This window comes from Mustela nivalis (genome assembly GCF_964662115.1).
Source record: "Mustela nivalis genome assembly, chromosome: 4".
In the NCBI taxonomy this organism is placed as follows: domain Eukaryota; kingdom Metazoa; phylum Chordata; class Mammalia; order Carnivora; family Mustelidae; genus Mustela; species Mustela nivalis.
In genome coordinates this window covers 19,989,545-20,061,633 of record NC_139023.1, presented here as the reverse complement: position 1 = coordinate 20,061,633, position 72,089 = coordinate 19,989,545, and positions in this window count along the sequence as shown.

Sequence of the window (72,089 nt, the reverse complement as noted above, 5' to 3'; positions counted from 1 at the left end):
TGGAAGTTTATAGTTTTCCAGGAATGCATCCATTTCATCTAGGTTGCTTAGCTTATTGGCATATAACTGTTGATAATAATTTCCGATGATTGTTTCTACTTCCTTGGTGTTCATTGTGATCTCTCCCTTTTCATGCATAATTTTATTAATTTGGGCTTTCTCTCTTTTCTTTTGGATTAGTGTGGCCAATGGTTTATCAATATTATTTATTCTTTCAAAAAACCAGCTTCTAGTTTCATTGGTACGTTCTACTGTATCTCTGGTTTCTACCTCATTGTTCTCAGCTCTAATCTTGATTATTTCCCTTCTTATGCGTGGAGTTGGTTTGATTTGTTGTTGATGCTCTAGTTCTTTAAGGTGTAGAGACAGCTGGTGTGTTCTGGATTTTTCAATTTTTTTGAGGGAGGCTTGGATGGCTATGTATTTCCCCCTTAGGACTGCCTTTGCTGTATCCCATAGGTTTTGGACTGAAGTGTCTTCATTCTCATTGGTTTCCATGAATTGTTTCAGTTCTTCTTTGATCTCCTGGTTGATCCAAGCATTCTTAAGGAAGGTGGTCTTTAGCTTCCAGGTGTTTGAGTTCCTTCTGAACTTATCCTTGTGATTGAGCTCCAGTTTCAAAGCATTGTGAGCTGAGAATATGCAGGGAATAAACTCAGTCTTTTGGTATTGGTTGAGTCCTGATTTGTGACCCAGTATGTGGTCTATTCTGGAGAAGGTTCCATGTGCACTTGAGAAGAATGAGTATTCTGTTGTTTTAGGGTGGAATGTTCTCTATATATCTATGAGGTCCATCTGGTCCAATGTGTCATTCAGTGCTCTTGTTTCTTTATTGATTTTCTGCTTTGATGATCTATTTCTGAGAGAGATGTGTTAAGATCTCCTACTATTAATGTATTCATATCAATATGACTCTATCTTGATTAACAGTTTTCTTATGTAATTGGCTGCTCCCATATTGGGGGCATAGATATTTATAATTGTTAGATCATCTTGGTGGATAGTCCCTTTAAGAATTATGTAGTGTCCTTCTGTATCTCTGACTATAGTCTTTAGTTTAAAATATAATTCATCTGACATGAGAATCGCTACCCCGGCCTTCTTTTGAGGCCTATTGGCATGAAAGATGCTTCTCCATCCCTTCACTTTCAGTCTGGGTGTATCTTTAGGTTCAAAATGGGTCTCTTCTAGACAACATATGGATGGGTCCTGTCGTTTTATCCAATCTGCAACCCTGTGCCATTTTATGGGCACATTTAGGCCATTCACACTGAGAGTGATTATTGAGAGATATGTTTTTATTGACATGGTGTTACCTTTGAAGTCTTTCTTTCTGTAGATTGTCTCTATATTTCTGTTCAATACTATTCTTAAGACTTTTCCTCTTTTATAGAACCCCCCTTAATATTTCCTGCAGTGTCAGCTTGGTGGTTGCATAGTCTTTTAAGCCTTGCCGGTCTTGGAAACTCTTTATCTCTCCATCCATTTTGAATGTCAGTCTTGCTGGATAAAGTATTCTTGGCTGCATGTTCTTCTCATTTAGTGCCCTGATTAGATCTTCCTAGCCCTTTCTGGCTTGCTAGGTCTCTGTGGACAGGTCTGACGTTATTCTGATGGGATTTCCTCTGTAAGTAAGGAATGTCTTTGTCCTAGCGGCTTTCAAGAGATTATACCTACAATTATGATTCCTCAATTTGACTATCAGGTGCCTTGATTTTTTTTTGGAATCTATAATCTTGGGTGGAGACTGTTCAGCCTCTAGTACATAAACGTTTGTTCCATTCACGAGATTGGGAAAATTTTCATGAAGAACTTGTTCCACTATATCTTCTAGACTTCTTTCTTTCTCCTCCCCTTCAGGGATTCCAATAACTCTGACGTTGGAATGTTTCATGGCATCATTTATTTCCCTGATTCTGTTTTCATGGTTTCTAAGCTGTTTGTTCCAGGCTTCCTCCTGATCCTTTCTCTCTGTTTGTCCTCCAGATCACTAGTTCTATCTTCTGTCTTAGTTACTCTAGCTTTGAGAGAATTTAGATTAGATTGGAACTCATTGAGAGCATTGTGAACCTCATCCCTGGTAGCTTTTAGCTCTGCCCTAACATTGTGAACATCATCTCTGGTCACTTTCAGTTTGGCCTTAATCAATTCTGTTTGGTCTTCGTGGCTTTCTCCCACCTAGCTATTTCCTGGATAATTGTTAGCCTGAATTCTTTTTCTGACATACTGTCTATGTTGATAGCTGTTAGCTCTGTTGCAGAAGGTCCATCCTCTGTATTTTTCTTCTGTTGGGCATTCCTCCTCCTAGTCATTTTGGTGAGAGATGACTGAACAGATATAGCTGGATGTATCGACCGTGGTGCAATCAAGGTGCACCCTGGAACACTTCTGACCAATCAGGATTCCCACCCAAACGAGAGAAAAAAGAAAAGAAAAAGCAAAAAAAGAGAGAGAGAGAGAGAGAGAGAGAAACAGGAAAGAAAGGGAAGATAAAAGAGAGGTTCAGCCCAAATGGGCCCCAAGGTAAGATTTATGAAGTATACAAAAAAAGACAGACAAACAAAAAGACTGATAAAAGTATATGACAAGAGAAAAAAAAATTTATATATATATATATATATATATATGTAAAAAAAAGAAATTTAAAAAATAGAAATGCAAAAGAAAAACACAGGTGTATGTATCAAAAAGTTCAGGTTAAAAGGTTATTATGGAATTTGATGTACTGGACAGCTCACTGTGATGGTAAATAGGTTAAAAAATTATCTATATAAAAAAATGAGCTTGAATAGTGGGAACAAATTAAAAATAAAAGTTGTCTTATGAAGTAGTGGTGGTTCTTCTCTTGTAGACTTTTTTTTTTTTTTTTCTTTCCTGGTTGGTTTTCTGGGGGAGGAGCCTGCCAGGTGGGTTTTCAGTCAATGATGTTCCCTGAGTTAAGTCCTCCCATTCGCCTCAAGGGGGTGGGCTCTGAGGAAACCATTTTTTTCAGGCTTTTCTTCTCTGGAGGTTTTATGTTTGTTCACTTTTTTTTTTCTATTTCCCTCTTGCCTTGACCGCTTTTGATGGTTTTTGTAGATTTAGAGGAAAGCAAGCTGCATCCTGACCTCCCTCTCAGAGAGAAGCCTCAGTCTGTTGTTCTGTGGGTGCTGCAGAGCCCATATAAATTCCCCCTTGGCTGCTGGCAGAGCAGGTTCCGAGTCGTGGTCCCAGGGGACACAGGATCTTCTGCTTGTACCCCAAACCAAGGCAGCAGTGGCTATCTGGGCAGCTCCAGACCACCAGAGAGGTTCCAGGCAGCCATTGCACACTGAGATTTTCCCGCTAGTCCTGGGGCTGGGAATGCCTGGTCTTTCTGGGTCTAAGAGTGCTCGGCTTGCGTGCGCCTCTCTCAGGGGAGACTATAGGTCACGCGTGCGTCTCAGGCTCTAAGAGTGGGGTGCAGATCCGAAAGCACCAGCCTGGGCCTTTGCGCACCTCTCTCAGGGGAGGATGAGGGGCACGTGCATCTCACGCTCTGTAGCAGGGCTTGCGCATTCTGCCGTCTGGTGTGGCTCACAGCCCATCACAGGAGCCGGACCCCAGGCGTTCTTGGGCATGCTGGCGGCTCAGGGACCAAGACCTGGTTTCTCTGCCACACTTCCCACAATCCCCCCCCTCCCGCGATCCTTTGCTCTTTTAGAGTGCTTTCAACCAGCCTCCAAGTTAATGCTGGTCCCTAGATGCAGGGCACTCTCTCTCGTATTAGGGGTATTACTTTCCAACCGGTCGCCTCTGGTGGCTCCCTCCCCCTTTTGTTTATCTTCCCATATCAGTCCGACGTTCCCACTCCGCTTTACCTGCCCACTGGTGTCTTCTGCCCTTGTAGGGATCCAGACATGTATAATTCTGATCTCAGGCTGATTTCATGGGTGATCGGAGTTCTTTGGTAGGTAATCAGCTCACTTTAGGGTACAGGTCGAAACGGTGTCTCCTCCTACTTCCCCGCCATCTTGTCCCCTCTCTCTCCTTGGCTTGTTAATGGTTGTCTATTCCCTCTGTTTTTACAAGGTCTTCCCTCTATGTGCATCTCTCCGCTCTAATCACTTAAGGACATCAGTCATATTGCACTAGAGCACATTCTAATGACTTCATTTTAATTTAGTTATATTTTAAAGGCTCCCTCAAATACAGTCACGTTCTGAGGTACTGGGAGTTAGGACTTCAAAATATAAATTCTTGGAGAACGACAATTCAATTATACTTAGTACTAATTCTCTATTTAGCTCTTTGGTTTCTTTTACCACCATTTATAGTTTTAAGATGGCGATATTTTAGATATTTTTATATCTTACCTCTTTCTGCTGAAATTATCTATTTAATCATAACTCTTTGTTTACCATTTTTAGCATTTAACATATTAACCAGTAAGCATAGTTATCCCTTTCTGATAGTTCCAACATCTAGGTCATTCTGTGTTTGGTTTTGTTAATTTCTTTGGTTTTTACAATGTGTTTTGTCCTCTTGATTTTCTTCTACATCTTACATTATGCTTGTTTGTTTTTCAAAGATGGCTTTTGTATGACAGGAGAAAATGAGGCAAACCGTTTTTATGCATAGAAACGGGCATGACTTCCTTTCTGCTAGGTCTTTAGTGTGGAATGTTTAGACCATGTACAAAAAATAGTTGATCTGGGATTTGTTATGGGTATGGATATTCTCAGTACATCAGTAAACTCCTCTATTGTTATCTTGTGTTTGTAACAGGGACTGGTTTTTCTGAGGATTTTTCTTAATTTCTGTCTGTCCTCAGCATTAGGATTTGCTTTTTGCTTCAGAAAGGGTCCCTTTCCATGTCCTCTTCCAACAGTTGATTACTGTGACTTGTTGGTCAACATTTGTTAGCCTGGTGGGGAGGTTAGTGAGATGTTCTCCAGCTCTGACTCTACGTCTTAGGTAGGCACTATTCCTGGGTTTGGGGACTGGGAGAAGATTTCTCAGTGATCTTACCCTGAAGTCAGCAGGGCGTCTAGGCATAGCATTGATTTTTCTGCTCTGCCAGGGGTACATGGTCTTTTCTATTTCTGTCCCCCAGCTGGAGGGAATTTCCACCATTGTCCTAGAACTGTGATAGTGTGTGTATGTGTGTGTGTGTATGTGTATATATATATATTTTTAATACTTTCTTTAGTTTCAAGGCATTTGCTCCATTGTAGAGATAGGACAAAATAGTCCCAAGTGGGATTTGTGCTATTCCGAAGGAAGCTAATTTTCTCTTCTGTCTGCATCACCAGGAACACATTCCTTGTTCTGTTCAGCCTTCAATTTGTGAACACTTTAGATGGAGGTATATGAAGAAAAGCCCGAGAGTGGCTGGAAATTCCCAGTGTGTCTGCAACGAGTGGGGTTTCATATTTACTCCATATCCTACACACATCCTTCATTTGGCTGATCTCTTTTCACTACTGCTTATGGCATTTATCAGTTTAAACAAATGCTCACTTCCTTGTAGGTGCCTGCCTTTGTTTAGATTTGCGTTAGCAGGTTGTCTTACAATTATGGATGGTTTAAAGTGAATCTGTGTATTTGCAAATTGTCCAGGGATTTGTTCTTACTGGTGTAGTTTTGTGAGTGATGTTCTTTCTAAGTTTGTACATTGTTAATGAATCTAGAGTCTCAAGATCACAGATTTTTGAGCCAAATACCTCCAGGTGATATCTTTATGTTATCAGCTATTTTTTCAGGGGGGCAAACTATTTAATTTCCCATGCCTCAATTTCTTTAAAAGCAGTGTAAATATACAACAAGAACTATGTTTAAAAGTTACGTTTTAATGATACTCGATATGGATGTGGAACTATAGGCACTGGATCTGAATTTTAGTTTGATCTACCCTTTCCCCCCCATACTAAGTTCTTTCAGAGCTCCTTCCCTTATCTTCAGAATGAGAATGTTTGACTAAATTATATCCATCCTGCTTCTCTACCATTATCTGAAATTATTATAAATTGTAGTTCCATTTTAGAACACACAATTTTTTATGAAGTCTTACTTATCTATCTCCTGCAGATGCTTTGTTTGTGTGTGAATAAGTACAATTATGTGAACTATTGTCATTGGAAAGTTAATATTTGGAGCATTGAATAACATAGTTATACAGTTTGTGACCTATGTTTCTTATTTAATGATATGCTATTATTTCTTATTCCGAAGAATACTATGTTGCTGCTTATAATTAAAATCAGAGTGCAAAGTTTAAACCATCTTTTGAAAAATAACAAGTATGTTTATTTGGGGCTTCCAGTAAACTTATTAAATGTCAAATATATTTCTTAAAATAAGTTGTAGGTTCATCTCAGCAATAGTGTTAGTCCCCTAATTTATGTGATTTGCTATTCGTTCTTTCTACAGGGTATGCTTGCCTGGGTTGTACATCCCATAAGCATGGTTTCCCACTCGCTAAGAAGAGAAAGATCCTGGAACTTCATGTTACTTTACAAAAGAATAATAGAGATTAGCTTCTAAGAAAGTATTTAGATTTAGTTGGATAATTTTTGAGATATAGTCTTTCTCACTAGGTAATTATGTGAAAAGAAAATTAAGAGGCCATTGTTGAGTTTCAGAAACAGGAGAGGAAAAAAAAAAAAAACTTAAGATGAAAAAAATACATATTATTTGCTCAGGGTATTTGCCAAAATTTCATTCACACTTGAAAACCAAATCTGTCTTTGCCTGATGGGTCACTCAGATAGCTCGTTATAAAGGCTTATCCTGTTTTTATAATAACCAATAAATTATTTAGCAAGACACCAAAAATACTTAAAAATAGAATAGCCTGTACGAGGGCATAGCCTGTACGAGGGCATTCAAGTGACAGTAAAATTCTGTCTTCTGGGACCATTTTACAGTAATTTAAAAACTGAAGATGTTTATAAAATTAAAGTTCTGCTGACTCCAGCAGGTTTGAGAAGTGAAGGCTTCATATATTTGTTAAAAGTAATGCATCACTTGATATTATAGGAAAAATTATGGACAGTCCCCAGTTCCTCTATCCTATGAAGCAGGAAAAGCAAAATGTGGCATGACAAAGGAAGAAGATAAGAGCTGTTGATCAACCCAGCCTTAGAAAATGGGAAAATTCACTTTCTTCCAGATTAAACAACCAGTGGTATGGCCCAGTGATTATATTTCAGCAAGAATATATTTTAACCTGGGAAAAGATATAAGGTTATGGACTAAGTGATCTCTGCAACATCAATATTTAGCAGTGCACAGGGTATGCTCTACCAAACAAATGCAAAACGACAAACTTCTAAATTTTAAATCAAGATACTTCATTTGTTCATCAGCAGTTGGAATTCCTTATGAAGTAATGAATTACCTAGATCATACTTAATAATATGACAATTGGGGTTGATTTTTCCAGTCACTCCTTAATAACAAAATCTTAATTGTTTATTTCTCATTCCTTTCATGGATCCTTTAAATTATCAATTCTTCTGCCATGGACTTAAGATATTCAAAAGGATATAGGAAAATAATAAAATAATCATATAAAAATGTTAACTTGAAATAGAAATAATCTTTTGATTTTTTACATTAGCTATCTAATTACAATTGGGATAGAGTATTAAATGGGAAGAGAAAAGCTTTCTTGCTACTTACTGCTATGAAGAAAGTTCTGTCGTATGTGCTGATCTCTCTTTGCATTAACTGACTGTGGCAATGATAAATTTTCCAGAAAATCATTCCAGATTATAACAGAGTTTGGAGCAACAGTTCTAGATCATTGTGGTGGGTTATGCTGAGTAACTGATAAAATGTGATTCTTTTCAAAAGGCTTTAGGCAAATGTCTAAAGATCTTTCTAGATGGTGCCGAAGCTAAGCACTATGAATTAATAAATTAATTCAGAAGATTATGGTTACATTTTCTATGGAAATGTTAATGATTTACTTTAAATCTTGCTTTCATCAGGCACAAGTTATCACTTTGGTAAGAGATAAGGCACTGGGAACACCTGGATGACTCAGTGGTTGACTTTCTGCCTTCGGTTCAGGTCATGATCCCAGGGTCCTAGGATCAAGCCCTTCATCGGGCTCTCTGTTTGATGGGGAGCCTTCTTCCTCCTCTCTCTATGTCTGCCTCTCTGCCTGCTTGTGATCTTTCTTTCTCTCTCTATCAAATAAATAGACAAAATCTTTAAAAATAATCTTTTAAAAAAAGAGATAATGCACTGGAATTTTACAGACATATGTCAAATTTATGGATTATGTCATTCTAAAATTGTAGGCACTTAAAAGCTTTTATATGTTAATATTTAAAAATACACACACACACACACCAGTCACTACTTAAATCTACAAATGGCTTTTTTTTCACTACTTATGGAATACAGTTATTTAAACTGTGAATAATGATTCATAATTGTAAGGTTTGCCTGTGTGTGAACATTAAGAGACAAAAGACAAGTATTAAATTATCAATATATAGCCAACAGCTAAATTTAAGAAAGAATACTTACGAGAAAGACCCTAGCCTAATCTGACTCCTAAAATTGAACTATGAATGCTTGCATTACAACAGTCAACTTATAATAACTCTAAGGGAAGACACTGTGTGTTATTTAACCCTTTAAATAAAATGCATTAATGAGGACCATTCCCTTCAGGTTCTAGCTTTATCTAATGTGAGAGAGAAGAAAGGAATGGCATCCAATCCAGTTAGTTTATCCATTGGAAAATTAGATTCACACCTCCTCTTTATACTCCCCGTAGGATCTGTTATAAACTCGGTTTGGATGCCCAAAAGCTTAAATGAATTTGAGTTAGCATTGTGATGTCTTCATTTGTCAAATTAATGGACCACCAATTTAGCAATCAGGAGGTGGCCCGAGGGAAATAGAGCCCGGAAGAAACATGTTTTCCTTAGTGGTAAGGAATGGAAATTTTGAAACAAGAAGACAGTTATGGCTTTCAAAGAACACCAGAGTAATGGTGCCTGAGAAGTCAGGAGTAAGGTGACTTTTCTACATGGAAGGAAAACACCATCAGGGAAATAGAATCCATGATTTTATCTTGGACCATGTCTAATACCTAATTTGATAGTAACTGTTTATTCTGCTTCTCTTCAGAGGTCTTCACTGACCTCTAGCACTTGCCTAATCCACACTAATCTAAATCTCTTTACGTCCAATTACATGGTTACATAACAAAATGAGATAAAAAATTACATCCAGTGTCACTCTCGGGAAACTTAAAAGTGTATGTGTGATGGAAACATTTTCCTGCTCTAAGTTATGCCTTTCATGCTCCATGGTGCTGGGTTTTTGTGATTTTGTTTTTAAATATTTATTTGTTTGTTTATTCATTCATTTCTTTATTTAAGAGAGGGAGGGAAAGAGAGAGCACATATATGTGAGTTGGCAGGGGTGGGGGGCAAAGGGATCTGGGCTCAATCTCACAACCTTGTGATCATGAACCTGAGATCATGATTGGAGCCAAAATCAAGATCAAACGTTTAACTGACTAAGCCACCCAGGTACACCTGGTTTTTTGGGTTTAAGTATTATAATGAATCCAGGTACATATTCATATTGTATTTTAATCAAGTTCTAGGTTATATACATCTTTCTTTTTTTATGTTACATCATGATTGGAGCCAAAATCAAGATCAAACGTTTAACTGACTAAGCCACCCAGGCACACCTGGATTTTGGGTTTAAGTATTATAATGAATCCAGGTACATATTCATATTGTATTTTAATCAAGTTCTAGGTTATATATATCTTTCTTTTTTTATGTTACATACTCTTTAATACCAATTCTATAGTATTTTTCCAAAAAATGTATTTTGCCATATGTTATCAGCATTTTATGTTTTATTTACTGTAATATTTATTAGAATTACATTTTCTGATTTTTATGTATTTTTATGTATGGAAAAAAATGTCCATTTCTATCATATATTTTAACAAAATACTGAATATTCCTTTTGCTGACTCTGATATATCTTGTAAAGTTAGATCAAAGTCTGTGTATTAGACAGCCTTCTCAATTTTAATTTTTTTTTCATTAATTTTTTCACGTGTACATGTTTCAGCCCAAATGTTGGTGCTCTTTCCTGAAATGTTTGTGTATTACTTGGTACAATTTATATTGTTTTGCCATTATCATTAGGGGCTTATAGGCAGTTTTAGATCTACTGTATTTCATTTATCTACCTGTCAGATACCAAAATCTTATGATTAGCATCTCTTGCTCTGTTTTTTTCACTTTGTTGATTTAAGTCTTTTTCTATTTCAAATAATCCCTTTACTATAATTTTAATGGGGTTTTGGGAGAGAGAAACATTCTCAGTGCCAACAATACATAGAGAGGTTTAAATCAGTATTAATATGCTCACAAATTTCAGTTTTTCAAGAAACAAAAACCAGTTTGTAACCTTCTATTTGTTGTAGATGGTTATGTGGTATTACTGTCATCAAGAATGAAAAGAAAAAAAAAAAAGGATAAATATATTCACTTCCTCACTTCCCTAGAAAACACTTAAGTTGTGTTTCTCTCAAGCTAGTGATGGGGGTGGGGGGGAGAAGTAGTATTTAAAAATGAGAAATGTGAAACTTTTCTATAAGGCAATTCTTAAGTGCAAATTTTCTGAAGACACTCTCTAGATCTGTTCAGAGAAAAATTGTCTGTATCTTCAATGCTGTATGCTAGCTACTAGCCACATGTGGCTATGGGACATTTGAAATGTGCCTAGTGTAAAAAAATAAAGAGATAAAAATAAAGAAAAGAAAAGAAGTGTGTCTGGTGTGACTCAATGAATTTCAGAAGAATTTAGTTTATTAGTTTAAGTGTACAAAGCTACCATTTTGGGCATTGGAGCTCTATTTAAAGTTGGGGTTCCTGGGTGACTCAGTCGAATAAGGGTCCAACTCTGGACTTCAGCTCCGGTTATGATCTCAGGGTCGTGAAATCAAGCCCCATGCCTCTGGCTTCTCTCTGAACAGGGAGTCTACTTGAGATTCTCTCTCTTCCTCTCTCTGTCCTCCCCCATTCCCAACTCTAAATAAATAAAATCATTAAAAAAAGAGAGAGAAATGTCACATTTATTTCTTATAATACATTTTTAAAAATATTCTTATAAATTTATGACTTAGTCTAAGTATCTCGTTCTCCTTAAAGCAGGCTAAGATATATTCTTTTTTTACCTGATAAAAATTTGAAATTACATCACAAATCATAAGAGAAACATATAATAGTAGCCAATTTCATGAAGCCTATTTTCTTCCTGCCTTTTTTCTTGTAATTTTAACATTTTTAAAACTAATTTGAGCATTTTTTTTAAAGAAATGAAAGACAATTTTCAGTGGCAACATAACTGGCACAAATACCTCCGCATTGAAAACAAAGTACAAACACAAATGATAAAATTGCTTTTAAATATGTCTCACAATCAAAAATGTTTATCCATAAATCTTTACTTTTAGATTTGTTGTGGATTCTGTGATAAAAATGTAAAAACTGTCCTTTTCTTTCCTGGAAGTCATTGGCAAATCATGGGCTGCTGGTAACTTTTGTTGCTATCATTACAGTCAAAACAACAGTCATCTTGAATTATGTTAATATGATGGCTGTCTATTTTTAAACATTTTAAGATTGTCCATTTAATATTCACCTTCAATAATTCAGCTTTTCTTTCATCAAATTTCATTTCTTTAAGGATTAACTCCCATCTCAATGTAGAATCAAACAACCAACCAACCACTAAAAATCCTGTGTTAAAATAAGATGTATTACCAGATAATTTATTTAATTTATCACCAATTAAATATTGTTTCAGTATCAAAAATATCTTGAATAGCCATGAACTGATCTAAACTTTATCATATAAGTCCCTCAAGAGATAGTAAATTAAACCACATTTAAAAAAATTTTTACATGATGGCCAACTCAGTGATCAAACAATTGCACTTACATGTAGAGGTTGCAACTGGTCTTCATTAACTGCCTTTTTTTCATTTCAGCCATCGCTAAAAATATAAGTATTTGCATTATGTAATGACAATTATAAGCAAACATCAAGCTTCAGTAAATGCCTCAGTCTTCCAAATTTTAATTTAGTTAAAATTATGCATGTATAGTTTTAATTGCTATAACATTCCTAATATTGAAATTGAATTCCAATGAACTTTTTATTTCAATTGTTCCCCAAATTAAGAGTGAATATGAACATGTAGGTAATTATGCAAACAGATTCTTGAATCTAAAAAGTTTATATCATTTTTGCCCTAAAACTTAGCCATAAGTGTAAGGCATTATAAAGTTATAAAGGTAGAAGTCAGCAGTCTGTGAGGCAGAGGAGGAGAACCCTCAACAGAAACCAATCACGTTGGTATCCTGACCTTGGACTTCCAAGATTCCAGAACTTGTAGAAATAAGTTTCTAATGTTAAAATCCACCTATTCTATGGTATTTTGTTACAGAAGCCTGAAAAGATAAAGACAATGAACCAATCTATCAATTAATAACATTGTTTATTTTTTAATGTAAGATTTGGGAACTTAAAGTCAACTGAGAGAGATGTGGAAAAAATGATTGCAAAATTCTTCTCTTGTACAAATAGTACCTGAAGAAATGAAAGTTAGTCTGTGGATCTTTTACTCTGCAACTGTCAGAATAAGTGTTCTCTGTATATATTTCTTAAATGAGATAAATATTATAACTTGATGATTAGAGAAAAGGGGATATTTATAAATGATATTAATTAATCCAGAATAATTCAAGTTGTTTTTTAAGCACTTTTTAAAATCTACTATAGATAATATCCAGTTTCATGTTTCCAAATTGTTTATTTTCCTAAAAAGTAATTTTGCGTTCACTAAAAATTCAAAGTGTCTGGGGATAACCTGCTTTTATAAAGGCATAGTCATTTTATATGTTGGCCTTTTATTCCATCAAGTTAAAGAGTAGGACAGCTGAAATTATTTCTCTTTATGTCAGACACATCAATGATATTAGAATTTTTAAATACTAACCACTAACATCTACCTAAATTTCTTATTTCAATGTGAATAGTGACAAGTTAACACCAAAGTTACCCAGCATTGTATTTTTACTAGTGATTCCATTATTCTTTGAGCTAGATACTGTATTTAATAAGCAAAACATACATGTTTTAATTGATCTGTGTTCTACCATGACCCTTTACTCAGACAAATCTTCCCCAACCTGTTACCTTCCCTTGCTCAAACTACTTCAATGCTTTCAGTGTCTACCTCATCTCTACAGTATGAGGAAATATTTTATTTATGTATTTATATGTGTTATCCTTTGAGTGTCTGGAATAACCCTCCAGCAACAATCAGTAATTGTTTTAAAAGTAACAGTACACAACACATACTCTCTCACACATGCATGTTTATAAATTATATCAAACAAAACTGATCAGTATAAGTTAGATGGTTTCTATTCATAATATCAGCATTAGCCATCGTCAGTCTAATAGCAACACAATGGAAGGAATTTTACTTAAACTTTCAGTTCAATTTCTTTTTTACATATTGAATGGGAAGATTTTTGTGACTAGATGAATAGAAGTGTTCTTTATACTGTGTCTAAATCTGCCATAGTCTATCTGAAGAAATCTTCAGAGAGTTTATGTTTGGAGCTGAGAGTATTGTGAAAATTACTTTTATTTTTAGGATAAAGTGTACACACACATTATTATTTGATCAAAGGAACAGTCTATTATAGGTGAAATACTTCTCAGTAGCAAGTATTAAAATTGAAAATGTGAACTCTGGTAACAACAAACTGTCCCAAGTAAAAAATAAGTATGCTTAGTAGAAAAGTAAAAGTCTAAAAAATATATTAAATACTTCCTCTCATGTCCCCAAAAAAGAAGTATGAATGAAATAAATGGGATATTTAACTCTTTTAATAGGTGCTAAAATTATTGGCAAACCTTAGATTAGTAGTTCAAATGTACATGTTTTTTTACATTCCTTTTTTGTTTGTTTGTTTGTTTGTTTTGGTTTGGTTTGGTTTTTGGTTTTCTGCTAATTTTTTTTAAGACTTTATTTATTTATTTGTCTGGGAGAGAGAGAGAGCACATACAAGCAGGGGAAACTGCAAGCAGAGAGAGAAGCAGGTTCCCTGCTGAGTAAGAAGCTCTATGTGGAACTTGATCCCAGGACCCTGGTGGGACCATGACCTGAGCCAAAGGCAGCTGCTTAACTAACTGAGCCACACAGGAGTCCCTCTGCTAAAATTTCAATCTAAGGCAAATAATTTGATTAATATATACTTTCTGATAAGAATAATGAAATCATATTTCCTTAAATGAAAACAGTTCCCCTTTATTTATGAAAGTGCTTTAAAATTATATTATTTAGTAGTTAAGTATATTTCTTTTATAAATTTGGTTATAATGGTTAGGGAAAATATTTATATATCTTTTGCAATTTATGATCAGCTAATCTTGGCTCCTTTACCAAAATATTGGCAAAACTTTCACTTTGATCAGATCTTTATTACTGATTGGTCTTCTTTCCCCTTAGTATTTTTCTTTCTCTTTGATGAGGTTTTTAAAGATTTCTATTTATTTATTTATTTATTTTATTTATCTGACAGATAGAGATCACAAGTAGGCAGAGAGGCAGGCAGAGAGAGAGGGGGAAGCAGGCTCCCTGCTGAGCTGAGAGCCTGATGTGGGGCTTGATCGCAGGACCCTGAGGTCATGACCTGAGACGAAGGCAGAGGTTTTAACCCACTGAGCCACCCAGGAGCCCTTGATGAGGTTTTAAAACTGTATAGTTGGAGGTATTTCATCATGGTGATTGCCGACTTCATTGTGACATTTTCAGAAATTATGTATTCAATAAAATCGGCGAGCAAGTTAGTAGAAGAAGATAATTTAACTGCATATGATAAATTCACAAGACATCAACCAGTTGTTCAGTTGGCTGCTTTGATTTTCCGTAAGATACTAATACTCACACGGTTTTGGTGGAAAATCTTTTATCCTTCATGTTGAAGATTATGATGAAGTTCAGCTAAAACTTGACAAATGAAATAGACTATTGTTTTGTTTTTGTTTATGGTGAGAAAAATACAGTTTAACTGAAGCTTAAACATCGGAGCATTACAATTTTATTTTGTTTCCAATTTATTTCCCAAAGGCTGCTTTAGGAAATGTATGGTTAGTTTTGCTGAAGAGAGACTGTAACATAGATTATCTTAACTTAATAAAAAACTGCATCTGACAAAACACATTATAGTTGATGTAGCTAACCCAATGATAATGTCCATGTATATATGTTAGATACACTGCCTCTAAAACAACCAACTTCCTTTAATCTATTCAGATAGCTGAGTATAAGATCTTAGATTAAAAGAAAAAAAAAATGCAAACTCTGGCAGTAGTGAGTAATCCTACCAGTAGAAAGAAGTGTTTTCTGTAAAACCAAAACCTGAGATAGTATAACTATGTTTTATCTCGATCTTGTAAATATCCCTCATCTATCTCAAAAAAGAGAAAATTAGGCATTTTTAGTATCTGACTATTAAAAGACCTTATGCACAGTTAATATCTTTCAGAATGTGTTACCTCTTCATTTCAGTGAACTGTGTATTTTGACCTCTTTACTTTTCATCGAATTTGTTTATTTCAACACAACAAATTTAAAACATATTTAAATTTTCACCTCAAGTTAGAATATTGAGAAATCTGTCTTTAAAATTTATGTTCCTGAGAATATTAAAAACAACAAATATCTGTGAAAAATGAATGTGAAGGAATATGATTTCATTTTCTTCCCAAGGAATATTAAGCAAAACAAATGGAATTAAACAACTCATTCAGTGTTTAACAAAAATATACATTTAATAAATGTATAATATTTCCAAAGCAGAATTTGAAATCTGAACATAATAGAAAAAATCTTTCACAAAATGTATACATCCTTTCAACCAGTTATTTCATGCTGAAATTATTTTTCTTTAATTTCAATGTCTTTGGTACGGTTATCACATTTAATTATTCTGAGAAGAAAAATAATTCCTTCCTTTTAAAATGACATATTAGAGAATTTATAAAAATATGTACACTGAATAGATAACTAGTTTTGTGCCTTCCAGAAAATGAACTTTCTAGGAAACGTATGCTCTTTTGGAAAGAGGTACTAACACTATAGAATTACTCATTTTAATTATATGCAATCTACTCTTCCAAAATGTACTTTTTGTATGTATATTGTATTATTTTGTTGTTTTCTTTATGCAATCCATCCGGGTAAGTGGTAGACAGATTTTAAATCAGCCAATTGATCTTTTGTGTTTGGAATCAATAGAGAAAGTTCTTTGGGGAAAGTTTTTTGTATTGGGAAGGGTTTTTCCTTGATTTTTATACTAACTTTTAATTTTCTGTTCAAAACACAATCATGTTTTTAACCATGGTTCTTCCAGTCTCCTACTAGAAAAGTCTTATATATATATATATATATAATATATATATATATATATAATACATAAAAACTATCAAACATAATTTTAAACCCGTTTTCACATGCAAAAAAAGTGTTTCTGTGTTGTTTTGTGTCTATACTATTGTTTAGTTTGACTACACTACATACTTATGCTTTGAGTGACTAATCATTTTTTTCCTAGAAGTATTTAAATGATATGACAAAAATGCAAAATAATTGCCACGTCAGAAGTTTTTTAAACAGGTGCATATTGTAAGAGATAAAAGCCCTGAATGAATGTCAGGAAAAATAAGGATAATAATTTGTTGTTAAAAAATAAAGTAAAGGTCCAAACTTGAACACCGTGTAATTCTATGTGTTCTTCCTATTTTTGGACTATCAATAGTCTGAAAATATAGAGTGAAACAAAAGTTGACTGTTTGTTACAGTTATTACATAGTCATATTGTGCATCTGTATGAAGACAGACAGAGATAGAATAATGTGATATAATATAGATGTCTTTACCTGAGGTTCAGTCTGCAGAGTAGAGGTAAAAAGAAAAAGCCTGAGGTGAAAAGAGAAAAAAAAAAAAAAAAACACAGGACAAACACTGGGACAGCAGGAAACATTTTTTTCTTTTTTTTCAGGCAAGCAAAATGTGTATCTAACTGTGATGGTATTAGTAATTATGGGTTCTCTGATCTAAGGGAACAGAACAGAATATAGAAATGGGGATTTTGGATAGTAGTGAGGCTGAACTACTTGCTAATATGTGATCTTTACTAGGAAATAACTTTCAATACAAAGGAAGCTGTCTGATATTAAATCCTTCTAGCAGGAACTTGCTGGCAGGCACAAGGCAAAAATTATTAGATCCTTTAGCAGACATTTTGGAGCTGGAGGTGAGGAAAGTTGGAAGCAAGATTCAGTTCATGAATGCTGGTTCAAGTCATGTCTTCATTCTGTGCTTGTGAGCATGGCTGTGCATGTGTGCACAGGTTTTTGAAGATGATATTATTTACATACATTAGTACAAATCATTTCTCACAACTCTTCCAACAGGGAAAGTTTCTATCAAGTATATAGGAAGTATTAAACACTTAGAAGTGAAAATTCCTAAGTAGCAGCTAGAAGAATTGGACTAACTTAATTTACCAGAAAAGGTAATGTTATCTATAATTTCTGCTATTAGAGCAATACCTGCCTTTTTTTTTTTTTTTTCAGGATATGCCCTCATTCTCAAGAGATTCCTTATACTTTTCTTATTAAAGACTTTAAGATATCAACCATGATTAAACAAACAAAACACTCCAGCAATTTTCCCGGGGCTCATCAAAATATGGCAAGTCTAGGGGCACCTGGGTGGCTCAGTGGGTTGGGCTGCTGCCTTCGGCTCGGGTCATGATATCGGGGTCTTAGGATCGAGCCCGCATCTGGCTCTCTGCTCAGCGGGGAGCCTGCTTCCCCCTCTCTCTCTACCTGCCTCTCTGCCTACTTGTGATCTCTGTCTGTGAAATAAATAAATAAAATCTTAAAAAAAAAAAATATGGCAAGTCTAAATTACTGGTATCCCTGATTTAAAAGTATTGTTTGGTCAAGTTTTGCAAAGTGAAGAAGAACTTTTTAAAGATATATATATATATATATATATATATAGTAAAACCAATATTGGAACATTCTCATAATTAAATAATTTAAACTCATAATTGGCATCTATGACAAAAAGTTACTTAGAATATGGATAAAATAAGCATAGTCAATCTATTAGTGGAGTGTCTATCTTGTGGTAAACATATATATTACATAACTATTTCTCAACTGCATGCTAGGAGGTAGGTATAATTTTTATTATAATTTTACACAAGATAAAAATCTGATCCAATTAAATAAAACTATCAAGGGAGAAACCAGAAAAATAAGATATATTAACTCCAGATTTTGATGTAAATGTGTTGTATATAAAAACATTTGTATAATAAGGAAGTTCCATTTAACAAATATTTGTCAACTATTTTATGTGCTTGGAGGTTTTTAGATGAAACAGATTTGATATCTTCTTTGATAGAGCCTCTATTGTAATAGGTTGCTTTGATGTCATTGGAAACAATTCAATGTATAAAAACTGTAGTAGATCTTTTATCTAATGGATAATTTTATCTCATGGATAATGGAAAGTATTTGGGGCGATGGAATTCTAAGTTTGGCTTTAGAACAACAAGTAGAAATAACCAACAGTCTAGCAGCATGAAATTTGGAACCAGCCTGCCTGGGTTTATATTCCAGTTCCCCGTGGCACTGGCTGAGTAACTTAATTAGAACAAACTGGCTTCAGTTCCCTTATATATAAACCGGGGATAATAATAGTACATCTGTCATCGATCTCTTGTTTGACTTAAATTCATTTGCATGTGTATATTGCTCGGAACAGGCCTGGTGTAGACAAAGAACTGTCATACTGGCTATTCTTCTTGTTCTTAACTCCTTATCAATTTCAGTCATGTTATGTACCAAACACATGACACCCATAGCTTAAAACATTTGAGTCAAGAAGGCCATAAAGATCATGGGATGCTTATGCAACCATAGGAAATACAGTATATAGGGCATGGAGGGCAGAGAGGATGCAGGAGAGGGAGCCCAGGCCCAGGGCACAGAGGCACAGAATGCTAGGTCGAAGGACTTCCAACTTCTAACAGGGAACCACTAACAGAGCTCAAGGTCTGACATTGGCCCATTTTACCATCCTGAGCAAAGACAACTGGTTTGACTGTAGCCGAACCAGAGGTAGGGATATTTAGGGGGCTACGCTAACAGTCCAGGTTAGAAATGATGAGATTCAAATTGGTGCAATAGTATTAGACACCAACAAAAAGGAATGAGATAATTTTAGAAATATAAACAGGATTGTTTGAGTGATTTGGTGGGTATAAAGGAGAGAACTGAGAATTCTTTTAAGCTTTGGGCAATACTGACTGAAGTTAATCATGTAAAAAAAAAAAAAAAAAAAGGAATAAAAAGGGCACAACAGGAACCAAATTCATTTTAACACAGGATGGGCTTGAGATGGTATGAATGAGGAGGATACCTAGAGCAAAACTGGAAAACATGCAGTAGTTGGAGGCTCTTTGTTTTTAACCATTCATAGAGCTCTAGACTTTTATTTCATGGCCTCTTAAACTGATAAATGTTATGTTTAATATTATTGATGTCAAACTCTAATTATGGAAACTCTTGATTTTTTATAGAAAATAAGTAAATAAAAAATAGTCAGGGGCACCTGGATGGCTCAGTGGGTTAAAGCCTCTGCCTTCGGCTCAGGGCATGATCTCAGGGTCCTGGGATGGAGCCCCACATCGGGCTCTCTGCTCAGCAGGGAACCTGCTTCCTTCTCTCTTTCTCTGCCTGCTGCTCTGTGATCTCCATCTGTCAAATAAATAAATAAAATCTTAAAAAAAAAAAGTCAAAGGTTGCTGCAGAATAAATCTTTTTTGTTAAATGGTTCAGCACATTTTTAAGAAAATGTGCGTTTCCTCAGTTTGGGGGTGGATGAACATAGAAATACAGAAATTATTTTAGCTTGTTCCTTTGAAGAATTCTTTCTACAACCAAAAACTCCTCTAACTTCCACTGCAATTTAGTAAAATAAACATTCAACTCCTCTGGTCTTAAGCATTTTTAAATCTTCTTTTATTCTTTCCACTACTAATCAAAATGGGAATCATAGGTCTATGTTTTATTTACTAATTACCTGCTGCAATTTACATTATGTGACTGTTTTATGATTCAAATTGAATTCCAAGATTACATATAAAATGAATAGGGCTGCCTTTTCTCTAACAGTTCTTTGTGTTTTTATTTCCTTTATGTTATTTTTTTCTCCTTTGCAATCAAATCTCACAGAATTTGGCAAGAACTGAAAGCTCTGTACTGTGTTATTTTGACCTTTTATTTATTAAAATGCTCTGGGTACAGATTAATTTGCTTTGCAAATATTTATTGTTGTTTTACCTGACTTGAAATGGGAGCTGCAGGCACTTTGATAAATGAATCAAGAGGCTGTCTGGCTTCTCCCTACCTTCTGGAATTACTTTTATCCCTTACTGAAATGGTATCTTGCAATTTTCTGCTAGTGTGTCCCTAGGGAACCCGCAACTGATATTCTTATGAATTCTTTGCTACAGTAACAGCTCCATTCTCCATTCTCCATTCTCCCTTGCTCTCTGTTAGTGGAAGTACACTGTTGAAAAAAAAAAAAAAATGTAACCTTCTGAAGCACCAGCTCTTTGCATCTCGTGCCCTTCAGTTACACACTGCAGATCAAAATGAGAGAGGTTGGTTGTGAAGAGTCAGGGGAATGGTTCTTTTCCATAATCAGCGGGATATTGTCACAGAATAGTTCTTTGCACATTTTACAGGCCTATCCACTCCTATTGGGGCACATCATTTATCACAGCACTTTCTTAGCCGTGTAGGACTCTGACAATTACATGGGCCTGTTTTTCTATAAAGATGCTGGTCTTAGATATAAAGCCCTCTCTTCTGTCATATAAAATGGTCAAGAGTTAGTTCAGCTTCAAATCACATTTGAAAACAAAAATAAAAACATATGCCATGGATTACATGTGTCACTGTTAGGTGAAGCAGGAATAATTAAAGCCTTCCATGGGATAACACAGGACCAAATGAAAAATCAAAATTTTAGTTGGATGGGTACCAAGTCATGATTTTTTCTAGCACATCCGCCAAATCAACCAGTTGGCTTCAATATCAAGGGAAGCTTTGTTCAACTACCTATTTCTTTTCATTAGAAATTCTGCCACAGTATTTTATTATTTTATTCAACAGATATTTACTGAGGATCCACAAATCATTGGGTACTGTTCTAAGTTTGGCATTTCAGCAATGAACATAAACATAGAATTTCCCTACTCTCATGGGAATGACATTGAATGGGACAAAACACAATGATGAACAATGAATTAAATGCATGAATAGTAAGAAGGAAAAAATAATACATCTATCTAAGTGAGCAGAGAATGCCAGGAGTATATTACTTTAAATACACTAGTCAAGGAATGTCTCTCTGATTTGGAGATATTTTGGGCAGAGACAAATTAAAGCGAGAAGGCAAGTTGTATAGATACCTGGAAGAATATTCCAAGCAGAGGCAACAACAATTGCCAAGCCCACTGTCGTGTTCCAGAGTTAGCAGGAAGAACAAGTGGAGATAGTTAACTAAGCTAGAAAGAGAGATGGAGTCAGAGAAGGAGAAGGACAAAAGTGCATGCAGTGCTTGAAGGCTAAGAGGAAGATTTTGTTTATTATTAAAGAAAGTGGAATCCACTGTCTTCTAGCAAATTGGCAGACATGAGAAGCCCGGTTTGTAAAAGATCACTCTGGCTACTGTCGTTACAAGTAGCAAGACCACAATTTTAGCTTCAGGTCTGGTTTGTACCTGGGATATTGCCAGATCCCACAAAGTACTACCAAATTACCAGGTCCAGTGGGTCCTAAGGCTGATGGACTTTTTTTCCCATTTATTTTGTCACTATTATCTTAATTTTCAGAATTACGGTTTTTAGTTTAAGATCTCAAGCTGGTCTATATGACAACCATTAGTTAGATCTTCATGGACTAAAAGTTCTGCATAGTTGCCTAGAAGATCACTTCTCAAATGAGAACACACCTACTTTTCTGGATCTTGGTTATGCGAGACCATCACATGGTCTTATTATAGCCCCTTGACAATCACAGGTATTACACTTCCTTTTAGTTTTCTGATTGTATTAAAAACTGTTATTTTTTGGTCTCTTATATTTAAGCAACTGGTGCAATTCAATCAATGAACACCAGAGAGAGAGAGTGGGAAATATGTGAGAAGCCCCTGTAAAAATTCCCATAATGATAAGTCATCTTTGTTTATATTTTATGTTTCTATAAAATAATAGGGAGAAAAATTATCCTCAGAGTCCAGAGTGACTTTAAAAGTTACTGTACCTGTGATTACATGTGTCCCAGGATAGACCGTAGAAAAGGATCAAAGTCCTTTCTCTCAAATACCAACTGCATTTCCCTCAGCTGAAGTGAACAATGAACATTTATGGAATGGCTTGGTTCCGAGTTGCTGGCAAAACTGCTAGGTGTCATCTAATTATCAAGTTAAACAGGCCAGCTCCTGAGCGTCAAAGACTTTGAATTACCAAGAAAAACCACTTTCAATACAATGTGAGAATTGTCATGGGAGAAACTGCTAGTTTCCACTGAGTATCTGTCTCCCTGTTTTTCTGTAGAAAATAAAAACTGTAGCTTGGCACAGGGCAGCTGACTAAGACTACATTCTTCAAGCCTTCCTCGCGACTAAGCGCAGCCACAGACAGTGCTGGCCAGTGGAATATGAGAGGTATCAGTGAGTAGAAATTTCAGGTTTTATTCCTAGGAGAACAGCCCCACCACCTTTTCCTTTCTTCCTCCATCATCCTTAGGAGAGTACGAGTATGACAACAAATCACCTCACATAAATGAAGGCTGTGCTGTAGAGATGGCAGAGCCACAGTCCGAGAGCCTCTGTCTACGACACCATGATGCTAGCCCATCATTCTTGCATAGCATAGGTTATTCTCATGTCATTGCATTAGAGAAAAATCAGCTTGAATCTTAGGGTCTCTGTTATATCAGCAAATATGTAGTATCTTAAAAAGAAAAACGAGTGGGATTTCTAATAACTGCATCCATCCTTTCAATAAAAACAACTACCCCATAGACAAGCTGACTTTATGTCTGGGAAGCTCAGGACATTATTGCAACTTTAAAATCCAGGTTAGGCAAACTTTGTATTTTATATTATGTATATTTTAAATATTATATTTTGTATTTAATTAATTATATTTTATATTATTATATTTTATATTATTTATATTTTATAACTTTCTTTGTACTGTCAGATCACCTCTCCAAGAAGAAAAGACTTTTTAGTCTTCTAAGGTATTAGGCATTCTGCACTTGACAAAAATTTACATGACTATACTGATACCATGATCTATCAACTCTATGTGTAAATGGATCCGAGACAATCATATATATTTTCCATCGCAGATCTGTAGTTAGAACTTAAAATTGTGTCAGACTTGACTTTGGTTTGACTCAAAACTGCTTTTAAAAAATTTGATCAAAAGTCTTTGATCAAGGAAGAGCTCTTTGTTGCTTTTTTTTTTCCTTCTTCTCTCCCCTTTTAATCTTTTAAGCATGGTTCTAAGTTTTAGCAAGGTTGAAGAACTTTAAAAAATTCATTTAATTTTTTTTTAACTTTCTAAAAGTAATGGCTATTATTCCAGATTACTGGGCATGATTCTATCTCCTGCGGTTGCTGTCAGTGAAAATCCTGTGTAATGTGCCTCATTGATCTCAATCTCATCTTCAGTTATTTGGCCCTGTCAGCAATTTATAACCTCTGCTTTTCTTTTTTTCCTAATCAACACCTACACATATACAAACACACACTTACTTTAAATCCCTCTGCTTTGTATAGTGCGTATATGTGGTTATGCCATTATAGCTCTGAGAATCTGGACACTGGGCCCTGTTTTTTGGTCCCCCCCCCCCCTGCTCAGTTTAGTACTTGATAGAGTAAATTACAATAAACATTTGTTAAATTTAATTATAATTAGACTGGGAAGACTTCAGGAAAAACATAACAAAACACCAAACTGTTTTGACTAAACTTTGGAGCAATGTTGAAGCAGGTGAAATTTATTTTATGTATCAAAATGTATTTTTTCAGAGATAAAATATCTAAAGGTCAAGTTATTCATATGTGAAGATGCCATTATCTAGAACCATTTTTTTGCATTCATTAACTTAAAAAGTATGGGTTACTCAGGCGCAGACAAGCACTAACTGTGCTAAATGGTGTGCCCTAAGAAAAGTGAAAGGTATTTTACATAAGTCTACTGTAATTATATCAAGGTTTACCCCTGACTTATAAGTATTCACCATAAAAAAAAAATGCTTCTAGTTATGTACTCTGATGTAGTTAAAGGAGAATTGTCATAGTTTCATTTATTGAAAACAATTCATTATTTTTTGCACATAATTATATGAACATAATATAATGTCATCATCATAGAATTTGTGATTTAGGAGGAAACAATGAGATTCATTCTTTTAATCATATAAATGACTAAGTTAAGGCCTAGAAAGGATTACTGATTGTCCAAAACTAATAGACGCATAGATGAGAGTCAAAAGTTTTGAAGGAATAGCTATCACGTATTGAGCATGTGCCATACTCCAGGTTCCATATTAGATATGTTCTAGAGAGACAATTTACTGTTATAGTATTAAGCTATTAAGTTACAGGCATACCTTGGAGATATTGAGGATTTGGTTCCAGACAACCACAATAGAGGGAATATCACAATACAGTGAGTCAAAAAATTATTTAGTTTCCCAGAGTATATAGAAGTTATATTTAAACTAGTTTATTAAATGTACAATAGTATTATGTCTAAAAAATCATTAACATATCTTAATTTTATGATACTTTATTGCTAAAAAATGCTGACCATCATCTGATCTATCAGTGAGTGGCAATCTTTTCAAGGGTGCAGGATCGGGCTTCCATGTGGATGGCTGCTGACAGACTGCTGAGGGTCACGGTGCCTAAGGCAATTTCTTAAAATAAGACAGCAACGAATTTTTCCACACTGATCAATTCTTCCTTTCATGAATGATTTCTCTGAAGCATCTGATGCTGTTTGATAGCATTTTACCCAAAGTAGAACTTTTTTTCAAAATTGAAGTCAGTCCTTTCGAACCCTGCCACTGCTTTTTCGACTAAGTTTATAAAAAGTGCTGTAACTTTTGTTGTCATTTTGACATTCTTCACAGTATCTTCTGGATACAATTACACACACACACACACACACACACACACACACACCCTGGATAACTGCCGAAGCTTCTACATCAGCACTTGCTGCCTCCTTTGTACTTTCATGTGATGGAGCCAACGTCCTTCCTTAAACCTCATGAACCTCTGCTAGCTTCCAACTTTCCTTCTGCAGCTTCCATGCCTCCCTCAGCCTTCAGAGAAGAAGTCAGGGCCTTGTTTTGGCTAAATTGGGCTTTGGCTTAAGGGAATGTTGTAAGTGGTTTGATCGTCTCTCCAGATCACTCAAAACTTTCTCCATATCAGCAAGAAGACTGTTTTGTTTTCTCACCATTTGTGTTTTGACTGGAGTAGCACTTTTTCTTATTTCCTTCAAGTACTTTTCTTTCCCATTCACAGCTGGGTTAACTGTTTGACAAAAGAGGCCTAGCTTTTGACCTATCTCAGCTTTTGGCATGCCTTCCTTACTAAGTTGAATCATTTCTAGCTTTTGATTTAAAGTAGAGCTATGTGACTCTTCACTTGAACACTTAGAAGACCTGGTAGAATTAATTGGCTTAATTTCATTATCGTGTTTCAGGGAATAGGGAAGCCAAAGGAGACAGAGAGAAATGGGGGAAGGCCTGTCCACAGAGCAGTCAGAACACACACATTTACTGATTAAGTTCAGTCTTACATGGGTGTGATTGATGGTGCCCCAAGATAATTATAATAGTAACATCAAAGATCATTGTAGCAAATAACAATAAAAAAAAGTTTGGAATAGTAACAGAATCACCAAAAGGTGACACAGAGTCACAAAGTGATTAAATGCTGTTGGAAAAATGGCACTAATAAACTTTATTAAGAACCAGTTGCTACAAACCTTCAATTTATTGAAACAAACAAACATTGCAATATCTGCAATTTCAATAAAGCAAAATGCAATAAAACAAAGTATACCTCTATTAAGCAAGGGCTCTAGAGCAGAACTGCATAAGCCTTAATTCTGCCTCTTTCTAGCTAATAAATGTGTGACATTGGCAAGTTATTTACTCCCTTATGTATCTCACTGTCTTCTTCATAAAATAGTATATATGTTAGTATGTTACTCACTGAGTCATTATGCGGATTAAAGAAGTGAACATATACAGTAGTTAGCATTTCACATAGTGTCTGTCACACAATCAGCTTTAGATAATTATTAGCTATTTATATTAAATGGATCAATTTAGTGTCCCAAAAACAACTGAACATAGTATCTCCTTATTTTATACAAGACTACTTATACAAGGCTCTGAAATGGTAACTTACTTAAAAAACACAAAATGCACACATTTCAACTAGAACTCAAATGCTGTTTTGACTCAAAGTTTTTCTCCCCTGTATTAAAGCTGATTTCCTGTAGTCTTCAGACTATTTTCACTGAAAGTATCTTTTGCCCTGCATCATGCAGTTAATAGCTTTTATTTTTACGGCAAATAGCTTAAAAGCAATAGTCAAACATCAAATGAAATATTATGCTAATTATCTGGATTTTGCAAACTGCTGAAAGAATCTTATCCCCCTCAAAATTTTATTTTCTTTGATTGGAGCAAAATATCAGAAAGAAAATTTTGTTGTTTTTGTTTGTAATTACTCTGGAGTTTTCTTCTGATACATGTTGTGATTGCTAATAGAATAAATTTGCTCTTAGAATTAGTGTTAACTGGAATTTATTTTTAATTAAAATCAGTTGGCCTACATTTTCTGATTTCTCAACATTTGGTTCAGTGACTTTTCTTACATCGAACAAACTTTAGAGAAAATTTGAGAATGGTTAGAGAAAAATTTATTGCCTAAAATATGTTACAGCAGGGGCACCTGGGTAGCTCAGTGGGTTAAAGCCTCTGCCTTCAGCTCAGGTCATGATCCCTGGGTCCTGGGATTGAGCCCCGCATCAGGCTCTTTGCTCAGCAGAAAGCCTGCTTCCTCCACTCTCTCTCTCTGCCTGCTTCTTTGCCTACTTGTGATCTCTGTCTGTCAAATAAATAAATAAAATCTTTAAAAAAATAATAAAATATGTTACAGCAAATGAAATGTCTTTTATTTTTGATTACTATTATAAAAGTGTGCATGGAAACAAAATAAAAATCAATATGCAATATATATTAACAAAGAAATCAAGTATTTGAAAACGAATCCCCTTGGTGGGACTGAATGTGTCAAATATTGCTAACTTTTAGTGATTGTTAAACAAAGGAGCTCATGAATTATTTAATACAATGATCAAGTGATGTACACTTGGCATAATCTTATTAAGTTGAAGACATTTCATGAAGTTCTCTATCATTGTATTTAAATACAATTACATCCAAACACACACATTATTTAAAAGCACAGCTTCATAAATGAAGGATTACAGTTTAATGGCAAAATGAAGAATACAATTCCCAGACTACTCGTTTTTGGAGTTGACAGGAAGTATTGAACACTCTGTGATTCCTCTCATAAAATGAGGAGGCTAAAAAGGTTATTTTTGAAGTCTTTTCTTTTACAACTATGGAGAAAAATTTGGTCATGCTAGAGTAATAACATTTTACAAAATTAAAAAAAGTATTTTACTTTTCTCAAGTCCATCTTTATTTTAATTTTCACTTAAAAAGATCACAACAGTTCTATTTTGCTTTCTTTTCTTTTTTTTTTTTTTTTAAAGATTCCATTTACTTATTTGACAGACAGAGGTCACAAGTAGGCAGAGAGGCAGGCTGAGACAGAGAGGGGAAACAGGCTCCCCGCTGAGCAGAGAGCCCGATGCGGGTCTCGATCCCAGGACCCCGGGATCACGACCTGAGCTGAAGGCAGAGGCTTTAACCCACTGAGCCACCCAGGCGTCCCCAAAACAGTTCTATTTTTCAAAGCAGTTTTTATATTTAAATTTATACGGTAGGCTTAAAACATGTGTTTCTCTCTTTTTCAATTCATTATATCATTAACAATAAGAGCAGATAGCAGATAAAATGATAATAATCATTTTAAAATCTTTAAGTGGTATTTTAAGCAGCATTTGAGAGATGATGAACTAGAAGTGATAACATTTAAAATCAAGCATGTTCACCATGGCAGTGACATACATACTTGAAAATTTCAGGGATGCCTGGTGTCTCATCTGGATAACCATTGGTCTTCAGCTCACATCATGATCCCAGGGTAAGTCCCACATAGGGAACCTGCTTCTCTCTCTGCCTGCCATTCCTCCTGCTTGTACTCTTTCTGATAAATAAATAAATAAAATCTTAAAAAAAAAGTTCATATAGACTGATGTGTTCTAACTATATCACTTGAGTATACAGTTTTATAATGGATCAGTACAATAAGATTATGGTTTTTTTTTCAAGATTTTATTTATTTATCTGACAGAAAGAGAGATCACAAGGAGGCAGAGAGGCAGGCAGAGAGAGAGGGGGAAGCAGGTTCCCTGTTGAGCAGAGAGCCTGATGTGGGGCTCGATCCCAGGACCCTGAGATCATGACCTGAGCCGAAGGCAGAGGCTTAACCCACTGAGCCACCCAGGCACGCCTTATGTGTTTTTTGAACACTAATACTCAAAGTATTTTTAAAATAAAGTACTAAAAAATTAGAAAGTTAAAAATAGCGAGAGGAAATTTCTAGGACGATGTGTTATTATAAAAGGACATTCTGGACAAAATAGATTGGGAGCTAATCTATTATGTTATCAGCTGTCAATTACTGGGGGCTTCAAGGTCATTTCTAAGATCACCTCAGCATTTTATCCAGTTTTATTGCTTCTGTTTTCCTCAATAAAACTTCTTCAGTTTCCCAATGAGCTCAGCTTCCTTGCTCTCTCCCAGAGTTGTCAGGCTGGGTTAGGCAGAAAAATGGCCCCAGATTCTGAAGATTAGATTCTAAATTCCTGGAACCTGTAAATGTTACCTTGTATGGAAAATGATCTCTGCAGCTATGACCAAATTTAGGATCTTGAGATGGAGAGGTTATCCCAGATCAAGTGGAAGGGCCCTAAATGCATCACAAGGGTCCCTTTAAGAGAAGATCAAGGGTAAGGGGACAGAAGACAAAGGAGAAATCAGTGTGGCCACAGAGGCAGAGATGACAGTGATTCAGCCACAAACCAAGGATGCTCTAACACTGGACAGTATAAGAGGCAAGAAATGGATTGTCCCTTAGAACCTACAGAAGGAACGCAGCCCTACTGACACTTTTTGCCCTAGTGATACTAATTTTGGACTTCTGGCCACAAGAATGGGAGTAAATTTCTTTGTTTTAAGCCATCTGGTTTGCAGCAATTTGTTACAGTGGCCACAGGAATAAAATCTACAAGCTCACTACCATTCCTTTTCCTTCTTGCTTCAAAGTCCATCCTGTTTCTTCTTAACCGGGTCACACTGTATTTGTTCCACAAGTACCTTCCATCCTGGTTTCAACATTTGCCATAAACTTTGTCCTGTCACACCAGTCCTCATGATCTCCTCATCTCTGAAAGCTTTTTAATACTTTCAGCACACAAATTAGTGCTTAGTTCACAATCTTATGCTTGATCGTTCAATTGACTTTTTTTCATCAATTTTCTTCTCAAAGTTTATTGCACTTCCCTTCAGTTTGTATCTATTATTTCTATATCGCTCATGGTCCTGCAACGTTGATCCCATATAAAGTATTCAATGTCTTAATCTCAATCAAAAAGCTTTTTAACTTTACATGATTCTTTTTTTTTTTTTTATTCTCATCTTTCCATGAGTATTTTTTTCTCCTCATTATTGTGACTCTCTCTCATTGTTTTATACTCTGATCTTCCACTTAAATGGCCATCTTGGTTTTCTTTTTGATGAAAAATGATTTTGTGGGTTTTGAATGTCATTTTAGAATCCAAATTTTTGATACTGCCAAACTCTTCAGTGATGAAGAGGTTATGCATATTCAAGAGAGTACACATTTGGTTGGGTACCCACTCTGTTTTTATTGCCAATATATAGCTGGCATTTAGGAGACTGTCTGAAGCTATGGCCACATACCAGCATTATTTGTAAGTAAAACAACAGGCTTTATTTCAAACTGGCTCTTTTGTGTACAAAGACATGGCTAGAGACAAAAGGATGAGTTTGAGCATGACCCCATACGCATGTTCTTACTGGTTAAACCATGACACATGTTTCTTACTGGTTAAATCAGTCATCTTAACTACTTGGAAGCCGTCATTTCTAAGATAAATAAACTGAAGGAAATTAAATGTGTTTGTGAAGTATGTGACTCCAGACAAAGGAAATTAATGCCATTCTAAGGCTGAGACTATTAATTAACCATAGCTTTGAGATAGAAAACCAGGGTCCTTTGAATAAATTTCACGGTTCCAATACACCAGTTGATCAGAGAGAAGAAAAGACATTGATTTGAAAGACTGATGTTATTTTGACAACAGTCAGAAATCTGGTCTCTAAATATTATACAGCTAACTTATGTGGCAGATTTTCTCTCTATCTGATGGTAAGTTTGATATTAGATTGTTATAACTATAGACAGAACACACAAACACATGTACATACAAATACATACATCTTCCCCATACATGGCATACACATATGACATATGGTTTGTAAATAAATGATCAAATAACCAACCATATAAAACTTACTAATTGCTCGATAGGTAGAGAAAGAGGGTTTACCTCTCTCTTTCTTAAAAAGAGAGAGGTCATTCAGTGTTGACTGAGAAGAATTTAGGAGCATGAGAAAATTAGGAGGGAGAGAAGACCTAAAACAAATCTTATAAAAGTGTCAGGGAAAGCAATGGGACAAAAGTTTTTGTTGCAAAGAGGGGCCCTTTGTGGGGGATCCCAATAAAAATCTTGAGAGAAGTCACACTTCTTGAGAATTTGCTTTTAACCTAGAGAAAACAAATGTACAGCAGTATCACTATAAGTCAAAAAAGTCAAAGATTCAGAAAGAAATGTTTCAAATACCCCAAACACGAATGATACACATGCTGCAACATTAATGTTTCTCTTCACAAAAGTTCTTTTATACTTCCCTACCAAAACCCTACCACTCTATTTTTGTTAGGTTTTTAGAATTCTCATCTGTTCTTTTCCATTTCTGAATCATTTGCAATTTTCTGCTACAATAGCTTTATCCACAATGTTAAAAAGTAAAATACATTTACTGAAAATTTTATATATAAGTGTACACTAGAACTATTGATTTAAAATTCATTACGCAGCAACCAGAAAAGATAATTTAGCACAGTATGGTGTTCTGACTTCAGAAATAATTTTCCTCTGATTAGCTTCTCTATCTTTCTCTGTTTGCTTTCATCGTTGCTGCAAATGCATATAAACTTCTTGTTTATTTGGTTCAGAAGTTTGGTAGTTCTGGTTGTCAGTAGCTGACCCATCTCTTTGACTTCTGTAAATGAGTGCCTTAGTCACAAGCATGTTCGGATCATCAGCTGTGCTGCACTGAGCAAACTGGTGAGTCTCCCAGACCTGGGTTCTCGCTTTCAGGAATACGCTGCTTTTTCAAGCAATATGTATATATTATCTCTCCTATTTCTGACCCCTAACTTCTGCACATCAAGGCCTAGAATTCATTTTATCAGAGAAGTCAACAAGAAAGTGGAAAATGTAGTTTCAATAGCAGGGAGAACACAATTTTCATTTTTAAATGAAATGCATGAGGCTGGCCTCGCTGGTCGTAGAAATTTAAAATACCTCCCTTGACTCACGTAGATATCTCCAAGAAAGTTATCTCCAATAAAATTTGACATGTGTGGATTTCCTGAATTGAGTGAATTTTGTCTGGGTCCTAGTGGAGGTGCAGGAAGGTATGATAAGGACTCTTATCTTTTCAACACTAAGTCACCATTTCATTTCTACAGATCATAAACTAAAGCAACATAAAAAAATGATTTCAAACTGTCACTGTTTATTTGTTAAGGTAAAGCCAGACCACTACTGAAAATCTGCCCTTCCTGGGGCAATTATCACTTTTTTAGCTTTAGGTATGAACAGAAAACGGAAGTCCGGGGCTCGTAAGACTAAGAGGTTCCAAATCCTTTACCTTATCATTTACTGGGTCATCAGGGATACTCCCAAGTGTGTTTCAGCTTCTCCTGTGAAGCTGTGTCTGTTACTCCAGCGTCCAAGATGTTTAACGCAAGATGTTTAACGCCTAGTTGAGATGTCCCCTATTACCCACCATAAATAAAATAGTAAAATGAGTTAGAGCTCTGTTTTTACTCCCCCTACAACCCCTCTACCTCCTGGACACACCAAGTGGGGAAGGGAATGAGGAGAAAAAGGGTAGGTAGGCAGTTCCCAGGGATGGTGCCGTCCTCATCTACTGACAGACGGTACATTGAGAAGGGATTCTTCATTGCATGGTGTTTCATCCTGAAGTCCCTTATCAGATACCCCTTTCTGAGTTTCAGTTCTTGGCTGCTTATCTCTCGGACGTGCTTCTCAATCTTGTCAGCCACTCCCCAGGTCACCTGGGCAAACCACAGACCAATCTAAGGTTCCACTGAGGTTCTCCTCTCCTTTTATTCACATACTTATTTATCTGTGGCCAGATATTTCCATTTTACTAATTCTCACCTGTTATCTAAGTTTGTCTGTGATGATGCAAATAATTTTTTTCCTCATGATTTCTACATTATCCAGGTTTCATGAGAATATATTATTCCTATTAAAAGAAGTCTTACTTTGCTGTTGTTGTTGCTTTATTACTGTCAATAATGATTCCTCAGAGGGAGGAGAAATAGAATAGAAGCAAAACAGAAATAATGCTTCTTTTAATGTGACCTTGGGGAAAATAAAATTAGTCAATGTCCCTTGAATCTTTAGGGTTTTAGTCTCTCCAGTAGGAATAAAGTCCCTGAGATGTGTGAGAGAAAAGGTAACATAAGTAAAATTATACACAATGTGTGGATAGTGGGGCAAATTGGCAAAATAGCCATAGTGAATGTTGAGTTTTCTTGTTTAATTAAACTTAGCCAAGTAATTATTGTTTTGTGAAAATAAGTTGAAACTTTTCCTATTAAAATACTTAAAATTTTAAGTATCTCCAAAAATAAATAAATAAATAATTTCTTAAAAATTAAAAAAAATTAAATTTTTAAGTATCTCCAAAGTTGGAAAGAATTGAAGGCTGAGACAGATAAATTTATGATTATGTGCCCAGTATGGTCAAATTCACCCAATAGAAGAAATAAATACAAAGTAAATAATAAGTCCTCCCTGGGATAATGCATCATAAAGCTGTTATTAAGTGTTCTAATTTTATAGAATTATGCAATTCTAATAATTTATATCTACTCATAGTACAGTTAAATATGTATTTTAATTCTAATTTTTAAGTTGATAATTCAATCTCACTAATTCACTATTTATGCTTATGAAAATTTTTTTCGAATTGACTTTCTATCTTCCTGTAAGAAAAATACTGGCTATATACATGGCTCGGTTTCAAGTTGGACTGAATGGACTTTAAACAGTATCCAGCCATTAGTTAAGACTGCTGGAAAACTTGACAAATTATTAAATTTAATGTTTCAACTATTGCATGGCTACAGGATACGCTGTTTGTAAGTTACTTGATTATTCACCATCATCACACACACACACACACACACACACACACACACACACACACACGGCCATGTATATTTTCCATGCCTCAGTAGCAGTCTGGAATATGTTACTAACTGAATTTAAGCACATTTACATTAAAAAAAAGAGGCATCTATTAATTCACCATGTATTTAAAGTAGTGCTCTTAAAAGCTTCCTCTCAGAAATAGAACAATAAAAAATCTCTAGGTAAAAACACAAAGAAAAAGCAAGTGTGGAATGAAGATTTCCCAAGCATCTTTCAAGCAGAAGTAAAATCTGTTTCCCTAACAACAAAGAGTTGTTGTTTATCCACTCCAAAGCTTTAAAAGTTTCTTTTCATGAAAACCCAAAGGGGAGATTTTAAGAAAGACTTAACAATGATGCTAAAAATTTAATTCAAAGAAACTTCTAGGGATATTTGGACATGAAACTTCAAGCCTTCATTTCTATATCATACCTCTCTATGTAGAATAATGTGTAAAATTATACAAACACATCTTCAAAAGAAATGCAGGTTTTGCTTCAGTTTTTAGAGACTATAAATCCTTCTTTGTAATTTTCAGTACATTATTTTATATTTTTGCATATGCTGCTTAGCACCTTTCTGGCCCCCTTGCATTGCTGAAGGCAGTGCAGAGAAAGCACTGCACAGTTTATTATGTACTCTACAATGATTTCCTAAGTGAAACTGTCTTTTGGCTAGTCACCTTCTTACTGACCTATTAATGTAAGAATCTCCATAGGTACAGACAACTTATTCTAGAATTTCTCAAACAATTTGTTTGAGACCTATGAAAATACTTGCAGCACTACTTTTCTTCATACAGCACTATTATATAAATTCCCATATTTTCTTGTTCAGTTGTAAGTTAATGAAGGGTTAATATAGCCTGTATCACTGCCATTTGATATTAGAAGTAAATCTGAAAAGTAAATTCAGGTATTTTCTCCATATATTAGGAGATACACTTTCCTAAGTTTTTCTTGAGCCTTTCATTATAATTTTATCTCCTAAAGCTGGGTGCCATAATTAGAATTTTTAGCTGTTATGTCTGTCTCACAGATATATGCAAGAAAAATGATATGAGAATAGTCAGGTTTGCAAATGAAAATATAGTTTAAGGTCCTCAACATATTCTATTTTAATGATTATTAAATAGACTGTTATGCCCATGAGATTTTAAATCAATGTTATTTATATCTGATAAAATGTGTTAATAAAATAGATAGATTTTTAAGCAAAGGGTATATAAGTTCTGAAATATGTATGTGTGCATGTATATATACACACATATACATACACGCATTTACATATATATATATATATATATGTGTGTCCTGACCATATATATATATATATCATCCTAATCAAGATTTAAATGCTAGAAAAATATAACCAATGTCCATTATTCACCCCAGAAAGTTCTGTCACTATTGCTCTTTCCCCACCACCCCTATAGACCACTGATGCAAATTTCTAATGCCTAGCTTTATCTTGCTGTTCTAGAACTTTCTGTAAGTGAAACTGTACAGTATGTCTTTATTTGTGTTGGGTTCCTTTTGCTGAACACAATGATTTGAAATTCATCCATCTTCTTGTGTGTGTTAGGTGTTGTTTTTCCACTTTTATTGCTTAGTGGTATTCTATGTTTAGAGTACACCACAGTTTGTTTATATAGTCACCTCTTGTAGCCATTTGGGTTGTTCCAGGTTTTGGCTATTAGAAATAGAAGTGCTATAAACATGTGTTCTACAAATCTTTTCATTAAGATATGTGTTTACCTCTCACGGTTAAATGTCTCGTTGTGGAACTGTTGGTTCATAAAGTAGGTGTATATAAAACTTTATTGTAAGAAGCTGCCAAATTGTTTTCCAACATGTTTGTACTATTTTCAACCTCCACCGGCTGTGTATGAATGTAACTGTTTCTCCACATCCTTCCCAATGATTGAGATTGCTTTAGCCATTTTAGTGGGTGTAAATGATATTTCATAGGGGCTTTGGTTTGTAACTAATAATGGTGAGCAATGTTTATGCACATATTGGCTGTCCTTATGGATACTTTAGTGAGAGCCTGCTCAAGTCTTTGCCCATATTTTGTTAATTGGATTGTGTGGCATCTGGTTTCCAAAAATGGTTCCCCAGAAAACACCCCTCTTGGTATTCATTTTCCCTCCCACATTGAAGCCTAGATGGTCAGGACACATTTGAACTAATTGAATGTGGTATGAGTAATACCTTACAGTTCCAGAATGAAACTTGGAAGAAAGAAAGAAAGAAGACCTGGAAACTTCTGCTTTGATGCTCTAGTATGCCAAATGCCATGTGCAAAGGCCAATTATCCTGTTGGAAAGAGAGGCCAAGAGGATGAGATGCCACACAGAGAGAACAATCACTTGGAGGGACACAGAGGACCAGACTGGAGCATGAGTTACCTTTGGCATTCTACCCAATAGAGGACAGCCTCGCTGCTAGCACAGTGGCAGAATGGCCCATCTCAGTAACATCGACTCTCAGAGTTAGGAGAAGGAATAAAACACTTGTCTTAAGCCACCATGCTTTAGAACGTTTTTATGCTTTTACAGAGCAAGGCAGTTTGCTTTAATTTTTATTACACAAGTAAAAAAATTGTATGTTTTTGATATGTCTTTTATCAAATATATTCATATGAAAATTTTTCCCAGTATGTGGTTTACTTTTTCAATTTTTCGCCAATTCTTTGATGAAGAAATGTTCAATATTAGTGGAGTTCAATTTCTCATTTTAATAGAAATACTTTTTATGTTTATTCATATTATTTTATTTTAACAGGAAAAAACAAAGATATTTTAACATTTCTTCTGAGAAAGCCTTCCTATAGATTGTGAAAATAAGGTAAAAATAATGCACCTATATTTGCTTCTGTAAGTGTTATTATTTTAGCTTTTGTTTTTAAGTTTATAATCTATCAAGTATTACAATTTTACATATGGTGTTTGGTACAAAGTCAGGGTTTTTTGTTTTTATTTTTTACCTAATGATATCTAATGTCTCCATACTTGTTAAAAAGTTTATAGTTTTCCCATAACATTAACTTTGTTAAAGTTAAAAAGAAAATTTAAGATTAAAAAGTCATTTAATCACTTGTTTTTTAAGATTTTACTTATTTATCTGAGCAAGAAAGGGAGTGAAAGAGAGCACAAGCTGGGGAGAGGGCAGATGGAGATGGAGAAGCAGGATCCCTGCTGAGCAGGCAGCCTGACTGGGGCTCCTTCCTACAACCTTGGGATCACGACCTGAGCTGAAGGCAGATATTTAACCAACTGAGCCACCCAGATGCCCTTAAATCATCTTTTTATTTAAAAAATCAAAACAAGGGGCTCCTGGGTGGCTCAATGGGTTAAAGCCTCTGCCTTCGGCTCAGGTCATGATCTCAGGGTCCTGAAATTGAGCCCCACATTGGGCTCTCTGCTCAGCGGGGAGCCTGCTTCTCCTTCTCTCTGCCTGCCTCTCTGCCTACTTGTGATCTCTGTCAAATAAATAAATAAAATCTTAAAAAAAATCAAAACAATAGCATTTATATTAATGCTTTCTGCTAAGTCAATATCTCTCAGCTTTTATATTTCTTACATTTTTTTTTTGTCCTTGTTTCTGAAGTCTGTCTATTTTTATTGGGTAAAGAGCTACAAAATGATAAAATTATATATATATATATATATATAGATAGATAGATAGATAGATATAGATATAGATATACACACACACCCCTAAAGATAACATTGTATATTGTATAGAATTATTATTATTATTATTATCTTTATGCCTTATATATCTTTTGTCTAGCTGTTTTAATTATTTTTATTTTAATCTTTGGTTTTCAGTGTTATGCTGTTTAGTGTCCTCATTGGGGCTTTACAAAAAATTAATTATGCTTGGGTTAACCCAAAATTTTAAGATTTAAGGACTGGGGCAACATTTTTGCAACATTTTATTTCTGCTAAATTATCTACTACTTTGTAGGATTCTGAATAATCTCTATATTTCCAGTTCAGTATTGTCCCAAGGTCACTGAAAACCATTTCTGTTTTAGCATCCTTTTAATTATATTCTTTAGTTCATTGATTTTTATCAACTAACTTCAAGTTCATTAACTCTCCTTCCATAGTGTCTATGTTGATGTTGAGCCAGCAATTTTTCTCAAGATACTGTATTTTCAGTTCTAAAAATTTATTTGCTTTTTAGAGATATTTTATCTTTTTTTTTTCTGAAACTGCTTCATCATTCTAAACAGTTTTCATCTCAGTGATTGTATGAAATGATTTTTTTTTTCCTATCCATTTTGGACCATTCTAAATACATTGGTAAAGGTGTTGCTTCTGTAGTTTTTGTTTTTTTAAGTTTGTGCAAGGAATTTAAAGTATATTAAATATTTCACACTTGGCATTTTTATTGAAGAAAAGTAGAATTTAAAAACCAATTTTTGTTAACTGTTTCCTTTGCTGTGCAAAAGCTTTTGATCTTGATGAAATCCCAATAGTTCATTTTTTCCCTTGCTTCCCTTGCCTTTGGCGTTGTTCCTAGGAAGATGTTGCTGCGGCAGAGGTTGAAGAGGTTGATGCCTGTGTTCTCTTCAAGGATTTTGATGGATTCCTTTCGCACATTGAGGTCCTTCATCCATTTTGAGTCTATTTTTGTGTGTGGTGTAAGGAAATGGTCCAATTTCATTTTTCTGCATGTGGCTGTCCAATTTTCCCAGCACCATTTATTGAAGAGGCTGTCTTTTTTCCATTGGACATTCTTTCCTGCTTTGTCGAAGATTAGTTGACCATAGAGTTGAGGGTCTATTTCTGGGCTCTCTATTCTGTTCCATTGATCTATGTGTCTGTTTTTGTGCCAGTACCATGCTGTCTTGATGATGATAGCTTTGTAATAGAGCTTGAAGTCCGGAATTGTGATGCCACCAACGTTGGCTTTCTTTTTCAATATCCCTTTGGCTATTCGAGGTCTTTTCTGGTTCCATATAAATTTTAGCATTATTTGTTCCATTTCTTTGAAAAAGATGGATGGTACTTTGATAGGAATTGCATTAAATGTATAGATTGCTTTAGGTAGCATAGACATTTTCACAATATTTATTCTTCCAATCCAGGAGCATGGAACATTTTTCCATTTCTTTGTGTCTTCCTCAATTTCTTTCATGAGTACTTTATAGTTTTCTGAGTATAGATTCTGTGTCTCTTTGGTTAGGTTTATTGGGATTGGGAGGTAGACAAACCATAAGTGACTCTTAATCTCACAAAACAAACTGAGGGTTGCTGGGGGAAGGGGGTTTGGGAGAAGGGGGTGGGATTATGGACATTGGGGAGGGTATGTGCTTTGGTGAGTGCTGTGAAGTGTGTAAACCTGGTGATTCACAGACCTGTACCCCTGGGGATAAAAATATATGTTTATAAAAAATAAAAAAATTAATTTAAAAAAAATAAAAACCAATTTTTCATATTTGTTGACAGAATATAAATTCCTTTCAATGTCCAGTAGCTAATTGAAGAAATCACTCAAATTTCATCGTTTTGAGTTGATTTTAAACTGGGCTTTAACAAGGCTGAGTTTCACTTTGCTGGCCCAACTCTAATCTTATGCAACAACTCTGGGTATTAATTTCTTTGATTTACATCAGTGTTTGAGCCAGAAGGGGATTTGGCCTCTTTGGAATCAGCAGGTCTCCAGGTTTAAGAAGCTACAAGAATGTACAAGTCTATGCCCTTGGTAAGAAATTCACCGGGCAAAGTTTAGGAAAGGGGAGAACTGCTAAATTAAGTTTATTATTCTTTTGTTTAGTCATCATTTAGAATTATTTTTGTCTTGATTTACCCCACTCTCATTAATAATAGCTTGTCTGGTCTTTCCACTGACCAGCAAGGTCCTACCTAACCAAGACGGGGTTTCTACCTCCAGCTGCTGTGACTCACTCCTCAAATGTCTCTACTCAAGTTTTTCTAGTATCTCCTGCATGTGCTTTTCGTTGACGGTACTGTAAATATATATGATTTCTTTGTACCCAGGTCTTCCTTGGTGTCATAACAGAAGTGAAGGATTTTCTTACCTTTTTATATTTTAACCAGAAGGAAAATTCAGTAACATTCACTAGTTTAATATTTGCAAAATTCATACTCATGTAATATTTACATATTAATGACCCATACATGGGTCTAACATGTATGTCTAACAGCAGGAATTTAGCAGTGAGCTCATCAGGTGAATAACAAACAAACAAACAAACAAAGCAAACACTGCCCTCAGGGCACTTAAATTTTAAAGATAATATGAAAATGATCATTCTGGTTTGGGGATACAATGTGGCCTAAAACTTGACTTGCTCTCCCCTGCTTCTACATCTCTCTTTTCTGTCTATCGTTCTCAAATCCTTTCTTCCCATCTCAAAGGCAAGAATTATATGATTGTTTGCATCTATTGCATTTTAATCCGGTAACTATATCTGCTCTTGATCTTGGCATTATTGGTTATTCACTTTTTTAGTTGTTTTTTTTTTTTTTTTCACATTTCTCTACAAACATTTTCCAACCTCTCTTTGTAAAAGAAATAAAATTTATCTGGAACCTCTTCTCCTTTCTATTTGATATTTTATCTTACTACTTTTAGAGCCAATGGATTTGAAAGAACGGTCTAGAGTCTATTTTTTCATCTCTTAATTTTTATCTGCTATTTTTCAAACAGATTTGTGCCAGAAGACTAGTAAAAGTTGCCAACATATGCATCATTTCCTATCCAAGTCAATTTTTGAGCTTAATTTACTTAATCTTGTAAAACTACTAGTGATTTGCCCTTTGAAATTGTTTTCTTTCTGGTCTTTCAGGAATACACTCTTTTCTGTTCATTCTTATCTTTTCGTTGGTTCCTCTTTTACTGCCTGCTTATTTAGAACCAGTATTTAATTTGCATCTCTGACTTTCATCTAATTGTAATAATTACCACCAAGTTTTTAATGTGTATTTCAGATATTCCTCCTTAACTTAACACTATATATAAAACCAAACATTAGATATTTTCATGTGGCATCATCAGATTGGGTAAAATGTAATATATCTACAATGAAGTCTATTATCATTCACAATAAATCATTCCTGATTCAAATCCATCAATGAATATATTACCATTTATCTTCCTATTTAATATGCTACCCTTTCTTAAAATCCCTACAGTTTGTTCATGAATGTTATTTTAGTTCTCTCTTTCTATCTTCACAAATATTGAAAGAGTCCATAGGCTAGAATTTAAGTGACCAAAGTGACCAAATTAACTGCCAAAAAAAAAACAGAGAGGGAGTATACATTGAAAGATGTGAAATAAATTGACATGCTTTGATGACATAAAGTTATGTTAATGAATTAGCAAAAGGAAGAAGGCAGTTGGGGGAGACAAAAATAAAAGTTTGGAAAATAAATCAATATTTTGGGGGACATTTTGGATAGTGGAAACTAGTAAAAGGGGTAAAAAATACTGAGGATTACTTCAACTTTATTTAATAAGATAAAGGCATGCACATTAGAAGAAAAGCCAAAAGAACACAGAATGGATCTAAGATATATTTTCTACATACCTCAGAAGTTTTTATTAAAACATTTTCTCATTGAATTTCCCTAAGAATTCTATAACTCATCTACTGATGACCCTATTTTATTGTTAAAAAAAGTTATGTTTCTAGATACCAAGCTACTTCCCAAAGTCATACCACAACTAAGTGTCTAAGCTGGAATTCAGATAAGATTATTGTGATTTAAAAGATCTGATGCTAATTTCTTGCCATACTTCTCTAAATGTAAAACTTAATATACTTAAACATTTATTCAATATATTTTATATTAATTGGATATACAAGAAAACACATAAATATGGGGAATCCTCTTAATATCCCAGTAGAATATCTCATGATAAATGGTGTTTTTTATACTAGTGATAAGCATTATCTGTTTATGCACATTCTGGACATATTTTCTTATGAATTGTGAGTAACAAGTTCTGGAGAACAATACCTAATAAAATTCTACCTTGAACATTCTGTTATATTTATGCATATTTAAAGCATGAAGAATTTTTAAATGAACACAATTTTGCAATTTAGGACACCAAACTTTAGTTTTTATTGTTTTGAGTTATTTATTCCATCAGACCTAATCAGGCCACTATTGATTTGTAGGGGGAGGTAGGGTTGATAGGTGTTTTCAATGTGTTGAAATATGAAATCAGTTGCATATCTGGGAAACATGTCTGTTCCTTAATGCAAAATTTATGTGGGTATAACAATTAACATATTTAAAGTATTAATAGAATCTTAAAAATCCATCACTTCAATACTGAATATCAAGCCCCTGTCATTTCCATTCTTTAGTTTAATTGTACACCTGATTATGAAGCAAAGTGATGTTAGATGTGTGCTGCTGTATGCTATCACTGGTGGTATGCTACCTCATGGATTTCACTAGTTTTCAAAAATAATACAGTTATTTGGTTACCTTACTATGTGTCTCTTAATCCAAGTATATATGAATTTTGAAAAAGATATAATTAGATATCCTTCCATCAATAGTAAGCGGTTCTATCAATTAATCTTTTAACAACCTACTATGTTATGATCACTGAAATAAGAAGTGAAGAACAAAACTGCCACAATCACTCCTTTTGTGATTCTTACTGGGAAACAGATTAAAAAAGGAATATTATATTTATTTAAATAATTATTTATATGCCTGTGCTTTAAAGGAGTATGTATGTGATATTATATAAGTTTAAACCCCAGGAAAACTAACTTTGCGAAGGGGTAAAAGAGAAGATGGGAAAATAAAGATACAAATGTAGTGATCCAAAGGGGCATATGCACCCATATGTTTATAGCAGCAATGTCCACAATAGCCAAACTATGGAAAGAACCTAGATGATGGATAGATAATGAATGGATAAAGAAGATGTGGTATAAATATACAATGGAATACTATGCAGCCATCAAAAGAAATAAAATCTTGCCATTTGTGATGACATGGATAGAACTTGAAGGTATTATGCTGAACGAAATAAGTCAATCAGAGAAAGACAATTATCATGTGATCTATCTGATATGAGGAATTTGAGAGGCAGGGCATTGTGGGGGTTAGGGAGGGAAAGAATGAAAGAAGATGGGATTGGGGGAGAGACAAACCATAAGAGACTCTTAATTTCATGAAAAATACTGAGGGCTGCTGTCAGGTAGGGAGTTAGGGATAAGGTGGCTGGGTTATGGACATTGGAGAAGGTAAGGACTATGGTGAGTGCTGTGAAATGTGTAAGCCTGATGATTCACAGACCTGTACCCCAGGGGCAAATAATACATTCTATGTTGGTTTGGGGGGGAAAAAAAGAGTATATGGGAAAAAAGATTCCTTAAGGAAATGATTTTTAAGATTAGACCTAAATTATAGGAAAAGTATAAGAATGCAATGAGAAGGAAAGCAAAGCAAATTATTTCAGATATGTGAACACTAAGAGATGAGAGAAAGTATGATGGGTTGTAGATAGTGTAGGACACAAAACACTATGAGTTTTAGGGATTGTAAGAAGATCAAAATGGCTTAAGGAAAGAATATAAGTAAAGGACTGAAAGTAGATGAGTTTGGAAATTCAAGAAGAGCTCAGATCATTTTAGAATTTCTAGAACTTAGTAAGTACGTTCCCTTAAATCAACATTGAATATATATCAAACAGTATATATTAAGTTTAGGAGCAATATGAAGAGGCTTGCATTTTAAGATGCCCAGGTTGGATTAGGGTGTGGAGAGTCAGTGGCTCTATGAAGGCTAATTAAAGTACTGCTGCTATACAATGCTTGTGTTATAGCCTGCTCTAACGTGGAACAGCAGTAATGAACTTTCTCAGAGATTCCCTAGCTGAGAATACTCAATTTTTGTTTATCTCAAATTGAAGCAATATTTCTCCAAGAGCTAGCTCACAGCTGAATAAATTTACTAGGTTCCTTGGCAGTTATGTGTGGTCACGTGACTATGTTACAGCCAGTGAAATATGTGTGAACGTGATTGGCACCTATTCCAGTCTTGGCTCATAAAGCTTTCCCACCTGTGCTCTTCTGCAGTTCTTTACAGGAAACACAGGAAACAAACTGTGGAATATGGCAGAGTCTACATCAAGCTGGATCACTGACAACATTTTCACCTGTCCAGTACTATTACAGGAGCAAAAATGTTACCCATGTAGAGCACACTTATATCAGTTAACGTATGCTACCTAATATGCAACTTTGTATTTAATTTTAAAAATAAAAAAAGTATGAGATTGTGTCATTTCAGATAACATGAGTGAACCTAGAGCGGACTAGGCCAAGTGAAGTAAGTCAGACTGAGAAATAAATACCATATGAATTTACTCATAAATTTTATCTAAAAAAAAAAAAGAATAAACAGAAATCAGAATTAGACCTATAAATATAGAGTACAAGCTGGTAGTTGTCAGAAGAGGGGGACAATGGTTGAAGGGGAATAGGAGGTATAGGATTCCAGTTATGGAAGTAATAAATCACAGAAGTAAAGGCACAGCATAAGGAACAGTCAACGATATTGTCATAGGAATTATATGGGGAGGGATGGTAACTATACTTGTGGGAATACAGCATAATGTCTAAACTCGTGGAATCATTGTGTTGCACACCCGGAACTAATGTAACATTGCATGTCAACCATACTTAAAAAAGTAAAAATAAATAAATAAATAAAAGTTGATTTTGCATACCATAACTCTAAAATCAGATAATTGAATCGGTTTTGTGACACCTATTTTCTTCTTTAAACTTATCATTATCTAAGCTTTTCGGTACTAATTATAGTGACCTGATATCTCATTATGTGGTTTACGTATATTGTTCACAATATGCCCTTGTCATTTTTCACAAAAGTCAGCTTTACTGGAATAAAATACATTATATTAATATCCTCAGACTGCTATGAGAGATTACCACAAACTGGATGGCTCAGAGAAATTTATTCTCTCGCAGTTCGGGAGGCTAGAAGTTTGAAATCAAGATGTCAGCAAGGTTCGTTCCCTCTGGAGGTTTTGCTCCTCTCTAAGTTTCTGGCCATTGCCAGCAGTTTTTGGCATTTCCTGGGTTATAGCTGTTTCCCTCCAATCTCTGCCTGTCTTATGTAGACATTCTCTCTGAATGTCTCTGTATCCTGTGCATTCCCATAGCCTTCTCATAAGGACATTAATCACTGAATTTAGAACATACCCTTATCCACCATGATCTCATCTTGATCACATCAGCAAACACAGACCCTATTGTCAATGTCACATGACCAGTTACTAGGGTTGGGACTTCAATATCTTCTTTTGGAGAACACAAATCAATTGACAACATATACATACAACAAACTCACTAGTCATAAAAATATAACTATTTGACTTTTATATAGAAAACACTGCACATAAACACCATCATACTCAAGATATGGAATACATTCATCACCCCCAGTGGGTTTCTCCTCATACTTTGCACGCAATGCACCACCCCACCCCAAGACCTAGCAATCATTAAAGTTTGTTCTTGCTATAATTTTGACTAATCTAGTATGCCAGATTAATGAATCATACATTAAAAAATATTTTGTGTCGGGCTTTTGTCACTTAGTGCAAAGCTTTTAAGATCCAACAATGCTGTTGTGTATATCTGAAATATGTGCTTTTTATTGCTATAGAGGGTTCTGTTATATGAATCTGCCACAGTTTGTTTATCCTTTCTCTTATGGATGGAAATTCTGCTGTATCCACCTGGATGTTCTTCTATATCATCCCCATGAGACTAAGGAGGCAAGGGAAACTGACAAGAATACAAAGTCCTTTTTCGTCTGTGCCAGAAGTCTCACATCTTCTATAAGTAAATGTGAGATCATGACAGGCTAACTTAATAGCTTGCAAATAGGTTAAAAACTAGTTTCTATATAATCTTTCACTAATACTTTTTCCAGTGACTAATGATTTCAGACTGAGATAGCCTAGGTTTTATTTTTGGCTTTGTGTTTTTCTTATTTTATTTGTTGTACACAGTTGACCTGGTTTGCATATTTCTTTCTTTCTTTTTTTTTTTTTAAAGATTTGTTTATTTGAGAAAGAGAGTGCAAGAGGGGGAGAGCACAAGTAGACATGCATGCATGCATGTGCAAGAGAGAGAGAGAGAGAGAGAGGCAGGCTCCCTGTTGAGCAGGGAGCTTGATGTGAAGCTTGATCCCAGGACCCTGGGATTATGACCCAAGCTAAAGGCAGATGCTTAACGGACTGAACCACCCAGGCACGCCCGCATATGGTGTTTTAATAGCTATCTTTATATGAATAACTTCCAAATATTTACCCACACTTCAACTATCCTTTAAATCGGCATACCCCATTACATGCCTAGGTATTCTATCCTGATAGTCATATCAAATATACAATATCCCAATTAAATTTATTAACTATTTCACATAGCATGTTTCTGTTCCTAAGTATATCCAAAGAATACCACTTTCTCCACCTATTCACTTAAAGGATTTCCACTACTGAACTTGCTCCTAATTATTAAATACTCCAGCTTTCATATCAGTAATGTCTCTTCAATCTGATGCTACTTTCCTGTTCCCCCTTATTATTGAAATTATTTTCAAACTTTTTGTAGCAGAATGAATAGGGAAGTTGAGGGAGATTTAGATATTTTGATAATAAATTGATATGCTTTTATCATTATTGAAGTGTAGAGGCAGGAGAAGAAAGAAAGAGGAAGAGATGGAAAAGTGGCCGAAAGAAAGAGAGGAGACAGGGACAGACTGTCAATGATGGCGAATTTGTTTGATATGATACAGATGGTTAGAAGAGAAAATAAGTTGAGAGAAGAATGAATTTAACACATAAGAAAAATCCATTATCCCAGGTTCTTTTACAAACGTTTTGTCACTTAGATCTCATAATAAAACTGTAGAGTAACTATCAATATTACTCTTTCCATTGGTGAAAAAGAATTTTCTAAGCAGTCAAGTTACTTGACGTAGGACCAAACTTAGGGTCATTCAGAATAGGATTAAACTATTTGAAAAAAAAAATAGGTATTATAGAAGGCATGAATTGCATGGAGCACTGGGTATGGTGCAAAAATAATGAATACTGTTATACTGAAAATAAATAAAAAGCAAATAAATAAATAAATAAATAAATAATAACGATAATAATAAAAAATAGGACCAAAACAAGAAGAATTTATTTATATCTCAATAATAGCTTTAATATTTTTTCATTGTAAAATACAGCCCAGAGAAAATATATAAAACAAAGATGTACAGCCCAATGGTATATGATAAAGTGAATTCACACAGCCAGAACCTAGATCAAGATAACTTCCTTGCACATTTAAAAATACCAGTAAAAACTATAGCTTAATTTGGCCTGCATTTGAAGCTAGTATAAATGTAATCATCCTGCATGCAATTCTTTTTATTTTTCTTTCTTTCTCCACCCCCCCCAGCATGTATTATTCTCTATCAGGTTTGTTTTGCTCGCTAAGTATGTGTAAACTATTATTTTACTCTGTATTTATTATATTCCATTGTATCCAAATATACCAATCTATCTAATCTACTCTAGGTGGATGGATGTTTGGGTTGTTTTCAATTTCTGGCCTATTGTAGTGTTCCCGTGAATAGTCGACTATGGAAATCTTGGAACTATTCCCATGAATGAGAAGTGGACTTATTTCATGACGTATGGGCATGGTCAACTTTAGTAGGGAATGTGAAATAATTTTCAAAAGGAAATTCTGACAATTTATATATTCCTTCAAATAGTCTATGAAGGCTCTTGTTGCTCCAAATTTTTCTCACCTTTGTTAGAATCTTTTTTCCTTTTCTTCCTCCCTCCCCTCCTCCTTCCCTTTCTTCCTTCCTTCCTTCCTTCTTTTTTCCTATTGACCATTCAGGTGAGTACACATTGACATTTTTGTGGTTATACAAGAGTTGAACTCTTCTCCATATTTATAAGCTATTTAGAATTGCATAGCTGGGAAGTGACTCTCTGTCTCCCAACCTTTTAAAAACAAGGTTCTTGATATTTATTTATTTATTTAAAATAATAGATGTTTGGGAGAATGAAATGAGACCACAGAAACCCCAATCATTACGTGCCCTAGTTCCTTTTTCTGCTTTTCGTTTTCTCTGTAGCACTGGTCATCTATCACAGATTTTTTTTTTTTTTACGATTTTATTTATTTATTTGACAGACAGAGATCGCAAGTAGGCAGAGAGGCAGGCAGAGAGAGAGGAGGAAGCAGGCTCCCTGCTGAACAGAGAGCCCGATACAGGGCTCGATCCCAGGACCCTGGGATCGTGACCTGAGCTGAAGGGGCTTTAACCCACTGAGCCACCCAGGCGCCCCAGGTTCTTGATATTTATATTGCTTTAAAATAATGCTTCATATAGATATATGATTTTTATGGAATATATGGGTTAAAATACTTTCTACCATTGAACAAATTGCATTTTTTCTCTTAACTATGTCTATTTAAGAAAAATAATCATCAATTTTATGAAGTGAATTTATTAATATTTTAAATGATTGGTGATTGTGTCTACTATCATTTTTTAAAGATTTTATTTATTTATTTGATAGACAGAGATCACAAGTAGGCAGAGAGGCAGGCAGAGAGAGAGGAGGAAGCAGGCTCCCTGCTGAGCAGAAAGCCCAATGCAGGGCTTGATCCCAGGACCCGAGACCATGACCTGAACCAAAGGCAGAGGCTTTAACCCACTGAGCCACCCAGGTACCCCAACTATCTTTTTTATATATCTCTGGATTTGCTCTCCTAACATATATTGTCTAGGGTATTTGCCTCCATAGTCATGAATCATATTGGTGTGTAATTTTCTCATAATGTCTTTCTCGGGGGTTGGTGTCGATGGTATACAATACTTATTAAATGAGCTGTGCTATGTTGTCACTTTTTTATTTCCTGGGAGATTTTTGTAAGATTAGTAGAATTTATCGCTTAAATTTTTGTATAATTCATAGTTGAAACCACATAGGCTTTGAGGTTCATTTGTGGGAAAATTCTAGAATTGATATACAGCTAATCAGATTTTCTTCTGTCATTTTTGTTCCAGCTTTTTTCTGGGAATTTGTGCATCTCACTAAGTTTTTCAAATATAGCAGCATACAGTTATTTAGAATTGCCATCTGTATGTATCTCTATGTATGTTGCTTTGCTTGCTTCTCATTCATTCCTTTACTCTTCTGACCTTATTCTTCAACCTTATCTAACTGCTCTCCACTTTTGCTACTTTGAACTCGCTGCATGCTTTTCAGAATTCACCAACTTTGCATTCCTAGACCTGTACCCTCTTTGGTACTTCCAGTAGAATTGAGCATTCTCTCTAGTCTGGACTCCTAGAGGACTTTCTTAACCATTCTGCTTTTTATCTTTTGTTACTTTCAAATGCATTCTTCACAATGCCACTGGAGTGATCAAAGCAAAACAAATATATGATTGCTCTTTTAAAAAGGCCAACATTTCCTGGCTGTCTACATTATAAAATTCTAGTAAATTTTCCTCTGGAATATTCTTTTCACTACACTTTTACCTATTAAATTCATATTCTTGCTTTGGTTTAGTACAGGCATACTAACCTTACTCTGAAAACATTTGCTGACTATTGTCCCACCTACTGGGTTGACATCAACTTTTCCAAGACTCTGTGTCCTTGTATGTAATCGCTTGATGTCATTGCATTGACTGCGTTTTATTATGTTTCTGTTTGTATGGCTTCTCTGTAACTAAATAATTATCCACTAAATAAATAATGGATTCTTTACCTTCATAATCCTGATTTCTAGTTAAGTAACTGACATTGTTAAAACTCTCAAGACATACTTATTAATACAATGATGTAAATAGATAAATGAATGCAATATTTAATTTTAATATAAGTCAGTCTACAATGTAGAGGTTGATGGCAGAACAGGTAATTTTTAATTACTAGACATAGAAAAATAATAACAATAAACTTATACCTTCATTTATTTTGCTGCCACTGGCCACTTTGTATCAGTTACTATTATTTTGCACTCATTTAAAAGGTGGTGGTTTAAAAGCAGATCATATCTCCTAAAAGGTTTCTAAGAAACAAAGGCAGAATATCAAGTATTTTTGATAAAATATGTGTTACTTGTTAGATTTCTATATATGTAAAGTTCAGTTTAGGAATGACTGCATTAATCCTGTTAGTTATTGAAACATGTGATATCCTGGCCTTTCTTTTTCAAGCAGTTAGTGGAGAACGGTTTTTGATATGTAACTTTCCTGAAGAGTTAAATTTTCACTAGACATTGTGGCTACAGCTACACATTGGAAAAGCTAACCAAAGACTACACCTGGTTTTTATATTTAATTATTCTTTGTTATTCTATTTATTTCAATAGATAATATTTATACATTTTCTTAGGAAGAAACATCTTGACATAGAGTACTTATGATCAATGTCAAGGAGTTTCAGGGATTTTAGTGCATAATAGTTGCTTTCTTTGCAAATTCTCCCTACACATCCTTTTTACCATTGCCTCTTAAATGTGAGTGTTGTTTATAAAGTCCAACACAGATTTCATCACCCTCCATGAACTCTCTGACACCAAAGTGCATATCTCTTCATGTCATCCTTCTGCCTTTCCATCACCTTCAAATTAAGATGCCAACTTTGGGGCAGAGCACCCAAACTCATTCATATATCAAGCCTTTTTAAAATGCTTCCTGCTTCATTATTCTCTGCTTCCCTCCTCTTCTCGCCATTACAGACAACAGTGGATAAGCCAAATCCTAAGAACACTTGTTGTTTGCTTTCATGACTTTGCACATGCCTTTCTTTCTGCTTTGAAGGTTCTTTTTTTTTTTTTAAGATTTTATTTATTTATTTGACAGACAGAGATCACAAGTAGGCAGAGAGGCAGGCAGAGAGAGAGGAGGAAGCAGGCTCCCTGCCGAGCAGAGAGCCTGATGCAGGGCTCGATCCCAGGACCCTGGGATCATGACCTGAGCTGAAGGCAGGGGCTTTAACCCACTGAGCCACCCAGACACCCTGAAGGTTGTTTTTGTTTGTTTGCTTGTTTTGTTTTGTTTTGTTTTCTCCCATTTTCTGCCTAATTCCAATATATCCTTGAAGGATTAAACTCCTGGAGGAGGGGATGAATGCCTTTCCTAACCCACTAATTTGCACTGAATGTTTTTCTTCTGGCTTCCCCAACACCCCTGAATGCTACTGTGAGTGCCTAGATGATATCACAGTGATAAGTATTCCTTCCCTAATCTTATTCAACCCCTGTACCCCTAGAACCAAGCACAGAGCCAGAAAGTAAAATCATCAGGTTAAATGAATGAATGACTACACCATTTCTGTGTCTACACACTGACAGAGGTCCCTTACCAGCATCTTGTTCTTTCGTCTCTCACTCTTCTCATTAAACCACAGTTACTATCCTGTGGATACATGTTTCATTTATGTGCCTGTTGTCCCTAGCAGATTTCTGCAGTTCACCCTCAGTGCTCCTTAGCATCTGCTAGCTTCCCTTCAGCTCCTAGTTTAAATAATGTTCCATATGCATTCTTCAAGGTTTATTGATTCTGCTCTCCAGAGAGTGCCCTATACTTCAAGTGAAGAATTTGAAAATATGGGGATCATTAAAATAAATTCCTCTGTTTTAGCCAAAGTTCAGTTATGGTGCTGTAGTTGTTTGCAGATTTCAGCCTGGAAGCAAAGTTACATAATATAAGAAATTGAACTTAAGCATCTAAGCAACAGATTAATAAAGGAATTTTCAGGGTCTTAATTTTAATCAGTTTACTTGCCACAGGAGAATAGTCTTTGAAGTCAAAGTTTAAAACTCAAGTACGTATTAATAGAATTCATTATTGCAAGGCATAGACGTTATAAATAAAGCTAAATTACAGGTAAAACAAACCCAGAATGTGAGGAGAAACTTGGAATTTCAGGATATTGTGATATAGGTTTATTTACTTGTTTTCTAAGTGCTACTGACTTTGTAAAATGTATCCAGTAAGCCCCAGAATGTTCATCTATTATTACATTTCAGAACCTTGGATGATTAATGTAAATTGGCCTTCAAAATCTCTATCTCTACCTCAGAACTTTATCCTGGGTTGCAATCCTTTAAAAAAAAAAAGATCTTAAAATATACATGGGATTGCCCCACAAGCATCTGAAACTCAGCATGCTTAAAACTAAATTTGACTGTCAATGTTCTCTATAAATCTGCTTCTCTTGCCACTTTAAATATCTTAATTATTGGAACCTTCATCAACTGAGGACACCATGTATAAATAGCCCACCTTTCAATGTTACTGCACACTTTTGTCATCAAATTTGACCAAATTTAGTCAATTTGTATCTCTAGCCCTAGTATATATTTTTTTAAAGATTTTATTTATTTATTTGACAGAGAGAGATCACAAGTAGGCAGAGAGGCAGGCAGAGAGAGAGGTGGAAGCAGGCTCTCTGCCAAGCAGAGAGCCTGATGCGGGACTCATTCCCAGGACCCTGAGATCATTAGCTGAGCCGAAGGCAGCGGCTTAACCACTGAGCCACCCAGGCGCCCCAACTAGCCCTAGTATTGGAGATTGTAGTGATGCTCTCATTTTTCTCTGAGTAATTGAAATACATTTCCATCTACACTTTTCTTTAGAACAAACTCTTAGAAATCACTTTATTTTCATTATTTTCTCAACCCATGTTTAATCTTTCAGTGACTCCTATAGTCTCTATTTCTAAAACGTATCCCTATTTTGACCACGTTTAATCATTGCTGTGGAAAAACAAGTTCCGGTCATTCTTTTTTTTTTTTTTTTTTTTTTTTTTTTTAAAGATTTTATTTATTTATTTGACAGAGAAATTACAAGTACACTGAGAGGCAGGCAGAGAGAGAGAGAGAGAGAAGGAAGCAGGCTCCCTGCTGAGCAGAGAGCCTGATGTGGGACTCGATCCCAGGACCCTGAGATCATGACCTGAGCCGAAGGCAGCGGCTTAACCCACTGAGCCACCCAGGCGCCCCCCGGTCATTCTTATCTTTCATTAAGACTACAGCTGTAGCTTCCAAATTGGTCACCTTATCTTTACTCTTGCCACATCATGTTTGCACCCCAGTGTGAAACATTGTTCTAAAGGATAAGTCAGATCCTCACTTTCACTACCTGCATTCCATTCATCTAAAATAAGTCTCCCACCACATGTCAAAAGGCTTGATAAAATATGTATAAAAATTCTTCTAAACATATAGCTGCCGTTTTAAGAAGTTAAGTAAATACCCAAAGGCCAAAACATAAAGAGCAAGCATGAAACTAGAGAATTTATCTTGCATTGATACTCAGCTGCCCAGGAGGCATTTATCAATCCTTGAAACGGAGAAGCTTATATTCAAAGGTCTAGAGGAAAGGCCTTGGGACTGCACAAAATACAGAGAACTGAGAACTTGTATTAAATATAAAATTCTAAAAAGACCCCATCTTTTTTCAAGAAATTGTGGAGTAGAATAAATCATCCATCAAGAGAAATGACAGGGCACATCTTTGTCTCACCCATGCTTTATATATAAAACTACAGTTGTTCATGAAAATCATCAGCACAAACACTGCTGGTTTGAGGTACGAATTAATGCTACAGTTTCCACAAGCAGTGCAGGCTATGTAATAGCCAAAAAATGGCTTCACTGGAGCCCATGTCAGAAGGAACACGGTGCCCTGCTGAGGGGCACACTTTTCAAGTCTAGACTACAGGTCCTTTCCATCAGCAAAGCACCGCCTGACATTGCTACTAAGGAAAAAAAAAAAAATCACAAACCATAGAAATGAAACAAAACCAACCAACCAACCAACTAACCAACCACTGTAAATAATAACAAGCAGAAAGAACTCACAACAGAAACAGATGCCCCAATATGTTATATATGTAATTAATGTATTTTATATAATTAACAGAATAGCTATACTTTGATACCTGTGCACTGTGTCACAGACCTCTTCACATGTGTTAACATTTAATTCTCAAAAAATACAAACATATATTGGCAGTATTCTGATTTTCCAAAGGAGAAAAATCAAATAGATAAGTTTAGAGTATTTCCTCTTTTCACATATGAAGTTAAAGTTACATATTCAAATTCTGGCATTCTTGGTATTAACTCCTATGCTCTGCCATTTCTTATTAGAAAGATCAACTACTGACTATATTAGTGTATTCAAAATTATTAAAGAATTAAAAAGATGGACCTGAAAACACGAACAAGAAATAAGAGTTTATCAGAAAAAAGAAATCTTAGTGTTTTAAAAGGGAAGGAAAAGTAACTTACTAAAATAAAATAATGTCACCAAAATTAATCTGTATTTATAGAACTAGCCAAGTTTATTTTTTTACTTCCTAAAACAGTTCTTAAAAATGTATTGGTAAGTTTTCCAAATCTAACTTTTTGTAATTATTTAATGGAGATTAAGACATTCAAATTCAGCCATTAATATAAAGGTAGACTTTTTTTTTTTTTTTTTTTTTTTTTAATCTGCCTTCAAGATCAAGGAAGAAAACTGAAGTCATTGGACATCTGGTCCAGATTGCCTAGATCCTGAAAAAACTGAATATTTGGTTTCTTTGCATTCTCTAATGTTCTTAGAGTCCTTGGAGTTTTGTTATGATTTTAGCTAACACCAATAATGGGATATTGGAAACATAAATTTTCCCAGTATAAGTTCTATGAAAAGTTGGCATGCTTTCTAAACTTTGTCAGTGTGGATTATGTTATAGTAATCTATGGTGTCTTAAGAATTATTGAAAAGTATGTTACATAAAATATCCTTTAATATCTAAAAGATCCTGATATAAATATGGGCATTTGGGCAGAAAGCACTCTGGGCTGTAACTGCTGAAGTAACTTCACATCGCTCCAGACAGAGAAACCTCTCTTGTTAGAAATGAACATAATACGAGCTTGAAGATAATGAAGTTTAGACTTCATTTTTTTAGTACTTTTAACTAAGAAGGTCAAGAGTGTTTGATTTCCAACTAATTAATTTGATCTTTAGCATTAAGAATTTGGGGGTTTTATTTTCTTGGAGCTCTATAACCTTGGATTTTAACCATTACTTAACTATATATATGCTATATATAGTTCAGTACCACTGAGTTTTTTCTATCTGTGAATTTGTACAGATCCAAGTTTCCACAGGCAGGTATTATCTGCAATCATTAGTCAATTCGTAATTTTTACCATTCTTTTGTTGATTTTGCATTTAAAATTAGAAATTCTAAGTAATATGAACCTGACCTATGCTAGAATCTTTTTTTAGGAATAAAGGTTGGCACTGGGTTAACTGAATACTTCAAATTATGAAAATATTTGTACATTATATATGACTTTTTGATAATTGGCAGTATCTAACAATCTCCAAAACACAGTGTAGAAAATATGGTATTAAAAAATAATCTATTGATTCTACCAGGAAACTTTTAGAACCAATAAATGAATTCAGTAAATTTGTAGAATAAAAAATCATTATGCAGAAATCTGTTCTGTTTCCATATACTAATAACAAACTATCAAAAAGAGAGATTAAGAAAACAACCCCATTTACAATTATATCAAAAAGAATAAAACACCTAGAAATAAACTTAACCAAGGAGGTAAAAAACTATACACTGAAAACTATGACATTGATGAAAGAAATTGAACACACAAATAAATAGAAAGATATTCTGTGCTTATGTGTTGGAAGAAATAGCATTGTTAAAATGCCCATAGTACCCAAAGCAATCTACAGATTCAACGTAATTTTTAACAAAATTGCAATGCCAAGAGACAAACAGAAAGACAAAGAAAACAAAAAACAAAAGACTCCAACGCTACTTTCCACAGAAATAGAACAAACAATCGAAAAATGTATATGGAACCATAAAAGACCATGAATAACACCTCAGGCAATCTCGAAAAAGAACAAATTGGTGATTTCAAACCATATTACAAAGATATAGTAAATAAAACAGTGTATTGTCAGCATGAAAACAGACACATAGATCAGTGGAACAGAACAGAGAGCCTAGAAACAAACGCCCCTGTATGGCCAATTACATTTTAGCAAAGAAGCCAGGACTATGCAATGGGAAAAGGATAATCTTTTCAACTGAGTATTGGGAAAACTTGACAAACTCAAAATGGAGTAGAGACTTAAACATAACACTTGAAACCATATAAATCCTAGACAAAATCAAGGGATGAATTCTTTGACTTCAGTCTTGATGATGATTTTTTTGGATTTGACACAAAAAACAAAGGCAACACAAGGAAAAATAAACAAGCGGAAGTATTTCAAATTTAAAAAGCTTATGGACAGTAAAGGAAACCATCAAAAAAGTGACCAGGTAACCTACTGAATGGAAGAAAATAGTTGCAAATCATACCTTATAAAGGGTTAATATCTAATATATAAAGAATGCATATAACTTAGGAGCCAAAAAAAGGAAAAAGACTCTGTTTAAAAAATGGACAGATTCTGAGCAGACATTTTTTGCAAAAATATACAGATGGCCGATTGATACATGAAAAGATGCTCATATCACTAATGATCAGGGAAATGCTTATCAAAATCACAATGAGATATTGCCTCACATCTGTTAGAATAGTTATAATTAAGGTAAGAAATAACAAGTGTTGGTAAGAATGTGGAGAAATGATAATCCTTGTGCATTATTGGTAGGGGTGTAAATTAATGTATTCACTATGGAAAACAGTATGGAGAGTCCTCCAAAAAATTAAAAATAGAGCTACCATATTATCCAGAAATTCTTTTGGTATTTATCCAATGAAAATGAAGACATGAACTTGAAAAATTATATGCAATCCCATTTTTATTGCAGCATTATTTATAATAGGCAAGATATGGAAATAATCTAGTGCCCATCAATAGCTGAATGGATAAAGAAAATATCACACACACACACACACACACACACACACACACACACACACAGAGTCATGCTGGAATATTATTCAGCCATGCAAAGGAATGACATTTTGCTATTTCTGATAATACGGATGTTCCTAGATGACATTATGCCAAGTGAAATAGTGGCCTCACTTATAATGTGGAATTAAAAAAGAAGAAGAAGAAGAAATGAAAAAAAAAATAAAATAAAAGCTTAGTTCATAGATATCTCAGATACAGAGAATAACAGGTAAATGGGTAAAGGCAGTCAAAAGATACAAATTTCCAGTTATAGAATAAATATCATGAGAATTTAATGTACAGCATGGAAAGTGTAACTAATAATACTGTATTGCCAGGCACCTGGGTGGCTCAGTCAGTTAATTGTCTGCCTTTGGCTCAGGGTCCTGAGATCAAGCCCAGTGTCAGGCTCCCTGCTCAGCATGGGGTTTGCTTCTCCTCCAGCCTACCCCACTGCTCATGCACTCTCTCTTGAATAAATAAACAAAATCTTTAAAAAAAATACTGTATTTCTTATTTGAAAGTTCCTAAGGTAGATCTTAAAAGTTCTCACAAGAAAAAAATCTATAAGTATGTATGATGATGGATGTTAACACTACATTTACTGTGGTGATCATTTCATTTCACAATAATATATAAATATTGAATCATTATTTTGTACAACATAATGTGACTAATATAATGTTGTATGTCAACTATACTTCAATTAAAATATTATTTAGTTTAGGGGTTCTTGGGTGGTTCAGTCAGTTAAGCATCTGCCTTTGGCTCAGGTCATGATCTCAGGATCCTGGGCTACAACCCCATGCAGTTGGGCTTAGAGGGGGGTCTCTTTCTCCCTCTCCCTCTGTCCCCCTTCACTCATGCTCTTCTGCTCTCACACTCTCTCTCAAATAAGTAAATAAAATATTTAAAATTATTATTTAGTTTATAACTATTAGCAAGAAATTTTATTTAATTCTTTAGGAATATTTAATGACATGCATGAATTATCTCTTTTACACACACCCACATATGTGTGCATGAAAAACTAAGATAACAAAATTAAATAAGGAAATTGTAAATAATTTGTAGACAAAAAATAAATGTATTAAAATTATAGAAGAAAATGTGTCCAATATGCATACCTTGAAGAATTAAGTAAAAGTAAAAAAAAATGAAAGATCTACTAATGGTAAAAATAATAATTTGACATAGCATCATTTTTTAATAAAAATGATAAAGTACAAAATGTTCATCTTAAAAATATTTTACATTCAACATTAATCAACTCCAAAAATTAGTCTTCAAAGAACTGTGCAAAATTGGGGATATGAGACTTTGTGATTGAGGAAATTTTTATCAGAAGATCATATGTTTAGGAAAAGTACAGAAATTTTAGTATATGACAGATAATTTGAGAGGAAAGAACCTAAAATCACATCAGTGCAAAACTCAGATAAGTATTCCTATTATTTATTGTTAAATTGGAGTGGCACTCCTCTGGGGAATTTTGGAAGTAAGGAAAACCATCTTTTCTTTTCCTCATGATTACTGGGGAATGTTACTGGCCTATGTTGACTAGGGGATAGGGTCACTAATATCCTGTAAGGCACAAAACCATCTTGCTCAATAACTCTGTTTTGAACTTCTGGTTTCTATTTTCTAACATGGGTTGTAGTTTTGGGCACCATTTCTGGTTCTAAAAGAATTCACCATGGGGCACCTGGGTAGCTCAGGCAGTTAAGCCTCTGCCTTTGGGTCAGGTCATGATCCCAGGGTCCTGGGATTGAGCCCTGTGTCAGGCTCCCTGCTTAATGTGGAGTCTGTTTCTCCCTCTCCCACTGCTTGTGCTTGCACTCTCACTTTCTCTGTCAAATAAATAAATAAAAATATTTTTAAAAATTTACCATGACACTTAATTTTTATTCTTCCTATTATCTGTTAGTAAATTCCATGAACCATGAACTTTTTTAGGAAAATTCAGGTATGAATAACTCAGGATAATTTTGAGTAATACTTAAGCTTAAGATTATACAATCATGTGAACATTTCTCTAAGATTACTTATGTTAATCATCATGTATGAATTAATTTTAGACATATAATACAGTATTACTTTATTGGCATTCAGTTCTGTCTAGAATGCCTAATGTTCCATCAATAAGTGAAGGGAATTGGGAGAATGCCTTACAGGTTTCCTGCTCATAATACATTTGCAATATATTCAAGAACATTGTGTAAAAACTTGTCCTCAAAATATTACATAATATATTTCATGAATAAAACAGATAAGAGTCTAGCTATATTAGGAAACTGTTTTGAAGTAATTAAAGAAATGCCTATTTAGAAACAAAAGAATGTAAAAAAAATATCCATTTGATAAAGGATGTAAAAATTTAATTACATCCTTACTTCAAGGGCATAGATATATTCCTGAAAAGTCTTGTCTTGTCTTGTTTTTCTAATAAGGTAGACTCTAAATATGAGTATTCTACAGAATTTATAAATGTATGACCAACTTGAGGGCTTTTCCCTAGCTTGCATTTAAATAATTTAACTAGGAACGCAGGTTGGGATTTTTCTAGCTTGTCTTAGTATTCAGGAAGTAACTAAAGTTTTGTCCATTGCTACAATGTGGTTATACCTTAATATTTTTCTACATTATACTCGTGCTGGCCCAATGTACTTATTTAAGAAACACTTCGATATGTATTCAAATTTCATTGGAGATTGCATTTTCTAAATAAATCAATTTTATATACTTGGAAAAATAGCTTATTTACATATATATGTGTATATTTATATATACACATATATATGTAAAATGTATGTGTATATGTAAAATTTAAATATTTTCTGTAAAAATATCAATACAATATTACAACTTGAATATGAACATTAATAATAAAAGTTTTATATTGATTTTAATATTTAATTTAAAATTAACTATTGATTCTTAATATTTAATCAAATATTAAATTTCATTAAATATCAGGGTCATATAAGCTGGGCATAAATTTTATTGAGTTAGTATTTCTATTTTACATACTTTAGCAGGTAAGAATTAGTAAGCAAATATTTGAGAAGAAATCATCAATATGACAAAACACCATGCCTGGAAGTGTGGTAGTATAGATATTCTGAGGGAAAAAAATCAATAAAAACATAAAAACAGACATACAGACCAGTGGAACAGAGTAGAGAGCCCAGATATGGACCCTCAATTCTATGGTCAAATAATCTTTGACAAAACAGGAAAAAATATACAGTGGAAAAAAGACAGTCTGTTCAATAAATGGTGCTGGGAAAACTGGACAGCTATATGTAGAAGAATGAAACTCGACCATTCTCTTACACCATACACAAAAATAAACTCAAAATGGATAAAAGACCTCAACGTGAGACAGGAATCCATCAGAATCCTAGAGGAGAATATAGGCAGTAACCTCTTCGATATCAGCCACAGCAACTTCTTTCAAGATATGTCTCCAAAGGCAAAGGAAACAAAAGCGAAAATGAACTTTTGGGACTTCATCAAAATCAATAGCTTCTGCACAGCAAAGGAAACAATCAACAAAACAAAGAGGCAACCCACGGAATGGGAGAAGATATTTGCAAATGACAGTACAGACAAAAGGCTGATATCCAGGATCTATAAAGAACTCCTAAAACTCAACACACACGAAAGAGACAATCATATCAAAAAATGGGCAGAAGATATGAACAGACACTTTTCCAATGAAGACATACAAATGACTACCAGACACATGAAAAAATGTTCATCATCACTAGCCATCAAGGAGATTCAAATTAAAACCACATTGAGATACCACCTTACACCACTTAGAATGGCCAAAATTAACAAGACAGGAAACAATATGTTTTGGAGAGGATGTGGAGAAAGGGGAACCCTCTTACACTGTTGGTGGGAATGCAAGTTGGTGCAGCCACTTTGGAGAACAGTGTGGAGATTCCTCAACAAAATTAAAATTAGAGCTTCCCTATGACCCTGCAATTGTATTACTGGGTATTTACCCCAAAGATACAGATGTAGTGAAAAAAAAGGGACATCTGTACCCCAATGTTTATAGCAGCAATGGCCATGGTCACCAAACTATGGAAAGAACCAAGATGCCCTTCAACGGACAAATGGATAAGGAAGATGTGGTCCATATATACTATGGAGTATTATGCCTCCATTAGAAAGGATGATTACCCAACTTTTGTAGCAACATGGACGGGACTGGAAGAGATTATGCTGAGTGAAATCAGTCAAGCAGAGAGAGTCAATTATATGGTTTCACTTATTTGTGGAGTATAACAAATAGCATGGAGGACAAGGGGAGTTAGAGAGGAGTAAGGAGTTGAGGGAAATTGGAAGGGGAGGGGAACCATGAGAGACTATGGACTCTAAAAAACAATCAGAAGGTTTTGAAGGGGTGAGAGGTTGGGGAAACCAGGTGGTGGGTATTGGAGAGGACACGGATTGCATGGAGCACTGGGTGTGGTGCAAAAATAATGAATACTGGTATGTTGAAAATAAATTTTAAAAATTAAAAAAAAACAAAAACATACATACTATATTTACCAAACATATTTTTAAAAATATTTTTAAAACTTATTAGATATAAGGAAGTTAACCATAAATAATAAAACAGAATAAATAAGACAGAAGCTAAAATTACAGTGGTATTGAATACAGACACCATAACTTTTCTAATTTCTTAACAATTCTAGAAACAAATGTATAGATATGAATGAATCCACAGAAAATGGGATTCTGGTCTTGAACCCTTATAAGAAGGCATCCCTCAATGTAGACATCTCACAATTTATACAGAGTAAATGTGAATTTACAATAAAGCCACAGTAACAAATGCCATGAGAAGACTATCCACTATAAGCACAAGTTAGCAAAACCAATACACAATAAGTATATATCTGAAGTAATTCAAAATTAGAAGCATTAAGTGCAGATTATAAAGCTGTAAAAATAATGCATATATCATGTTTAAATAAGCCAGAAGAAGATACAATGAAAATTCAGAAGGTTACTGCATACTTAGATTTAGAAATAAACCCACTGCATCTTCCTGTAACTACAAGTGTGGCCATCAAAATAAAAACAAAACAAAACAAAATAAAATCTTAGAGAATATTTTAAAAATGATTAAACACTTTAATTAGAAACCAATATAGAAACACTTGGTGGATTGGTCTTAACTTATGATACAACCCAAAGAAAGAGAAAAATATGAAACCGAGGTAAGATGAACACTCAGTAATGTAAGAAAGTAAACCATATATCTAACCTGAGCTCAAGGAAAGTATACAGGAAACAATAGGGAAGCTATATTAAAAAAAATGTAGTGAGAATTTTCCATATTGATGAAGAATATAAATTTTTCATTTCATGAAAGACATCATATTCCAAGCAAAATAAAGAAATTTATGTCTAAGGAATATCAAAGACAAAGACAAGGTCTAGAAGTACCCAAATAAAAAAGACAAATCACATAAAAAGAAATGAATATTAGACTGATGGCACTTTTATCAACAGCATATAAAACGCTACACTGATAACATCAAAGTGACAAGAGAACATATGTGTCAATATAAAATCATGTACCTGGGAAAACTATCAATACAGAAGGAAAACAAACATATTTTCAGCTTAGCTAAAGAACATTTGCCAGCAATAGATTTTTTCTAAAAAAAGACTTCTTAACAAATGTTATCCTACAAGAAGGTCCATTTTCAAAATATTCAATATTGTTATTGTATTATTCCCTTTCACTGACATAGATTACATAACACCAAGAAATTTGGATCTACAGAGTACACTAAAATGTTCTATGCATACTCTTTTGAGTCTGAGCTTCACATTATGCAGCAAATGTTTCTTCCAATTTTGCAACTTTTTGGACAATTGGCTTTATCATTTTCTTGGACACCAAGATAGCTTAGAAATAGTATAAGAACAACAGGTAATTGTTGAGAAGTAAGACATTTTCTGAAAACCTAAAATAAGTATATATATCCTTCCCCCCAAGCCAAATTTCTAAGCATAATTATTTGCTTAGATAACTATTAATTTAGCAGTTTCTTTCTTACCTGAGGTGTTTATATCCTTAGGGTCATGTGGCATAAGGCATGCTAGCAGCACCTAAAGAAACAAAATAAGAATCCTGTATTAATTTTACTAGATTATATTTTCATTAAAAAAGCTAGAATATGAAGTAGAAATAAAATTTAAATGACTTTAAAACACAAACAAATGCAATGAAAGAAGGCTTAGAGGGAACTTTATAGCATTGAATCTGTATTTTAGAAAAAAAGAACAGTATTACATCAATGATCTAAGTTTCAACCTTCAGAAAATTAAGAAAGAAGAGTAAATTGAATCCAAAGGAAGAAGGAGAAAAGAAATAATAATTAGAGCATAAATCAGTTAATTTGAAAATAGAAAATCAATAGAAGAAATTAATGAAAACAAAACTGATTCTTTGAAAAGATCAATAAAACTGATAAACTTCTACACAGATTATCTAAGACAAAAAGAGAGGATGCAAATTACTAATATCAAAAATGAAAGCAGGAGACATCACTACATAGCTTATTGGTATTAAAACATTAATAAAGGAATGACATGAACAACTCTATGCCCACAAATTTGATAATCTAGAGGAATTGGATTAAATCTTTAAAAGACTCAGAAGCACAAGGCACAAACTCACAGAAATAGAAGAGACAATAAAATAGGTCTATATCTACTAAAGAAACTAAATCTATAACTAATAGTCTTCCAAAACAGAGAGCAGAAAGCCCAGAGAGATTCACTGATGAATTCTACCCATTAAGGAAAAACTTGCACCAATCCTCTATAATCTCTTTCAGAGGCTAGAAGCAGAATATTTCCTAACTTATTCTATAAGGCTAGGATGATTCTAATACCAAAATCTAAGACATTAAAAGAAAAGAAAATATAGACCAATATCTCTAATGAAATAGATCAAATTCATAAACAAAATATTAGAAAATGAAATCTAACAATATGTAAAAAGAATTATACACCCCAACCAAATTGGATTTATCCCAAGTATGCATGGCTGATTAAAAATTTAGAAAAATCAATTAATGTAATCTGTCATATGTATAAACTAAAATTAAAAATTATATGATTTTATCAATAGATGCAGAAAAAGCATTTGACAAAATCCAACTCCATTCAAAATTAAGAACTCTTAATTTGACTGGAAATAAGGGGAAATTCCTGAACTTGAAAAAGCTGACTTATAGAAACCTACAACTACATCAAACCTCAAAGTTTTCCTACTGAGATCAGGAATAAGGTAAGGATTTCCTTCATCACCATTTTTTTTTTCAACATTGTCCTAGAAGTCCTCCCTAATGCAATAAGACAAGAAAAGAAAATAGAAGGTATACAGATTGGAAAGAAAGAAATAAAACTCTTTGTTCCTAGATGACATATAATCATTTACACAGAAAATCAAAAGAATTGACAGAAAACCTCCTGGAACTAATAAGCACTTAATAGCAAGATTATAGGATACAAGATTACATAAAAGTCAATGGCTTCCTTATATATCAGTAATGAGCAAATGGAACATGAAATTAAAAACATAAAACTATTTAAATTAGTACTCCCAAAATGAAATACTTAGATTGATCTAGCTATCTATCTAGATAGATAGATATTTTTTAAATTTAGAAAATATGTATGAGGAAAAGTCAGATTAATGAAAACAGAGAAACTAAAGAAATGGGGAGATAATCCATGTTCATGGATAGGAGACTCAATTTTGTCAACATGTCAATTCTCCTCAATTTTATAGATTCAGCACAATCCCAATCAAAATCTACTCAAGTTACTTCATGGATATCTACTAGATGATTATAAAATTCATATGCAACAGCAAAAAAAAAAACAGAATAGTGAACTCAATGTTAAAGAAGAACACAGTTGAAAAACAGACACTATTTCACTTCAAGGTTTAAAATAAAGCTGCAGTTATCCATATAGTGTGGTTTTAGTGTAAGTATAGACAAATAGATCAATGGAATAAAATAGAAAGTCCAGAAAGACACCCACATATATATGACAAAAGTGTCCATAGGAAGAAATATGGTATTTTCAACAAATAGTGCCAGAATAATCAGACAACCAAATGCAACAGAATGAATTCAGATACACATATTACACCCTCACAAAAATTAACTAAAAATGGATCATAGGCCTAAATGTAAAAAGAAAGATTATAAAGCTCACAGGAGATAACATATGAGAAAACTTAGATGGCCTTGAGCATGATGTTGACTTTTTAGATCCAACACCAATGGCAGGATCCATGGGGGGGGGTGGGAATCACTCATAAGCTGAACCTCATGAAAAAAACAAAACAAAACAACCAATCAACCAACCGAATACTTTGATTATGCCAAATTAATAAGACAAGCCACAAACTAGTGCAAAAATTTTGAAAAACAAACAAACAAACTTCTGATTAAGGACTGTTACTAAATATACAAGGAATTCTAAAAACTCAACAATAAGAAAATTTAAAAAAAACCTGATTGTAAAAAATGAACAAAAATCTTTAACAGAAGACTTTATTTCATCAAAGAAGAAATATAAATGGCAAAAAAAAAAAAAGGTGTTGTACATCAAAGGTCGTCAGGGAAATGCAAATTAAAACAGCAAGGAGATATCACTGCATATCTATTAGAATGTTTATAATCTGGATCAGTGAAGACACCAAATCCTGGTGAATATGTTGAGCAATAGGAATTCCTGTCCATTGCTGGTAGGGATGCAGAAAGGTACAGGCACTTCAGAAGACAAATTGGCAGTCTCTTACAAAATTAAAAGTACTCTTACCATACCAGTTGCACATCTTGGAATTTACCCAAAGGAGCTAAAAACTTATGTCCACACAAAAAGCTGCACATGCATGTTTATAGCAGCTTTGTTCATATTTCCTAAAACTTGGAAGCAACCAAGATGTCCTTCAGAAGGTGACTGGATAAATAAAATGTGGTACATCCAGATAATGGTATACTATTCAGTGTTAAAAAGAAATGAGCTATCAAGCCATGAGAAGACATGGAAGAACCTTGAATACATATTACTAAGTAAAAGAAGCCTGGTAATGTAAACTACAGATTTGGGTGATTATAATGTGTCATTCTAGTTTATTAATTGTAGCAAAATAGGTTTGTAAAGTTGATAATGGGGGACATGATACATGTGTAGGGGAAGGAAAAATATGGAAAATATCTGTTATCTTCCTCATAATTTTTTTTGTGAACTTAAAATTTCTCAAAAAAATTACCTTTTAAAAAACCATAAATTAAAACCATAGATTTAAAAAAAATAACACAAATTCTAGAATATCAAATGAATTTTGTACTTATGAGGCTTCACTTCAAATAGGTGTCCTTTGGGACACTCAGTGGTTTAGTCCCTTACATGTCTTTCTTTGACTCAGGTGATGATTCACAGGGTCCTAGGATCAAGCACCACATTGGGATCCTTGCCCAGTGGGGAGTCTGCTTCTCTATCACCCTGTGTCCCTCCAACCCTCTCGCACTCTTTCTCTGCCTCACTCTCTCTCTCTCAAATAAATAACTAAAATATTGAAAACAAAACAAAACAAAACAAAACAAACGTAGGTGTCTATTCTCCTGTCCCAGCTCTAGAGAAGCAGCTACTTACTGTCCAGTAATAGCCCAAAGTTTCCATGAGATCACATAGGCCTTATATGTTAAGAAAAATTTAAGAATCCTCATTTATTTTATTTTATTTTATTTTATTTTATTTTATTTTATTTTAAAGATTTTATTTATTTATTTGACAGAGATCACAAGTAGGCAGAGAGGCAGGCAGAGAGAGAGGGGGAAGCAGGCTCCCTGCTGAGCAGAAAGCCCAATGCGGGGCTCCATCCCAGGACCCTGGATCATGACCTGAGCCTGAAGGCAGAGGCTTTAACCCACTGAGCCACCCAGGTGCTATCGCCATGAACCCGCAAGGACGACAAGAAGCCCCAGTTCAGGTGTATCTTCTCTCTATTTCCCCAAGTCTACACACTTATATACGCTTACATGACCAATCAGCGAGCCGGGTACAGGAGGGAGCGAATCAGGCTGTGCACCTAAACGAACAACTTCGCTAGCAACCAATGCTGTTTACTTCCTCTTTGGGCGTTCCGCTTAGTCTCACGAGGCAATCCTAACCTGGCAACTAGCCAGGCGCCATCTTTTAATGGCGGAGGCCGCCCTGGCCAGGAGCCTGCCTCTGACAAGGTGCCCCAAGAATCCTCATTTTAAATGAAACTTTCTTATAATTCAATGTTGAAAACTAGTTCTTAAATGTAAATACTTGTTGAAGATTCAACTTACATGATGAAAACCAAACTAAATAAATATTCAGAGTCTATTTTACAAACTATCCCTTCACTGTGTTTGCAATAAAATTTCCCCATAATCTTACATGTGACTATTATAAGCGGTGAGTTGATCTAACTTGAACATATTTTAGCATATCAGATAACTCTACACTGAGGCTCACAGCAAAAATCTTATAATCCAATATAATGTTATGTTTCCTATCCATAAACTAAAAAACTATGCAGCATATAAAAACCATGGAACATTTCTTAAAACAAACGAACAAATACAAAAAAGAGGGCACCTGGGTGGATAAGTCGGTTAAGCATCCAATTCTTAATTTGATATTTGCTCAGATCATTATCTTAGGGTCATGGGATCAAGCCCCATGTGGGGCTCCACACTGGCCGTGGAGCCTGCTTAGGATTCTCTCCCTCTGCCCCTTCCTCCAACTTGTGCTCTTTCTCAAAAACAAAACAAAACAAAACAAAAAACCCTGTACAATATATGTAATCAAAGACATTAAAAATATATTTTAAATTTATATAAACATACTTATATATAATGACAGAAGTAGTTCAAGCGGTATCTATAGGCCCTGTAGCCCCATTCTAATATGTTTTCCAAACTAATAGGAAGTTTTCCGCGCAGTCTCATGTATGTATTCAGATTCACTTAGGAATGAATACTTTGAATTTTTCTGGAATGCTCTTGCCAAGTTTCTCATTTCAGTGTAGTCACTTTAAGATGCCAATTAAGGGGGACGCCTGGGTGGCTCAGTTGGTTAAGCTGCTGCCTTTGGCTCAGGTCATGATTCCAAGGTCCTGGGATCGAGTCCCACATCGGGCTCCTTGCTGGGCGGGGAGCCTGCTTCTCTTGTCGCTGCCTCTGCCTGCCTCTCTGCCTGCTTGTGTGTACTCTCTCTCTCTATCTCTGGCAAATAAATAAAAAAAATCTTAAAAAAAAAATTAAAAAAAATTTAAAAAAATTAAAAAAAAAAAGATGCCAATTAAGGAATTGTAGTCTGAGATCAGGAGCTGGACCATTTTATCTGTCTCCAGTATGAGAGAAAGAACTAACAAAAGTTATAAAGGCAACTCTTTATCGCTTTAAAAATCGTATAATTTATTTTTAGGTGATATTACAGGGTCTGAGGCAAATAATGATTTCTTCAATGTCAATAGTATGATATTGATTCAATACCATTCAGCTATTTTTTCTAATCATGTCAAATTTTAAGAGGAACATAATTAAACAATTTTATAATTTAAGACATTGGCCTTTTAAGATAGGAAACTTCATTTTTTCCTCTCTGAATATGTTTTTCCAGTTCTGGTCCATTGCCTTTGCCATCAAGGCTGCCTGGATGCTCTTCAACTTTCCCTTTTACTGGCTGCATGAATCTCTCTATTACACTGCAGGGCTGTGAAAGGGGCCCTTTGTGTGATAGCTAATATGCATACCTGCTTAAATTGCTTGTTAGACTGTTTGCCTCTTGAGGATTGTGACTGTGTCTAGTCCCCTATTATATTTATAGCTCTTACCCAACCAACTGGTCCATTATTGATGTTCAATGAATATTTGATGAATGAGTGAATAAATGACTTTCACTGGACTTAAGAAATTGCCTATTACAATTGTGGATTTGAAATTGTAATGCTTAGCACTGGAACACATAGGTATTTCCTTCACTCCTCTCTCACCCAGTCTGATAGTCATCAAAATTCTATTAACAAGAATTTCAGCATTTATTTAGAATAATGATAATGTGAACACCTTGATGCTATCTGACTCATTATCTGTTAAATTTCTTTCGGCGTGATTTTAACAACACTTTTAATATGCTGTATTTGGATTAAAAAAAAACATGATATGCACAATAGCATTAATCCAAATATTTGATTAACTATAATATCACATATCCCTGTCATTAAAGATAACAGATAATTTATTATTCCTGTTGTAATTATATTAATATTCTAGCTAAATGAGTCTATTTAAATCTAACATTAAACTCTCACTCTGGCTGATTAATATACACCAGTAATTTCTTATGCTGATTTACCATGTTTTAATGCACTATATCCTTTTTTTTCAAAATGTAGAGAGTCTTAATTTTCTTCTGGATATATTTATGAAGTAGGAATAAAATCTGAGGAATCAGTAACTAATACTCATCTCTACCCTACACGTTTTCTTAGGAGTATATCATGCACGTAATAGAACCTTAGAGTTTTCTGTGAGATATTTAATATTGTGGTGCCCCAAGGATACACTTTAACAGCAGCAAATATTTTCCTCTTTCCTTTGGGGAGAGGGGATGTTTCAGTGATATAATGTGTAATAAGGCATTGTGCTTCTAATCTTGGAGGTTTGTGGGTAATGAGGAGATAAAAAACAAATAAAATAACTGGAAGCAGTTTGCTTAATGTTAAATGAAATAAAGAAGTAATCTGAATCCTGAGCATTGGCTAGCATGGGGCAAGCCTGACTAGAAGATTTTCTAAATTATAGACCAGTCAGCCTCAACCACTGAATTAGTAAGTAAGCAGACACCAGCAGATGGAAGGAGCTGTTGATTGGTGCCTTGCTTCTTTCATTCCTTTTAGAAGCAGTTAGTGTCTCTTGGTGAATTAAGAGCTGAAATTAATCTGCAAAGTAAAATAATACAGAAACTTGAGTTGTCCTATAGACAGAGCAATGTCATCATGAATGTGAAGGGTATAGATGGGTGGCAAGTGCTGCTCTACAATGCAATGTCTCTTTATAACTGATGTTCTAGATTCTGTGACACAAGTCATGACACAATAGACAAAAGCAGAAATTCTAGTGCTTTCAAACTCTCTTGGGCAAGATGGCCTTTCTTTAGAAGGAAAATGTTATAGCTCCAGGTAATAATAACACTCCATTTCACCATTACAACAGTATGCACTTAAGTTTACAGTTGAGGGAATTTTAAAAATTCAGAAAATGGGGGCGCCTGGGTGGCTCAGTGGGTTAAGCCGCTGCCTTCGGCTCAGGTCATGATCTCAGGGTCCTGGGATCGAGTCCCGCATCGGGCTCTCTGCTCAGCAGGGGGCCTGCTTCCCTCTCTCTCTCTCTGCCTGCCTCTCCATCTACTTGTGATTTCTCTCTGTCAAATAAATAAATAAAATCTTTAAAAAAAAATTCAGAAAATGAAGACTTACAAAGGAGGACAATACTATTTTATTCGAAAGGGCAGTTCTCAGGTCAGAAATTTTCTCCTTTTCTTTCTCTCTTCAGCCTCATCTTTTCTGCCTCCTGTGGTGACTATTCACAATTCTTGAGTTAATAATTTTATTTTTAATAAGTAATTCCATTTAATTTCATAATCATTCAGTAACATGAATTTGTCCAGTTCAGCTTCTGAGGCAAAGCTGGGGGAAGAAATAAACTGACATTGGATCCAGAGATTTTAGTCTTCTTTGTTGCTTATGCCACTTACATATCTGGATTTTTGAGACCGCACAAATCTTTTCTAGCAAGATGTTTTGGTGAGGAGACCTTAATCTTAAACCCTATTTCTCGGTTCCTTTCTTTGCTTTAAGTAATGCTAAAATGAGGGCCAAGTAGTGTAACCTTTACAATATTGATTTCCTTCAGAGTACCCAAAGCCAGTATAGAAGGTTATGCAGTCAGCTGTTAGCTGGAGATTCTACAAAGAAAAAAAAAAATAAATAAATAAAACAGAGCTAGTAAAAGCCACCAGAGACTCTTCCAAAGAGCTTTAGGAATTCTTCACAACAATTCCAAGGAAGAGAGCTGTATTATATTTTTATGATTAAATAGTGCAAACAAAAGATACGATAGTTCACTAAACTTGGGATAAATTAAAATGAGTAACATGTCTAAAGAGGAATTATAATAACTGTTTTTGACTATTCATGTTTATAAAAAGAAAAATGTTAGCTTTCACATCATTATTTAACATTCACTTTAAGAAATGTGTGTTTTCAAAATACCACATTAAAATGCCAAAGTGCTTTCAACATGATCAATAGCATGAGGTCCACAAAAAGTTTTATTCTTTGTTTATAGACTTGTGATCATATAAATAGCATTTCCTATTGTAGGACTTAAGTTATATGTAAATTATTTGAAGCAATATCTGTGTCTGTTTCATTGACTAATATGATGCTATTAGACCAATGGACAAAAAACTCTGTGGATGATATACATTTCTTCCAATATCCTCATTACACTGTTTTCTGGCTTTTCTATTAATACAATAGCATTGGTCTAGCAACTTTTTTAAAGATTTTATGTATTTATTTGAAAGAAAGAGCATGAGCAGGGTGAGGGGGCAGAGGGAGAAGCAGACTCTCTGCTGAGCAGGGAGCTTGATATGGGGCTTGATCCCAAGACTTTGGGATCATGACCTGAGCTGAAGGCAGATGCTTAATTGACTGAGCCACCCAGGTGCCCTGGTCCATCCATTTTTTTTTTTTTTCTTTTTAAACTGTCAGTCATAGAGCAAATTCCATGCTAAGTCCATCCATATGTGTTCTGGAAAACCTGGGTTCTCTTCTCTTAATCTCACACTGATATTTAAGAAGTCAACATGAGACTATCTGAAGACTAAGATGTTTGTCATACATATGGCATAAAGAAGTCTGTTATGTTTTGCTTTGCTATGTACTGTTTTGAGCTATGACAATGATTATTACGGAATTTGAACTGTCATTCCTTGTGGGGTCTCTAA